The following is a 72,089-nucleotide window of genomic DNA, read 5'->3' as shown; positions in this document are numbered from 1 at the left end:
GTGTTGTACCAAAATTCCGCCAATGGTAGCCATTGAATCCACTTAGTCTGACATGAGTGCACAAAGCATCGCAAGTAGCCCTCCATACATTGATTTACTCTTTCCGTTTGCCCATCCGTTTCTGGATGGTGGGCAGTGCTCATACACAGTTGTGTGCCAGATAATCGGAATAACTCCTGCCACACCTTGCTTGTGAAGATAGGATCCCTGTCAGATACAATAGCCAATGGCATGGAATGTAATTTGTGAATTTCCTTCATAAAAGCCAGAGCCACAGATTGTGCTGTGTAAGGGTGGGCTAATGGAACAAAATGGGCGTATTTTGAGAATTTGTCCACTACCACCATGATGCAGTTGAAGCCTCCTGATTTCGGCAATCCATCAACAAAGTCCATAGAGATAGTTTCCCATGCTCCGTTTGACACTTTTAGAGGCTGTAGGAGTCCTGGATAAGCGACTCTTTCGTGCTTAGCCTTTTTACAGATATCACAACTATCTGTCCATGCCCTGACCATCTTCTTCATCCCGGCCATGAGAATAACTTTTTGATTATGTGATATGTGACCAAGAAACCTGAGTGACCACCCGTTACGCCATCATGCAAGGTTTGCAAAACTTTCTGTTGCATTGTTTTGTTATTGCCAATCCACACTCGGCCCTTGAATCGAATAATGCCATCTCTATAAGTAAAATGGCCAAAGTCTGTGGTTGTAGATAGTTTGGTGAGTAGTTTCTTGGCTTGCTCATCTTCTAGATACCCTTTTGCCAGTGCTTCCAACCACTGGGGCTTGCTGTCCACAATCACCATCATCTAATCGGTTTGCAACGAAGGATTTCTGGACACAGCATCGGCAACTCTATTATCCAGCCCTTGCTTATACTGGATCCTGAATTGCAGCCCTAGTAACTTGGTAAGGGCCTTATGCTGCCAAGGAGTAGTCAAATGTTGATCAGTCAAATTCACCAAGCTGCGCTGATCCGTTTTAATGCAAAATTGAGCATGTTGTAAATACGAGCGCCATTTGTCCACTGCCATCAATATGGCCAAGCATTCCTTTTCATATGTGGATAGGGTCTGGTGCTTTGGGCCTAAAGCTTTGCTGATGAAAGCCAGAGGATGATCATTTTGCAACAAAACTGCTCCAATCCCTTTATCGGATGCATCTGTTTCAATCACGAATTGTTTCTTGAAGTCTGGTAGTGCCAAAACCGGAGCCGATGCCAAAGCTTTCTTAATAGCTTGGAAGGATGCTTCAGTTTCAGATGTCCACACAAAGGGCACTCCTTTCTTTAATAAGTCAGTCATGCTTTTGCTGATAAAACCGTATCCTTTGATGAATTTACGGTAGTATCCAACCATGCCTAAGAAGCTGCGCAACTGCTTCACATCAGTAGGTGCTTGCCATTTAACTATAGGCGCCACCTTGCTAGGATCCACTGTTACACCAGATGCACCAATGATGTGTCCCAAGTAAGAGAGTTGTTGCTGTGCAAAATGACACTTGCTTTTCTTCACTTTTAGCTGATTTTCCTCTAAAAGAGAGAATACAATCTCCATATGTTGCAGGTGTTGTTGCAAAGTAGGACTGTAAATCAAAATGTCATCAATGAATACTAAGATGAATTTTCTGAGCCCTGGTTCCAAAATGGCATTCATAATCCCTTGAAAAGTTGCAGGTGCTCCAGTTAAACCATAGGGCATCACCTTGTATTCAAAGTGTCCATGATGCGTTTGGAACGCTATTTTCGGAATGTCTTCTTCGGCCATCCGGATTTGATGATATCCCGAACGCAAGTCCAGACTGGTGAACCATTTGGCACCTGCCAGCTCGTCTAACAGCTCATCAATAATCGGCAGAGGATAAGTGTTCTTCACAGTGATTGAATTGAGCTGTCGAAAGTCCTGTACCAATCGCCACGATAAATCCTTCTTTTTAACCAGTAAGGCAGGGGAGGCGAAAGGGCTTGCACTGAGCTGAATGACACCTTGAGCTAGGAGTTCTTTGATTTGTTTCTCAATCTCATTTTTCTGCATTGGGTTATATCTGTACGGCCTCTGTTTGACTGGTGACGCTCCGGGTAACAGGGGGATCCTATGATCATACAAACGTTTGGGAGGCAACCCTTTAGGTTCCGTGAACAATCCCTCGAACTTGTCAATCAATTTTTGGACGGTGCCTGGTATGGGGGTGTCTGTTTCTTCCTGCACCGCACAAACATGAACCAGAAATAAGATAGCACCCAGACATTCCAACATTTCCATCTGGGACAGAGACACAGGTAAGCACGAAGAAGTATCTGCTTTGAGCCCATGCAACACGTGCTTGTGTCCTTCTTGGTTCACTTCCATCCATTTTCTTGCCAATCCACATTCATTGGGCTATTGGATTTCAACCACTCAATACCCAAGATCATGTCATAACATTGAAGTGGAATCACCTTTAAATCTGTGACAAACTGTGCGTCTTGACAGGACCACTGACATTGAGGTAAAGCTTCATTGCCTTGCAATATCTCACCATTAGCAATTTTGACTTTCACTGTGTTCGGTAACTTAATGACCCCCTTCAGTTTACTGGCTGTCATCGAGTTGAGGAAATTTCCAGAGGATCCAGAATCAATAAGAATCATCACTTCTATGTCTTGTATACAACCTTGTAACCTGAAGCAAGAATTGTCTTCTGTGCCAAATAATGCTTGTTGGGACAGAGAGAAAAATTCTTCCTGTTGTTCATCTGCATTCACTGCTGTGGTGAATGATTCAGGACTCTCATTACCTTCCAGCAGTTCCATCAGCTCCTCGACGACATGAAGTTGCACTGTTTGCGCGCACTTGTGAGTTGCACTGTATTTATCACCACATGTGTAACAGAGATTCTTAGCTCTTCTATAGGCTTTGAGAGCAGCCAATTTATGTGCAGTACCAACATTGCGAGATGTATCAGCGCTTCGCTTCTCGGGGATCATAATTTGCTTAGATCTCATATTATTGGAGATCTGCTGAGGGATGTTCGCTTTATAGTTGGAGCGAAAACCTTGGACACCTTTAGAGTATGGTGAAGGAATAATTTCCACATCCTCGCCAATTTCCTCCTGCAAGAGGGCCAGAGAAACAGCAGTCTCCAAATCGCTGGGCATTTGAATTAAAACTACAGCCTTGATGTCTCTATGCAAGCCATCCACAAATCTAGTGGTAAAGAATGTTGGATCTAAATCTGGTTTATAAGCTAGCATGTGATGCATTAAGCTATCAAATCTCTCTATATATTCAGTCACTGTAGTTTCTTGTCTAATTTTGAAGACTTGCCTATATAGTAATTGGTACTGTCCCCTATCAAATCTTTTAATGAGAGTATCACACAGTTGTTCCCAAGTAATATTCCCTAATTTTTCTTCAGCACTTTGAAACCAGAGTGTTGTGTTTCCTATAAAATGCATAGTGGCGTATTCAACCCAAAACTCTTGACACACTGAATAGACCCTAAAATATTTATCACAAGCTTTGATCCATAACTGTGGGTTTAGGCCATCAAATTTAGGAAATTCTGCTTGTGGTGGTGGTTTGCCAGTGCCATACTTATCACTCATAGTCAATTCAACCAGAGAGGGATCGATCAAATCATGCTGACCTGTGACCGGGGAGGGAAACGAAAGAGTTAGTTCTTTCGATTCCGAACCCCGGGTGATGTTGTCGACGCGGTGGCCATCTGGCCCGGAGATTGCACCCGACAGGGATGAACCTGCCGGTGGTGGAGCTGCAGCCGGTGAAGTAGGAGGACGACCCAGCGCGCTGACCACTTCTCCACGAGCGATTTGATCCACTTGCCGGCGCAGGTCCTTGACCTCTGCCCCGAGATCGCTCACCTTGGACTCGATCTCTGGCTTCCATAGCTCGAGATTGGCCTTGATTTCTTGCACCTCCGTACCCATGGTGCCCATCGATCCCTTGATCGCCACGATGTCTGGTTTGAAATCCTCAAACCCAGCCTTCAACTCTTGCATCTCTGATGACATGCACTTCTCTTGGGCCTCCAACATCTTCATCATCTTCTCAAGTTGCTCTTCCATGGTGTCGATGCGCCCCGATGTATCCCACCGTGTCTGTGGTTTCTTTGTCGCCAGTGCGGACAAGTGTGGAACACCTTCCGTGCTCTGTCACTGGAAGGGAAGAAAATTCGCCAAATCTCGTCGATCTAGAAGAGGCGTCCACCCTTGAGGGCGAAACTTTGTGCAGATCGAAGATCCGCGCCTGCGACTAGAGATCCTGAGGGATCACGACATAGATCAGCCACGAACTCTCGAACCCTGGCAATCTGATACCAATTGATACGCCCTCTCTATACCACACTCAGATAATATCTCCAGATCACACGATTCAACAGCACGGGATACAAATTCACAACAGGAGGGTAGGGAGATAGAGGAATTTTTAGAGAGGGAAGGAGAACAAGATCGGGAACGAGAGTTCTTTACAGGGTTGGCTCAACAGCAAAACGAAAAGAAGGAACTCCACGGCTTAAGACACGCCAGGACGGGCTGGCCGTAGGTCCCACCTGCAGCGCCACTTCTTCGCTTTCCATCTGCTTCGTCCGATTCACGTCGTCCATTCTGGACCGTTGATCCGGTGGTTCACTCGCCGTTCCCTCCTGGATCGCCTCAATTCGTTTGCTTCAGGCACCGGGCAGAACTTGAGGTGTTCGTCGACAGCGTGGCGGCGTTGGCGGCGAGTGAGTCCCGTGGCTGGGGTCGTGACAATAAGCTTGCTAGAATTCTTGAGCCAATGGCAATAGAGTGTAAAATCGTTTGTTTGTAAATCTGGTGTCTGAATTTAAAACTGCTCTAGATGAGTAATTAAGCTAAGCTCTATGTTTAGATTAGAATTCATGATTTTTTTCTTCCAAGCCACCAGGATTCTCAACGCGGGTGCATTGTTGGCTCTCAATTTGTGTCTCTTCTCGATGAGCCCCACCCAATCTCTAATTAGTACAGGTAAACTAACTGCCCCTTCGTTCATTTGACTTTTATAGTATATTGCTGGATATTCAGTATTTGCCTTATGCCTTTCCCCTAGCATCGATACTACATAAGCATATAGTGACGAGCAATGCGTGTGTGTTCTGCATTGATGATACATAAGCATACCAATGAGTCTGCGAAAAAACACATTACGACATATTTGTATATTTTAGTTTGTATTACTTTGGTCTTCCCGAATCACAAGGTCTGCTCACAAATTATCTGATTTTCAAAATCATGGATAGTAGTATTTATATTTGAATGCAGAAAATAACTATCATTTGGCATCAGTTAATGTTCTTTTTTTTTATTTATTCGTTGGCTTAGATTGTCCCTTATGCTAGCATCCATTTTACTTGGCCAATTTACATTTAGTTTTTGCATTATTGAAGCTGCGATTTGTACCACTGTTCGTGTCCACCGCTACTTAACGTATTTTCTTACAGTGACACTCGAAGAACAGCCATGCAGACAACCTTGGTGAAGGATCTGTCACCTCCAGGATTTCAATGGAAGGTCGTTGTGTGTCGCTTGAATCGGGAAACATAAGAGATTAAGCGAGCTGGCAAAATTTGTTTGGCTAGACTTCATTGTTATTGATGATGGGTGGCTAAGTCTAGGCTATTGCCAACGGTGCCCGAAGCTGTTGTCGTTAGAGAGGTTTGCGTTTTTCTCGCCACCTTGGTTGTTGCCTTCCCTGGATCCGCAGTTGGTTGACGAGTGCCTCCCAATATCGCGGCCTGTCTTTTTTCGGTGTGGTGGGAGTGTCATGCTCGACTGTTTGTAGTGTTGCTTTGTGTTCTCTGTTAGGTTTGGTTGTGGACGTGTGTGGGCGTGTTGTTTGTGTGAGCTTGATCTTGTAGGTTTTTGCCCAGTTTTCTCCTAAAAACTGGACACTCTCTTTTTAATTAATGAATGAGGTAAAGCTTTTGCCTCCGTTTCAAAAAAAAATTGTTATTGACCAAGAGGTACCTTCTAAATATTCAGCCACTATGTTTGAGTCAGTACACACTTTTGTATTTTTTCCATCAAGCATGCCCCGTATTCAGAATAAGATAAATGATACGTAACCGCTCCATTTCTTATTCTGAATTCTGAGAAATTCATTCTTTACTCCACACAGTGGCAATGTGTTTTTTTACTGGCTGATGTTGCATATGCAAGAAATGTTTAATGACTTGAAAAATTAATCTGAGAACCTTCCACTTCCATTGTTTTATGTTTAACAAGCAGGACATGGTTTTTAATTAGTATATGAAATTTGTATAAAAGTTCTCGCAAAAAAAAAAGAAATTTGTATAAAAGAACTTAGATCTATAATTTAGTTCGTGCAAATGAAATCAAGGTATTGGTACTGTTGAAGGGAGTAGAACATCTCTTCTCTTTAATCACAATGGTCTTGCTTGATCTAAAACTTGAGTTTTCAATGTCACTGGGAATATTTTTTAGTTGTCGTTAAGGGAACTATTTAGTTGTGCATATGGAGAGTGCTACTAACTAGACTTTGCTAGGAATGAAATATCAAGACTTGCGAAGATGGTGATAAACTGACAAAATTCTGCAATATTTTCAAAGAAGCTAATGACTCAATATGAAATCAAATATTAGCGTGGTTTGTTACAAAGAGTGTATATGTTTTTCCGTTGCTTACTGTCGAATCTTCATTGTTGAGAGGCAACGGGCAGTTGGAATTTTCTTCAGGTAGCAATCAGACAATGTGACAACTAATGACTACCTAAGGTTGTGTTATGACCGGTCTGTTATATGCTAGGAGGGGGCCCAACGGTGGGCCTAATTAATTAGGGGCTTAGCCCATTTATTTTTATCTCTTTTCAGCTCATAAATACTAGTAGTTGTAATCAGACGTGATCAGTCAAGCAATAATCATATCATTATTGTCGACTTCCAAAGGAGTCGGTCTCTCCTAACCCTGGCCGCCGCCGTCTCCTTGCGCCGCCGCCACGGCGCCCTGTTGCCGGCGCCCTCCTCCTCGGCCGCGCGAACTCTCCTCCTTCCCCTACAACCTACACCCTAGACACGGTAGAACCCTAGCTCCTACCAGACTGTTTTGGTAATCTTCTATTGACATGTGGTCATCAAAATTATGTGTAGTTTTATCTACGATAGGACTATGAGAGCATCAAATTGTTTCTTGGGTTCATCGCCTTGAAGTCACCTCGCCGTCGACCACACGACAACAGAGGTGAAGTGCGGCTATTTCATCCCGTGACCGGCCATACAGTTCACCCTCCTGGACCGCTAACTCGAGCGGTTCGGCCAGACAACCTCAAGCTGCAAGTCAATTTCCTCTTCACCAGCAAATTTCTATATGTTTTAAAATCTCTATTGTTCAGTAGATGGAAGACATCATTGCTGGTTCTGAATGATTGGCGCAAAAACTTCACAAATCTTAGGTACTCTGATTGTGATTTTGGTGTTTAACGAGCGTTTGTTGTTATGCCTATAAGAACCAAATTAGTATATTTTCAGATTTCTCGATTGATCTGTAAGGACTAAAGTAATTTATTCGACTGATTAACTTATTTCCATTAGGTGCAGCAAGGACTAAAGTAATTTATTCGACTGATTAACTTATTTCCATTAGGTGCAGCGCAGCTTGGTCTTCCTTTTCTAGATCATTTTGCGGTGTATCTTTTTTCAAATTTTCTACATTTTACCTCCACAAATACTAGATAAATATATATTAAGTATATGACCACTTGGCAGAAAGAAAGCCGAGCACGACTCCTATCACTTTCTTATTAGTCAGTCACATCAGGCTTGGGTCACAAGCGCTAGCACATCGGGCTTCATAACCTAAAAAAGAAGTGCTTTCCACCTCTTTCTTGCTGCAGTTGCAGGTCGAAGATGAACCTTGCTGTTTAGTTTCTGCGTGACAAGACCAAAATACGTGCCTCCCTGCTTGGTAAACTACATCTACCGCACCGTATACAGCAAGATTTCCTAGTATTGTTTAAGTCGTGTGGTTACGCCCATCTTCACCATTGCCCCCCTCCACACCATTTCCCACACCACTATCCTTCTCCACACCTCACGGATTGACGAGCATCGAGCCTTGGGCAAGCCGTGGCCGTTTCGAAAGACCCGCCACGACCATGACGAGGGCTCCTCGCATGGAGCCGACCGCCAAAAGGAGAGGAATCACCGATACATCCCAATCGACTACGTGCGCCAGCTCTACGGGGTGGGATGTCCCGTGCCGTGGCAAGACGTCAACCTGCCCGGAGGTTGACTCCTGAATTCACGGTGGGTGCATGTGTTGTGCGAGGGCCGAGAGCGGTGCAACGAGATCTGCCTCCGTTGTTTCATTCTCTTGCCCGGTCTGCTGGATGACCCGACATTCACGACTCGTACAACTGGGACACCTTCGGTGCCTAGGAGTCTGACCTGCACCGCCATGCGGGGTACCTAGGCGACGTCGGCTACTTGAGCCATGAGTACTATGGTGGTCTCAACAACGACGGCAATGAGGAAGACAAGAATAGCGACGATGGCGGGCCACCGATATCCCGGTCGTCAACCAAAAACTCAAACCGCCCGAGCTTACAAAGGAAGAGGAGGAGTCCATGGAGATTGCCCTCATCCAAAGTGAGCTCGACGAGCTAGCCAAGTCGAACGGCAAGTCACACTGGTGACCCCGCGAGGCAGCCCACCTCGCAGCCAGACGCGCGCGTCACCTCCGGCGCTAGAGGCAGTGCCATTGCCACCGGATGGGCCTCCTCCGCCACCATGGCCCTAGAGCCCGATGGTCTTCAGTGACCTGAGCAAGGAGGACTAGGTGGCAATGGTGAAACCATAGTAGCTAGGGTTTTATCTATTTTTATATTCATTTTCGGCCGTTTGGATCCATGCGATGCGAGTAGTTGTAAATGTTAGATTGATCTCTCCCGAGTGGGCCCAACGGCCCACCGGGCCCCTTTGACCTGCGCCCTGATCGGGGGCGCCCAACCCGTTATGGTTGGTGGGCCCCTGTGACCTGCGCTATATAAAGAGGTGGGGGCCGGGGCACGCAGTACGAGGTTCACCGCGCCGCCAGTCACCCCACCGACATTCCCTACCGATCTAGGGTTAGCGCAGTGCTCACGGGAAGCTCTTCCACCGCCGCCACCGCACGCTCACGCCACTCGCGCCGTCCCCATGGACAACGGCTCGAGCTCCTCCTCGAAGGGAGAAGGTTTGTCTCCCACACCCCTCTCGATCTCTCTCCGATCTTGCAGTATACATATAGATATAGTATCTACCCGCACGGATGCTACTCTAGTTGATCTAGCAAAGCAAACATTGGTATCAGAGCAACTCTAGATGTAGATCTCGTGTTTATTTTTTCGGGTAGAAAAGAAAGAAGAGAAATCCTAGATCCTCCCTGATGCAAAGAAAAGTATACCGGCCGAGGCCGTCGGGCTCGCCGGCAAAGTTAGCGCCGCCGCAAGGCCGCGCCGCCCCTCTCGATCCCGATGCGCATCGGCAAGCCGAGGCATCGGGAAGAAGGGCCACTCCACTTGCGCAAGCGAGGCGGGGCAAAGAAAAGAAAATGCTCACCGTGCTTACCGTGCTGACGTTCACGATCGCCGGCAAAGAAAAGGGAACCCCTCTGCGCCTTTTGACGGTAGTGCGCTCACCCTAGGGTGCACGTGCCGCCGGCAAAGGGGACAGGGAGGCTCCGCTGCTGCTGTTGTAAGTCCACTCGCCATGGCCGTCGTTTTGGTGGTGGAAGTAGCAAAGTACATAGGAAAAGAAAGGGGCGGGCGGAGCCGTCGGCCAGCCGACAGCAGCCACACGGCCTCGTCTTGGACGAGCGTGCGGGAGGCTGATGCGGGGCGCGACTGCATGCCGCCGTCGCCGGCAGAGAGCGCCGGGTGGGGCGAGCCAACGGCTCTCCGCCGCCGCCGCCGCCGGACCCAACAGAGAAGAGAGACAGAGGCTCGGGGGAGAAGTGTTTTAGGGTTAGGGTTTTTCGGCCGTTTGGCCGTTTTTATACCCAGCGAAAGTAAAGGGCAGCCGTCGGATCGAATCCGAAGGCCAGGAGTGCCTCCGCGTGGGCACCGTGTGCGGGTCGCGTGGGCTGCGCTGGCCAGGCCGGGGTTGGGCCGAAGGAAGGCCGCGGCAGCAGGCCGCGTTAGCAGGCCGCACTGCGTGCGGGCCGCGTTAGCAGGCCGCACCGCGTGCGGGCCGCGTCTGCTCGCTGCGTGGGCGGCGCGTTGCTGCGCGTCGCTCGCCGCGTGCGGGCCGCGTGGGCCGCGACAGTAACAGTATGTTTTTACAGTTTTGCACAGTTTTATTAATTACAGAGGCATTTTTAGGCAGTTTTGGGTCATTTTTGGCCAAAATTTTATCTAGTTTTTTCTGAATAAATAGGACCAACGAAATATTTGTTCAGAAATTAAAAGTAAAGGAAATGCCTCTAAAAAGTTCAAAGTTTAAAGTTTAAATTCATAGTTTCCGCTGCAAATAGTAAAAGAAGCATTTTTTTAATGCAACATAATAGTTAAAATTCAAAGTTAAATGAAAAGTGGTTATTGTGACAATTATGGTTCTGTTATTTTTTGACCAAGGTTATTAATGACATGACCATGTTTTGTTGCAATGATATGTGCATTTATCTCTATTTCTTCCCAACGGTGATTTAGTTTTATTTGCATTAGCAGTTGCATGTTTTAATTCGGACCAACGTTGAATTATAATTTGCAATTGTATTGTTCTCACTTCTTTGTGGTTTTCAGGAGGGTTCTACTTGATGAGCTGCATCAAGGATGTTCCCACCCTTATAGGGGATAACTACACAGAATGGAGGAAGAAGGTAGATTTCGCCTTCGTCTGTGCTGAGGTGGACTGGGTGGTTGACACACCGCAGCCCATCAAGCCTACTGACCCTGTCAGAGCTGACGGGGATACTGATGATGCATGGGCTAAAAAGAAAAGGGACCATGCTCCTGTGGAGATGTCCTACACCCTAGAGAATAGAAAGTGGCATACTGCCAACAAAAAGTGCATGGCATTTATAAAGAATACAATTGAGAACGCCATCGTGGACTCAATTACAGAGTGCGATTCCGCTGGGGAGTACCTAGAAAAGATAAAGAGTCAGTTCACTGGTTCTTCAAAGACATATGCAACCCAGCTGTTGAAGCAGCTGGTGACAGAAAAGTATACTGGAGGTGCACATGGCATCAGGGAGCACATCCTCAGGATGAGCAACCTGGCTGCAAAGCTGAAGCCTATGGATGATGACCTGGAGCTGAAGCATGGACTTCTGGTTCATTTGGTGATGGCTTCATTGCCACAACAGTTTGACAACTTTGTCATCAATTACAACATGAGCCCTGAGAAATGGGACATTGAAAAGACCATTGCCATGTGTGTGCAAGAGGAGGATAGACTCAAGGCACAGAATGGAGGTACCATCAATTATGTGAAGGACAATAAGAAAAGGCCCTTCACACCAAGCAACAATGGTTCCCCTTCAAAGCAATATGGTAAAGCCCCAATGCAGCATCAGCAGAAGTTCCAGCCCAGGCCATTGCCAGTGAACAAAGATCAGTGTCTTCACTGTCAGAAGACTAGGCACTACAAGAAAGACTACCCTGCTTTTCTGAAAGAACTAATGGCAAAGAAAGGTAACAATTTAGTTTTCTTTGTAAATGAATCCTTGTATACACAGTTTTCGAAATCTACTTCGTGGATTGATTCAGGTGCAACTATTCATGTTGCAAATTCTTTACAGGGATTCCATTCGACGAGGACTACGAAAAGAGGCGAAGGATGCGTTGAAGTCGCGAATGGAATTCAAGCAGAAGTTGAAGCTGTTGGCGACGTCCTCTTGGAGCTAGCTGATGGCTTTACTATTCTGCTTAGAGATGTCTTATTTGTTCCTTCCATACATAGAAATTTAATAAGTGTATCGCTCTTAGATAAAGACAGTTATCAATGTTATTTTGGACATGGCAAATGTGCCATATGGTGTAATAATTCTTATGTTGGGGTTGCTATACTCCATGACGAGCTTTATTTATTTCCCTTGCGTGAAAAAGTATTGTCTGTGTGTAAAGTGAATGAACAAATATCCTCGTCGGAAACATAAGGAAAGAAAAGAAAAAGAACTGATGAATCATCGAAATTATGGCACTGTCGCCTAGGCCATATTTCGAGGGGGAGAGTAGAAAGACTCGTTAAAAATGATATTCTTCCTCCATTAGAATTCTCAGACATAGAACAGTGCATCGATTGCATTAAAGGAACATTTGTAAAGCAAATCAAAAAGGGTGCAAATCGAAGCACATCAACACTAGAAATAATTCACACCGATATATGTGGACCATTTCCGGTGAAAAGTGTGGATGGCTATGATTCGTTCATAACATTCACGGATGATTACTCCCGATATGGTTATAGTTATCCAATAAAAGAAAGAACAGAAGCGTTGGATCAATTCAAAATATTCAAAGCTGAAGTTGAAAATCAGCATGATAAAAGAATAAAGATAGTCAGGTCTGATCGTGGAGGGGAGTACTACGGTCGACATACTCCATATGGCCAAGTCCCTGGACCTTTTGCAAGGTTTCTACAGGAGACTGGAATAGTCGCCCAGTACTCGATGCCGGGCGAACCTCAGCAGAATGGGGTAGCTGAAAGGCGCAACCGTACCCTTATGGATATGGTGCGCAATATGATGAGCTATTCCACCCTACCATTGGGATTGTGGATTGAGGCGTTAAAAACAGCTATTCACATTCTAAACAGAGTACCAAGCAAATCGGTGCCCAAAACGCCGTATGAGCTATGGATAGGAAGAGTGCCTTCTCTAAACCACCTGAAAGTGTGGGGGAGTCCTGCTGAGGCCAAAGTATTTAATCCAAATATCGCAAAGTTAGATACCAAAACAGTCAGCTGCCATTTTATTGGCTATCCTGAAAAGTCAAAAGGTTATCGTTTCTACTATCCAGAGAAATACACAAAGTTTGTGGAAACGAGACATGCTGTCTTCTTAGAGGACGAAATGATGAGGGGGAGCATGGTAGCTCGGAAAATTAATCTTGAGGAGAAGAGGGTGCATGCACCCAATCCGATGACTCAGGAGCCATTTTTTGCGCTACCATGTGCACTTGTACCGACGATCCCTGCGATTGTGGTGCAAGAGCCTGTTGTGACTCCACCCATGACAACGATGAGTGAAAATTCGGAACCTGTCCGTCAGGAGCCGAATGAACCATTTGTTGAGCATAAAAGGGAGCAACAACAGCCACCTCCAGAAGCTGAGCCACAAGTTGAGGAACAGAATGCTCAAGAGAATGTGGCCCCTAGAAGGTCTACAAGAGCTAGAAAATCAACCATTTCGACTGATTACAAAGTTTACAACACAGAAAGAGTTCATATGGAAGGTGATCCCACTTCATATGAAGAAGCCATGAGAAGCCCAGATTCATCAAAGTGGGTGGAGGCCATGGAAGACGAAATGAGATCGATGAGTGCCAACCATGTTTGGGACTTAGAGAATATTCCTAAAGGAGTCAAAACAGTAGGCTGCAAATGGGTCTACAAAATAAAATATGACTCCAATGGGAATGTTGAAAAGTATAAAGCACGACTTGTGGCAAAAGGATTTACACAAAGAGAAGGGATAGATTACAATGAGACATTTTCTCCGGTCTCATGTACGGATTCCTTCAGAATCATCATGGCACTAGTTGCACATTTTGATTTAGAGTTGCATCAAATGGATGTAAAGACGGCATTTCTAAACTGGGATTTAGAAGAAAATGTCTACATGAAACAACCCAAGGGTTTTATCATGGAAGGCAAGGAAGAAATGGGATGCCGCCTAAAGAAATCCATTTATGGATTAAAGCAAGCCTCCAGACAGTGGTATCTAAAGTTCAATGAGACAATTAAGAGATTTGGATTTAAATAAAATATTGAGGACAATTGCGTTTATGCAAAGTTTAAAAGTGGGAAATATATTTTCCTAATCTTGTATGTGGATGATATTCTGCTTGCCAGCAGTGATGTTAGTCTACTGCAAGAGACAAATAAGTTCTTGTCCTCAAATTTTGATATGAAAGATCTTGGTGAAGCGTCATATGTTTTGGGCATAGAAATTCACCGAGATAGAAACAATGGAGTATTAGGACTATCGCAAAAGGCTTATTTAGAAAAGATTCTAAGTAAGTATAATATGCATAAGTGCAGTGCCACACCTGCCCCTATAGTCAAGGGCGATAGTTTTGGGAAACATCAAAGTCCCCAAAATCAATACGAGCTCGATCAAATGAAGGCGGTTCCATATGCTTCGGCCATTGGAAGCCTACAGTATGCACAAGTGTGCACTCGCCCTGACTTAGCATTTATCACCGGAGTACTCGGTAGATATCAAGAAAATCCAGGTTTTGAACACTCGGAAAATGGTAAAGAAGGCATTGCGTTATGTGAAAGGCACAAAGAGTTACATGCTAACATACGGAAGATCTGATTCCCTAGAAATAAGAGGGTATTCGGATGCAGATTTTGCGGGGGATAAAGATGATAGAAAATCCACATCAGGATATGTATTCACCCTCGCAGGGGGAGCTATTTCGTGGAGAAGCTCCAAACAGACGATAGTTGCATCATCCACGATGTATGCAGAATTTATAGCATGTTATGAAGCCACGGGGCAGGCATTATGGTTAAAGAAATTTATACCCGACTTGAAAGTGGTAGATTGTATTGACAAACCACTAAAGATGTACTCGCGACAATGAGCCTGCAGTATTTTATGCTCACAACAACAAGTCGAGTAATGCTACTAAACCGATTGAGGTTAAGTATTATGTTGTGAAACACAAGGTCCAGGATCAAACTATAAGTCTCGAGCATATAAGGACAAAAGATATGCTTGCGGATCCACTAACGAAAGGCTTACCACCCAGCATGTTCAAGGAGCACGTAGCCGGCATGGGTTTAAGGAAAAGTCTTACCTATCCTGGATCATAAGAGGCCCAAAAGTAAAAAAATTTATTTCAAAACAGAGAAGTGTATTGTGGCTGTCTGATTCTATCGGCAATAGAGCTGTGACGATGAAACATGCCCTATGGACTGATCTAAAATGAAACGAATAAAGCGAAAGTATAAAGTTAAAAGTAAAGTTGAGATCAAGGAGGAGAATGTTAGATTGATCTCTCCCGAGTGGGCCCAACGGCCCACCGGGCCCCTTTGACCTGCGCCCTGATCGGGGGCGCCCAACCCGTTATGGTTGGTGGGCCCCTGTGACCTGCGCTATATAAAGAGGTGGGGGCCGGGGCACGCAGTACGAGGTTCACCGCGCCGCCAGTCACCCCACCGACATTCCCTACCGATCTAGGGTTAGCGCAGTGCTCACGGGAAGCTCTGCCACCGCTGCCACCGCACGCTCACGCCACTCGCGCCGTCCCCATGGACAACGGCTCGAGATCCTCCTCGAAGGGAGAAAGTTTGTCTCCCACACCCCTCTCGATCTCTCTCCGATGTTGCAGTATACATATAGATATAGTATCTACCCGCACGGATGCTACTCTAGTTGATCTAGCAAAGCAAACAGCAAACAGATTTTTTCTTAAAATGTCGGTGACGTCCTTAGAATGAGAAGTAAGCTTATTCTTGTTGTAGTGAAAAAAAATACGGATAGCTTTTCTCTGTCCAAACTTACGTCCATCATCAAGAACTTTTGGTGGACAGGGGTTAGGGACGAGTCTACCACGCGAAGCTTATGTCTCGGGGTATGGGCGAATATACACAAGAAAGAAGGTGGACCGGGCATTCGGAATTTATAGGAAATTAACCAAGGGCTCATTCTAATGATAGCTTGGAGGCTTGCAAATGATCCACAACATCATCTCGCACAGATTCTCAAATCAAAGTATCATCCTGATACCTCACTTTGACGGGCAAAACCAAACACTCCAAAATCTGCTTTCTAGACAGCTATACTCAAGGTGAGGCATCTTTTGTTCTCTGCTCCCTTTTATCAACTCATTGATGGAGGCATTTCTATTTGGAGTACCCCTTGGTTTGTGGGCTGGGAAATCATTTATGACAATCTTATTATCCAAGAAAACATATATAATTACCCAGCTATTGTCAAAGATCTATGGATACCCAACCAAAAGACATGGAATGTCCCTCTTATCCAAAGCCTCTTCACTCCGCAAACTGCTAATCAAATTATCCAAACTCCTATCATTTTAGCAGGCGAAAAAGATACTCTTTGTTGGAAACTAACCCCATCAGGTGTGTGCTCGGCAAAAAGTGCTTATTATCATTGCATAACAAACTTGGTACTCCCAGCCAACCAAAGATCAAAGGAAGTGCCGCTTCAGATAAAATATCTAATTTCACAGGTTTGGAAATGCAAGTACATGGTGCCAAGAGTTCAGACTTTTGCATGGAGACTATTGAGAAGAGCACTTGCTACCGGAAAAAGGGCAGGTAAATTCTCCATTCATATCGGACAGGGAGGAATGCTCCATGTGCGAAACGATGGAGAACGAAATGCATCTTTTCTTCCTGTGCCCCTTTTCTAAAGCTGTCTGGTTTAGTCACCCGTGGTATATTCGGTCCGAAGTTCTTGCATCAAATAATCGATCTGTTTCAGACTTAATTCAGACCATTTTCACCTCTGGTCATCCTTTAGCTTCACTTGAATATATCATACATTTTTATGGTTCCTCTGGAAAGCGAGGAATGACCAACTTTTTTGCAGGAAAGATAATAAATCTTGGCAGGTGTTTGCTGCAACGCAGGGTATACTGAAGGTAGCCAAACTAGACGACAAGATTTAGAACAACCTACCCCAAGCTCTCGTTCAGCAGTCGGAAACACCCAAACTAGCTTCATCAGTCCAAGACCAAAGAAATGATATATACAGATCCAGCTACATCACAGTATCTACACATCAACCCTTTCAGATGTTGCCTACTCCAGGGACAACCATCTCTGATCCATGGAGCATCCCAGGCACAAAGATCCTCATAGACGCTGCATGGACACAACATAACAATCAAGAAAGCCATCAGTCGCAGGTGGGGCTTTGAATATACATCCAGGTCGAAAGCGATCAGCGTTGTGCTCGACTCCTTATCTCAGCTATTTCACCCCCAGTTACTTCAGCACTACAGGCGGAAACTTTTGGTCTGCTACTTGCAGCAAATCTGGCGCACCACCTTCAGCTCCAACATGTCACCTTCTTCACAGATTGTGCGATCGGCAGCTACTACTCGTAACATCATTGAAGACCCAGGTCATTGGCAGATTAGACCACAACTTGTTGCTCTCTTCGGCAGCCCTTCCTTCCATCGACAGATAATCTTTCACGTTCCTAGGGGTACAAACTACAAAGCTCACTTCCAAGCAAAACTAGCTACTAGGATGCAGGGCAAGCCTTTTATTATGAGATGCCTTTCTAGCACACATGACAATGCAGCCGGCACTTTCAGAGATGTAATCTCAGATTTCAGAGATATTGTTGAGTTTAATGAAAAACCTTTCTGTTAAAAAAAAGAAAAATCGGATAGCTTCCATTCCAATCACAACTTATTGCAGTTTTATAATATGATGAAATTAAGACATGCATCGATCCGTTTCAAAAAAAAAAAAGAAAAAAAAAAGACATGCATCGATCAGCCAGAGTTTATATGCTCAAAATCAACTTATACTAGATTAAATTACAGTACTTGTAGGTTCTAATCGACTAGTCGAAGATGCAGTTTTCCGGCCTGTTCATGGCCCATCCTTGGATCTCGTCTCTGAGCATGTCCTGAATCGACAATTCGCCCCGAACAATTCCGCAATAGAGCGTTCTAAGAAGGGGAGCATTGCAGAGCAAGAATTTGGCGAGTGTCCTCTGCGCCCTCCCGCCGTGGTAATGCGCAAAGTTGATCTCCCTCACTCGTTTCCTCAAGCACGGGATGATCACCGCCGGCGCGGCGAGGATCTCGTACTTGTTGCACCTCAGCTGGTGCGCGCGGACGAACTCCCCGTCCTTGCAGTCGTGCCAGCTTTCACGCGCGTGCAACCCCTCTTTGCTGGGGTCCGTGTCCAGAGACAGCGAGAGCACCTCCAGGTTCGGGGCGTGCAGGAGGATCCTGCTCACGGCTGCGATGGCTGCCTCGCCGTCGCCGTCGCCGTGCGGGAGGAGCCCGGTTAGCTCGAGGTGGAGGAGGCGCCTGAAGGCAGGCAACGACCTTGCCAGAGCGTCGTGCTCCATGCCGCAACCCAGACGTGCAGACCGCAGGTGCAGATGCTTGGTGGAAGCGAGTAGCTGCAGAAACTTTCCCAATTTTGCGAGCTCCTTCTCCGTCGAGACCTCCTTGCCGCAGATATCGATCATGCACGACGTGGGTTTCCAGCGGCCGCCGCGACGAAGGGCCAGGAGAGGCGTGTCGGGCACCGCGCCGCGGTACTCCAGGGTGTGGAGCTTGTCGTTGACTTCAGCGACGACCAGGCTGTGGCAGCACCGGAGGGCGAGCTTGCGGAGTCGGCGGTTGTCATGGAGGTACAGCGCGGTCACCGTCCCGCAGGCCTCGAGCGTTAGGTCGGCCAGGCGCGGGCAGGCGTAGATGAGCCTCTGCACGTTCCGCTCGTTGTCGGTTACACGAACAAGGAGCAACGCCTCGAGGGACGGCAGGCTGATGGTGTCCGGCGGGGAGAGCTTGCAGGGGCCGAGGCTGAGCGACCGCAGCGCGGCGCTGGAGAAGAGCATCTTCGGGACGGTGTACTGCGGCCAGCATGAACTTTCGTCGTCGTCGGAGACCGACATGCGCCTCGGTCGGCTATTCACTTCCTCCTCCTCGTCGTCGGTGGATCGGATGCGCTTACGACTACCGGAGGCGCGGCAGAGGGAGTATGGACGGGAGCATACGGGCACGCGGCGGAGGCGAAGGTCGAGCTCGAGCCCTACAGGAGCAGGGGCGGCGTGCTTGAGGGCGTAGGACACCCAGTGGTCCACCGTGGAGGCGTCCTCGCGGCGGTAATGGTTCAGGGCGACGCGAAGCACGCGCAGCGGCGGCGCAGGTGCCGTAGGCACGAGGTGCCGCGCCAAGAGGGCGGCGGTCACGGTGGTGCCGAATGGCGGCTTCGGGTTTGGGTCGACAGGGCGGCCATAGCTCCAAGACCCATAGTCCTCATAGTCCGGGATGGGGCTCTCCGGCTGCTCCAGCGTGACGGCGTCGACGCCGGCGTAGACGTTGCGCCACCGGCTCGATAGCGCCGACGCGCGCCCCGCTTCCTTGGCCGGGAGGAAGGAGAGGATGCGCCCTAGCGTGGCGTCGCTGAGCTTGCTCAGCCGGTCCTCTCGCCGCCTCCGTCCGACCTGCATCGCGATAGCGTACGGCAACAAATCGATTAGCTACTCACGTCCACAGCACATTATATATTTGAATTTCGGAATTCTAGTCATCATACCGCCATACGTGTTCGTATTCGAATCGGACCGGGCATGACGGGACAGCGGCGGGCTGATTTATGGACAGCAAGTCCGTTTGAAAGCAGATTAGCTACTCCGTAAGTAAATTCAGTTCAGCTGATCTACTCCGACTCGGACTGGAACTCGATCAATCGCACGTCGAGCTCTACTCTAATACCGGAAGACGACGTACTGAATCCTTTATTACAACCGATTCGTGCAAGCAGATCCCAATAAGAGAATCGACACGATCGAAATCGCTTGATTCGTCGTAGCATGCCGACGATGGCCGCCGGCGGCGACCGGCTCTCTGACCTCAGCGACGACCTCCTGCGTCGCATCCTCCACTTCGTCCCCGCCCAGGAGGGTGCGTTCACCAGCGTGTTGTCCAGGAGATGGCGCCCGCTCTGGCGCTCCTGCGGCGCCGTCAACCTCGTGGCCCGCGCCCTCAAGGGGGACTACAACGACCGCTACTGCAAAGTAGCCCGCGGCCGCTTCTTCGCCAGGCGTGACGCCGTCGTCGCTGCCGCGCACAAGGCGCTCGACGCCGCCGCCGCCACCGAAGCCGACGGCGACGGTCCCGTCAGGAAGCTCACCTTCCGCGTGGAGGCACACACCGAAGACAATGTCCGCGACTTCCTGCACCGCGATGCAGAGTGGCGCGACAAGCACGACGTGTTCGCCGGGGTGCTCTCCCACCGTGCGGCGCGCCGCCTTGAGGAGCTCCGGATCGCCGCGGTGGACTCGGACGACGGGAAGCCCATGCACTTTGAGACGTCCAAGTATGAGGCCTCCGGGAACATACACGGGCTCGGGATCTTCCCGCTCGACGTAGGCTCCCTGCCGTCCAAGACCCTCCGCGTGCTCGAGATCACCAACTGCAGCAAGCTCGAGCAGACATCGCCGCCGGTGTTCTTCCCACGGCTGGAGTCTCTACGGCTGCGACACTGCAACATGCCTCTCAACAATCTCCAGGACATGATCGACGCCGCGCCGTTGCTAGCCATCATCCACCTTGATTCTGTCCTCCTAGAGTACGACGAGAAGCGCCATGAGAACGGGCGCGGAGACTCTCATCGTGACAATGCCCCGCCGCCGCTGAACCGCTCCCTCCGCTGCCGGACGGCCATCTCGCTGGTCATGGACAGGTGCTCCTTCAAGGAGGAGGGCACCCTGCAGATCTACGCGCCCATGCTGCGCCGCTTCCGGTACCGGGGAGTTGTCCGGCATATCTCGCTGAGCCCGCCGCCCCCGCATCTGGCACGGGCGGAACTGACTCTCACCGAGTACGGCTACGTACGACACAGAGACCCACGCGTCGCCCGCCAGAGCTTCTGGGGAACCGTCCGTGGCTTCAGCCACGCCAAGGAGATGAAGCTGAGGGTGCGCCACCTGGAGGAGATGGCCACCACCAACGAGAAGAGGCAGGCCAAGCTCCTCCCGGTGCTCCCCAGCCTCGAGCGCCTTCACCTCCAGGGAGTGTACACGGCCCCCGGCAACATGGCGGCAGCGGCGATCGAGAACCTGCTCCGCTGTTGCCCGGCGCTGCGCGATCTCCGGATCGACCTCAGCACGTCGCAGGAAGACGCCAAGAGGAAATTCCAGAGCGGGCAAGACTTGTTAGAAAGGAAGCACCGCTCCGAGTTTGAAGAGTCCGTCCAGCGTTTCAAGCGCCGTAGACTGCAGCCGACGGTGGGCGCCGGAGACGACGACGATGGCCACGTTAATTACTTCCACGAGGTCTCTCATCTGCCCGGCCTAAGTGGTCACTCGTTCGAATGCATGCGAAGCTGCCTGACAAGAGTCGGCCTCCAGTTCCAGCGCCAGACAATCGATTGCTTTGGTACCAAGCTCGTCAAATTCTTCGCCCAAGATGCCAAGGTTCTAGAAGAATTGTGCATCGACGCCGGAAACGAGAGGATACATGACCACATGAAACTCAAAGTTGAAAAATGGGTTGCTCATTTATCATCCACCAAAAGAAGAAGGATCAACGACTCAGCTGGTGCAACAAAGCTTCAAGTACTGTCTCTTCCAAGATCGTACGTTTGGGAAGAATTGGTGTAATTGGAGGCGTGACGGCGCGTGGCCGGGTGGACGAAGGCGAGGCGGCACCGCAGACTCCGCGCGCGCCGGGTGGACCTGAATCGATGAAGCGGCGGGCCGGGTGTGCACCTGAGGGCTACGAGACCAGCGGGGCCTTGGTCCACGTGGCCCCTTCATCCCTGCCTCCTCGCGTTCGACCCGGCTACGGGACAGCGGCTTCGACTTTGGTGCACGTCCGGCTTCGACGGGAAGCGAGCCGGTTCGACTTTGGACCGTCCAATCGCTCGCCTCACCTCCTTCTCGGAACACGAATTGATTCTTGTTACCCGCGAAAAAAAAAATTTGATTCTCGTCGTCGGTCCAAATTAAACGATTGGATGGATTCACTACTTTCTCCTCGCTTCGCACGCTTGCTGTGCGTGCTGGGAATCGTATTGCTTCAGTTAACCACATCCTTTATTTTCTTCTTTTCTCTCCCTTGCTTGCTTGTACTTGTTTTTCTTCTCTTTTGATTGACGGGATGCGAGAAACTACTTACACAAGGAAACCTCGACTCCTTGCTACTGCTCCATTTTTTCACTCGGTCTACCAATCCTACGCGCAACCAGGAAAAAAGAAAAAAAAGGAAAATACTGATTCGCCTATCAACATTAATCTCCTTTGATGCCTGATTTTCTTTCCCAACCCTACTGATTCGCCAATCTAATTCTGCTACCAACATACTCCCTCCGTTCTAAAATAATCTACATTCCAGCCCCAAAATTTGTTCTGAAATACTCTACATTCTAGCTTTTAGTCAACAACAACACTGGAAACGAAATGATTTTGCTCTCTTTATTGGATGTTGTTGTTTTCAATGTAGCTTGGATTGGTTGTTTACACATCTAAGTAGTATTAATAAATGCAATACTAAGTTGTCTCAATTTCTCTAGAATGTAAACTAAATCAGAACGGAGGGAGTACTTATTTACCTACCTCCTACGTGTCAAGTACTACACCAACAAATAATTTACCACTCCTAGTTATTATTATGCTACTTAACCATCAACAAGAAAATCTAATTATCACTAAGCGATTTAGTTTCCTAACGCTGGCCGCTTATCTGGGTCGCTACGCTAGCCATCTTTCTCTCCAACGCGCGCCCCTACCAGATACGTTTTCAGTTGGTTGAGGAAAGTTAGGTTACCTCCTTTTCTACCGACCTAGAATAAGAGCATCTCCACTCGTCTCCCCGACGAGGCACCCGAGCAACGTTTTTTTTTCCATCCGGACGACGAAATTCGGTCTAGTCGCGCCCCCGGTTCCTCGTTTTCGTCCGGATTTGGCCCTTCATCCATCCGGCAAGCCTATGGCAACCCCGGTCCCCGGGGATCTATCGGAGAGTCCGGACGAGTGAAAAGCGGGGAAGGGCCTGCTCTGTCGGCGACTGGACACACGAACTCCACCGCCACCTCGCTCAAAATCACCCCCACCCCTCGTATCTCTCTCGCCGCCGTCACCACCCCGCCAGCTTGTTGCCCAGATTCCGCCGCCTCTCCTCCCCCACCTGCCTATATTTCGCCGTCTTTTTCGATGACGGCCTATCTGGCTGCTCCTCCGCCGGCCTGTTTTCCGACGACGGTCTACTCCTCGTCGTTTGCGGATCGGGTTGCCTCGACCACGCCCGTCAGGTGTTCGTCCATTTGCCTCGCCGGCCATGGACTCGGACGAAGAGGAGGAGCAGATGTTCGTCGAGCTTATGCTAAGACGAGGAGGTAGGTTGGGGGTTTGTTTGAAATATGCCAAATGGTCGAGGTTGGGGGTTTCCTGCCGGGGGGACGGCTGGAACTTCGACGCTCCCCAAGCAAAATTTTCGTCCAATCCGGACGAAAATTTCGCCAGATTTGGGCGTGGGGAGCACCAACGAGTGGAGATGCTCTAAGCGCCGGCCTCCACTCAAATGAATGAAAAATCTGGCGAACCGCTCGGCTCATGCTTTTGCGTCGACGCAACCAATATTCCCTGCATCGGATGGGATTTGGCCATAAATCGGCCAAGAAATCTAGCCTAGCGCTCGTTAATAGCACGGCTTTGACGGGAAGTCGGTTCAACTTTGGGCCCCGAGCCTCACCTCCATCTCGGAAATCGGAACACGAATTAATTCTCGTCATCGGTCCAAACAAATGGAAGGATTCATTACTTTTTCCTCGCTTCGCACGCTTGCTGCGCTACATGAATCGCACGCTTGCACACGCATTATCAATCTCATGTTGATTTGGATCAGTTCGCCTCCTTTGATGACTGATTTTCTTTCCCAAACCTACTGATTCGCCAATCTACCTTGCTCACATACTCCCTCCGTCCACAAATAAGTGCACATCTAACCTTCTAAGAAATCCACAAATAAGTGTACATCTAGACTTCTTGGTATATTTTTTACGTTTAGCTCTCTAGTGCATGTCTTGATTCCAGGCCCCATTAATTATTTTTGGTTTCTCAATGTTGTTTTATTGGTTACTAGCATGCACAATATTTATTAGCGCCTAAATCAAAGCATCTTCTTAATTAATGAGCAGATTGATTGAAGGAATGAGGATTTTTTTTACAAAAAGCTTAAGGTCTCTTGGAAAGCGCGCGCGTCCACTTATTTGTGGACGGAGGGAGTACTTATTTACCTACCTCGTACGTGTCAGGTAGTACAACAACAACTAACTTACCGCTCCTAGTTGTTTTGCTACTTAACCATTAACAACGCCACCACTTCCATTGTTTACTCCTCCTCGACATCCTCCAACAAGAACAAAGCATCGTCAGCAAACAAACATACTATTTACAAACAAACAAAAAAGTCAACATGTATGTAATTCATGAACCAAATCAGAGACAATTCGAGAGACAAAAAATTGAGCTAGATACCAGCTTCCAAACTAAAGTAAAGTCCCAGCACATCAGCTCACAATTCACACGGCACAACAGTACAATACTGAAATTATCATCACCGTGTATATTACAGAAAAACAAGGTACCTTTCGATGACCTTGGTGTGCCCGGGATGCAAGGCGAGCTCATCTTTGCCGGTCTTGTAACGGGGCAGAGAGAGGGTCTCCGAAGAAAACAGCTCAGTCCCCATCATCGTGTCGCTTTGCTGCTGGCCAAATCCTTCAGGGCACATAAATTCAATCAAGTGATGCCAACCCAATACAAAGAACTGGGTATCTGACTAACTCTCAACAGCAGCAGCAAAACACAAATAGCACAGGATTTATAGCAGTAGCAAAACATCTGATCCCTCCCATCACAAGATTTATTGACGTGCACTATAGTGAATCGAACCGAAATTCATGTAGTGCATATGAGATGCAGTTGCGCAAGACTTGCAAGTGAGATACAAATCCATCAGACAAAAACACGTTTTTCATCCAAAGCGGTGCCAACAATAAAGCGGTGACCATATTATCACTTTAGAGAGCCTGCAATTCCACCAAATAGCATTCATTGGGTGAAACAAAACCTATTTGACAACTTAGCTAAATACCAGCACCAAAATAAAGTAAACCTCCAGCACAACTCACAATTAACACATGCACCACTGCGTAACATTGAAATTAACATCACCATCTGACATCTGTAATAAAAATTGCAGTTGCACATAGCAGTCAACATATTTCACAAACACAACAGGCTAGAAATCTCCATTATCATCAAGACATAGAGAGGAACCAGAAACTTTACCTAAACACAACATGGAGTCAAAGAACAAGCCCACCGCTGTCCTTCAGTCCTCCCAGTGATCCTCGAACAACAAAGCATGGTCAGTGAAGCAAACACGTATATCATGGTATATTTGACATGAACAGATGGTAACAGCAGCACAAGGAAGCTACAAATGCAGCTTTCGAGATAAACAGCAGCACAGGCACATAAATCCATGTAAATTCAACATTGACAGCTGCTATGCAATACACTGATTTTCACCCTCGCAGAGTTGCATGCACACGCATAAACAGTAAGATCCATTCATTTTAAAGGTCACTCTCCAGCATGATAATTTTCTGACAAACACATGGATGCTGATGAATTCTCAACTTTCTTTAACTGAACAGTGTCAAAGCAATTACAAGAGCTACAGGTGGATGGGCTTTAACCCATGCATAGACATTAATTAAATCTGAACATACCGAAAATTGCATGATTAATACACTAACCAGAACAGACCATAGCAACTAACTGTCCTCTCTAAATTGCTCAAACTATACATGTAAAGAAGGTTCACACAGAACTGATTTGCATCAACGTGCAACCAAACGTGCCAACTATTTGCGATTCTACTTCACTTTTTTTCCTGCGGCTACAAATCCATGTAGTTACATCAAGGAATTGGTCTCACCTGCAGCTACAAATCCCTGTTGCTCGCTATAACAACAGAATTTTTTTTTGTGAAACGCTAACAACAGAAATTACATGGGTAATAGTACTAATCAGCAGCAGACCATAGCATCTAAATGCCCATTCTGAATTTCTCAAAGTATATATGCACAGATGTTTTTCATACAGCTGATTTGAACCCATGTGCAACCAAAGCGTTAAAAGGAGATGCATTTCTTCTCCCTTGAAAAAAATCCAGCTACAAACATGGGCAGGAGATTGAGGAATTGGTCTCACGTGCTGCGTTGTACCGCTGCATCCAGCGGCACGACCATCAATTCCCTCCTCCGGCTGCCTGCACAAGAAAGAAGCGTTCTTTTAAGATGAGGCAGAAGAGGATTGGGGGCTGCGGGTTGGGGCACGACTCCTACCTCCAGCAGCACCTGCTGTTGGGCATCACGGCGCCGGCGACGCCGCTGTAGGGCTCCTCCCGCACGGCCATGACCTCCGGGCACGAGGTCACGGTGGTTGGGGGCGCACGGGGACGGATCTGCAGGGCCACTACGGGGAAGCGGAAAATCAGGAAGTGCCGCGCCTGGTCTCGCGCGCGTTTTGCTCGACGCCGGTCGGCAGGCCGGCGACCTGGGTATCGCGGCGGCGCGGTTGAGGCTCGATTGGCGCGGGACATGACTGGCGGACGGAGGGGACAAGGGGAGCACTGGGGCCGTCGGGGGGAGAACGGCTGGGATGGCCGCCGGCGACGCAGGCGGAGACGTGGTTGCCGGCGGCAGGGAGGGGGTCGGGGGAGAAAATGCGTGATTTTGGCAAGGTGCTGTGGGTGGGAAGTCGTGTGTTGTTGGGTGGGGCTCCCTGATTTTGGCTCCAAATTGTATTTTCCATCTGCACTTCTCTTTTTTATACTCAGCGTGTCTAATTTCGTCCATGCCGCTGGGTAGCTAGCTTCATGTCACCATATGTGCATGCATGTCCATGTACCACACCACCAGTACTGCACACCACGCCATGAAAAATTTGCTCCCATGCTTGTATACATGTATGTGTGCACGTCATTGCACTTGCATGCGCGGGGTAGCTTCCAATAGATTGTTCTCGGAAAAAGTTCAGCCGAGCTAGGCGCGACGAGTAAAGGGACAACACACACTATAGCTAGGGCATGTAGAATCATGGCATGTCGATGGTTGAGGGCCTATAGAGCCTAGGCCACACCACATGCATCGGAGTGATGCTCATGTCAAGACTACGCCTCGAGAAACCTTGACCTAAACTAATAGACTCTAGTTAGGAGTTCCGCTAAGAACCCCCACGACACCAAATGCGTTCCCACCGGAATAACCGAAGAAGATGTATAGACACCAATCATAAGAGCACCAATTAGTAACGATGGATAGGCATTTGATAGTCGAGACTACGGGATGACTTTAGGCTGCTGTCGATGAAGCCGAAAGATAACACATGATCGAGACCAGACGAGTCGGCATTATAGTTGGCCATGTGCAGACGCGTTGGGTATGTGGTGTTGAATGCATTGCAATGTAAATAAAATGACGATTCTTGTCAAAATGTTGTCCTGACAATTAAAAGGGCCAAATGGAATCACCACTTTGCACAAAAGCGAGGGGTAGACATCGTAGGGCCCACTAAGTAGGGTTTTTCATGCTCCTTTGACCTCTAAATAGATAGATAGAAAAGTCACATGAAATCACCACTTTCCACCGAAAGCTACGGGTTAGATGTCACATGGCCCACTGAATATGGTTTTTCATGTTCCTTTGATCAACCTATAAAACAGACAAAGAGAAAAGTCACATGGAATCACCCTTCATGAGAAAACATTCCATGGGAACCAAGGCTTCCGCATGGAATAATTAAAACCTATAGGTTGATAGCAACCCTGTATGAGAACCAAAGCTTAGCATGGTGACTCGGACGAGACGATGAGTCCCACCCGCCCGCGTTGTCCCCGGTACTCGCAGCCTGGGGGTGTGCTCACCCATCTCTTAAAGAGAAACTGAGGGGCCAACATGGTCTAGCCTAGTTTTAGATGGCAACCCTACATGCATGCATCTAGGTGAGTAATATACGAGTATTGTACATGCATACGAGGATTTTTCTTAAGGAGTGGCATCGCCCAACACCATCCCAAGTTGTGTGAACTATAATTCTATGTGCTACCAGCTGATAGCCATCAACTTTCTCTCTAACAAATTAATCTCATTTTATTCTCCGAGCGAGGCCATGACATAGGCATGGTTATCAGAAGAGTCCATATTTCCTAGAGTCGAGGATGCCGGTGGTGCTAAGGAACGGGTGGATCCGACGTCGACGTAGTCCGCCTTGGTTGGTTTACGCCTCGACGGCATATTTGATGTGAAACATATGCTTGGTAGACATTGTTAAAGTGGCGTCCCCGCCAACAACGAGCGTTGGGCCCGGAGTATAACGAGAACGGGCGAGCTTCACATCTTTGTAGTCAGCTCGGCTATGTGTCCTTGTGTAGGTCCATGTCGCCATCCACTCCGCTGCAACTGCCTCTAAGCAACGATATGTGTCCATCAACGTGAAAGGGGCATGGAAAAGCTCTGTTCCCCCATCAACTCGGACTTGGTGTAGTCAATTCTTTCCCCCCCCCCCCTTCGTGTTCGGTCTCACTCCACACCATCATCCAGGCAAACATCATGTCGACATCGCCATCGGCTCGCTCTAGTGCGAGCTAAAGCCGGAGCCACGGGAGATGATGATGACGTGGTAGAAGGAATTGTGGCACGGACATCGAACTTTGCTCTAGTGCGAGGAAGACGAACGGGAAACAAGCGGAGGGGTAGTTTTGGGAGGTTAGCGTCAAAAGGCATCCTACGCCTTGTTATTTGAGGAAAATTGGAAAATTTTATAGACCTTAAGTTTTGAGACGGAGGGAATATAGTATATGAACGAGGCCGATAGATGCATGACGGTGTCCTAAACTCGTAATGCATACTCCGATAGCAGAATACTCCTTATGTATATAGAATAGGAGCTAGGTAGTGACTGCATGATCCATCGTGTATAATCCTATAGTATATTGGTTCATAGCGGCTGCTAGTACTCCTCTGTCTCGATGCAGGTATTGAGCTTGCATAGACGTGGAGCACGAGCATGTATTGAGCGTACAGGGATTGGGCTGAATCAATTGCCCCATTTAATTAGGCCATGCCAACCGTCGCATTAAGAACCAATAAAATTAATTTACCCAAGAAATAAAACAGGAGAATTGGAGCCGTCGGAGTAATTCTAGGGAGATGCAGATTTTGGAGGCAAGCCCTATAATCCAGGAGTTAATTCACCTAAATCTTCTAGCCCCAATTAATCTCTCTCCCCGCATACCGAGCCCCAACCAAACCCAGCCGCTCGCCGGAGCCTCCCCAGCCTCGCCGCCTTCTCCCCCCGGTCGAATCCGCCGCAATCACGCGCCTCCAATCTCACTACCATAGCGCCGCCCCTGCCGGACGCTGTCGACGACGAATCAGGCCGCTCCTCCCCGACCTCGTACGCGGCACGGATGACCTCCCACGTCGTCGGTATGGTCCAGCGGCATGTAGGCCGACCTGCTTCCCGGCTCCAATGTCAAAGACGGCGACGGACTGGCGCTGGCCGATCCGCTGCGCGCGCCGGCTCGGGATGGACCCATTGACATGGACAAGAAGCCGTTGCCGGCGAGGGAGATGGAGTCCCTCCTCCATGGCTCCGGTCCATCTCCTCCTCCTACTCCATGTATTCCTGCTGCTGCTTACCACCGGCCATGTCCCCGACATGCTGCTGCCGGCGGACTCCGCAACCAGCTGCTGCCGCGCCCGGTAAGGTACATCTCCTCCTACTCCATGCATTCCTGCCCAAATTCGTTTATTTTTTTCCCATGTCGAATGCATACGGTGTGATATGGATATTGTCCTTGTGACATAGTTGGCAGTACGTGTGTACCAATTGAACATGCTGATTCCTTTTGCTGCTTGTGAATTGATGTATGAATTTAATGAATGGATGAACACATATTGTCTACATAGGCAGTAAGCGTGCTCAATTTTTCTGCTGCCTATGAATTGTATCGACGGTACTGAAAACTTGTCCTTTTCAGGTTCAAACCATGCCGGGGATGAATGGCACCAAGCCACGGGTACCGGGAGATGACTTCGAGGGGGAACCAGAGGAGCAGGCGGACGTCATCGGCGACACCCACAAGTGCTGACGCGAGCCGCAACGGCGGCTGCTGATCGACAGGTACTAGTCGTGGAGAGCACCTCAGCTCCAAGAAGGTTACCACTGCCACCAACCATCCTATGTTAATTTGGTCCAGTGCATATTGTCGCCGTGCGTGTTTGGGTTCAAGTGTACGTGCTTTGCTCTCACAATTATGAATGAATGAAATGAATACTGGATTGATTCACTCTTGCCTTTCAAATATCTTGATTCATCTCTCGTCTGAATCAAGCTAGTATTCATTTTTTGTGCTCCATATGAAATAAACATGGTAAGTTTTTCGTGCTGCTTATGAATCAACAACACAACTATTGTTTTCAGGTTCAAATCATAGCTGCGCGTACCAGGAGGCATTGTTTTTAGGAGGGACTGCTTGTGCTTCCCGGTCTTCGATTTTGCCGCATGCATAGAGCTGCTCTTTGATTGTTCTCCTTTTCTTTTCAAATTTATTATCTGCTCTATGCATAGTCACTTGATACAAGATTTCTCAAACTTGTATGTTTCTTGTCTTTTTTGTTTCATTGAAAACAGCATCTTAATCTGCGGCTTGCAATTTTCCCTAACAAGTAGCTATTTATTGGAATTTGATAAAGAATATATTTTTGGATGCTTTGATTAGAGTAGGTATTATGGAGTGATTGCTTATTTTCCTTACTCATTTTAGGTTTAAGAATAAGATGATAAGAACAACATCTGGCTTTATTAATTGTATGCTATGATTTGCTTTATGGCTTTAATTTGGCAGTGATATGCTCTGATTTTTCTGTTGCCCTCACTTTTCTTGTGATATGCTATGATTTCCTAGTTTTTTTTATGTACATGCTCCGCCTGCCATAGTTGTATGCTCTGTCCTTTATTGTTGCACTTTTTACATTTATGTTCATGCTTTGATTTTGTGTGCAATGTTGATTCTTCTCGATCTTTTGTTGAATAAATAAATGGGCATTTTGCTGCTTAATTAGATCGACGTGCAAAGATAATGGTAGTTATAGTTACCTATCTAGCTAGTAAACAAGGATATCTAGATATTGATTCTGGACTAGTAATGTTTCACATGATAATCTTTGATTGCTCCGTGTGAATAAATCTACACCTGCATGTTTTTTTACAAATGCAGTACCACTAGTATTTCTGAATAAATGAACACTTTGAGTATTGTGTTCTAATTATTCTCTTCATTTCTGATTGTTGAATTTCTAGCTTGCACATATCCTAAACTTGTAAGGTGCCCTAGAGATGATAGAGGAAAGGGTGGCGGGTTCAGCTTGACTTCCTCCACTTGGACGTCGGGGACAAGAACGACTATGAGGTGGCTCCCATTAATATCCTTAAGTTTTTGTTCATCTCTTTTGGTAAAATAAATGGGAGTCATGTTGCGGCTTAGATCTATGTGTTTAATTAATGATTGTTTGTCTATCTAGTAAACAAGGGCCTGGTGTAGATAATAATCTTAGATTGGCTGATTATTGGCAACAGCTCGTTAATGTCCTTGTGTTGTAAATTAATATCTACACTACTGATAGGTGCAGCTGGAAGACACGACCATAGTAGCACTAGTATTTCTAGACACTTTGATTTTATTATCATCATGTTCTAATTATCCTATTCCATTCTCATCATAGAATGTCCTCAATGAGGTGACAGCGGTGATGGCGCCTCGGTTAGATGAAGGAATGTCAGGGCGCCCAGGTAGAGGACGGTGACTTCCTCCTCCTCCACTTGGATGATGCCGCCGCCGGGGACAAGAACAAACGACTAGGTTGCCTCCCCTACCTGCCATTATGTGGCTGCCCATTGTGCAACTTAATAATTTGGTGGTTGTTGATTTACCTTGTTGCTCTCTAATGGCTAGGTTGTCCTGGGTTGAGTATGTGGTTTTGGTTTCTGTTAGTTTATTCGTTGCCATCTTTTGGTCACTAAATGTGTCTGTTGCTGCTTACTTAGGTGTATGTGCTAAATTAACGTTATGTATATCCATCAACACTTTGAATTTTCTTTTGTAATTAAGTAAAAGGTGGTCCGCATACTAATTCTGGACTTGTAGTGGTATCGATAATAATCTTACATTGCTCAATTATTGGAAGCATAATAGTAATTTTGATTGTGTGGTTTTGGTAGCCTCAAGTAAATTCATCTCTTTTGGTAAATATTTTGGACTATTGCTGCTTAGGTGTATGTGCTCATTTAATATCTAGCTAGTAAATGGATGGGGATCCCGCTGCTAATGTAGTAGTAATGTTAGATAATAGTCTTAGATTTCTCAATTATATAGATCCATCAACACTTTGAGTTTTCTCTTCTAATTATTTTATTCATTTGTGATGATAGATTTTCTTGCTGCCACTTGTCCTGAATATGGACGGTGCCTTCGATCTGAAAAATGGGTGGCCGAGCTGCTGCTGCTACTTAGGCTTTGATACGATGGGCTGCTGTTGTTGACCACTTCAACACACCGGTGAGCCTCGCTCTCCCAGACCCACCTTTTGTTGAGGGAGGTTGCGACTTCTTCTTTTTCTGTGTGGCAAAAGCTAAACCTAGCAAAAATTGCCTGCTCTCTGTATAAGGTTCAGGGTTGGGTGAAGTGGTGCTTGTAGAGCCCACTGCCGGTGGTGGCGGTGATGGCTTCGTGCATGAAGGTCTAGGAGGGTGCCTAGGTACATAACGACGACTTCCTCCTCCACTGGGGCGCACGCTGCCTCCTGGGACAAAAACAAACCACTAGGTGCCTCCCGCTGCCTATCTTTTACTGATTGATTATTCCATGGCTGCCCGTCTTGCAACACAATCTTGTTTGGTGGTTGGTATCTTACTTTGTTGCTTGTAGGTTGGGGTCTTGAATGTTTGTTTTTAGTATACTTAAGTTCATACACCTCTTTGCTACATAAATGGGATTGTTTCTAATTAATTGTATGTGTTAAATTGAATATAGTAGTTCATCTATCGAGTAAACGAGAACCTGTATACTAATTCTGGAGTCAGCATGTTGTACATGATAATCTTAGGTTCCTTGTGGCAGAAACTAAATTAATGTCCTCTTGTTGTGAATAAATCTCCACTTCATGCATATTTACAAAGGCAGTAGCACTAGTATTTCTAGATACATTAACAGTTTGAGTATTCTACTGTAATTATTCTCTTCATTTGTGATCACAAAATTTCTTGCTGCCACGTTTCCTCAATTTGGAGGGTGTCTTAGAGCTAAAAAAATGGGTGGCGGTCGGTTGAGGACGAATTCATCCACTTGGACATTGTCGCGAACAAAAATGACTGTGAGGTGCCTCCCGCTGCCTTCTTTAAAAGCATAATGGTAGCTTTTCGGTAGACACTTTTGGATCATGCTTCTTTACCTCTCACTTCTCTGCATGTCAGTTTTTTGTGGAATGTGGATGGTATGCCAGGCAATGAAAACTTTGGAATAATTTATAATTTGCCACACTTTTCTCCGAACCTCTATTATTTGCCACATGACCCCCACATGGTGGTCATGTGGCAAATAATAGAGGTGCAAAGAAAAGTATAGAAAATTATAAAATCCCCTGAAAATTAAAATCAATCTCAAAATTTTACTTGACGAAAAAGGTCTTTGGCTGTCAGCCTATCTAGCAGTACGTTTTGGTTTATGTAAATAGTAAATATGAAATTTTTCTTCCTTTGTGAATATATCAGCGATACGATACCACATATTGATTGACTTCAGTTCATGTGCTTATTTTTTTTTTGACTTTTTTAAATAAATATATGGTGTTTGCTGGGTGCATTTTTGTTGTATTAATTTTTTAGTGTAGAATTAACCCTGATTATTATGTATGTATCTGTCCCTATGTAGCTTGACAAACTTCTACCACTACTAGATATTTGATTTTGCTTTCCATAGAGCTGTTTGTGTAAACAACGAACATGTTGACATGATCAGTAGTCTTTTTCTCTTGATTATTGTTGTGACTATATTCTCAGGTTGTAATCTCGTTATGTTTTTAATTGCAAACTTTATCACTATTCTCTATGTGTATGGTGTTATCTGCATGTACAACTGTCAAAGTATTTCCTTGTGGATCATATATTGACAAGAGATGTGATGTTTTTCGTCTTATTTCAAGTTCATATGCAGAAGGCTGTTGCAGTTTTATGGTGCTGGAGGTTAGCGGTGAAGAACAAGGACGCACTAGGAGGAGGGAGGCTGCAGGAATGGCGGTGGGGAGGCAATCTTCTGCCCGAGCTGCAGCTGCTGCTGGCATCTACGTCCCTGAGTTGTTGCCACCCTGACCTGCGAGGTATCTCTTCTGCTTCCATGTATTTTTGCCCCTAAAGTTTGCATCTTTTTCCTGTTGATGAAAGGCGTCAATCATGTTTGGACCTGAATTTAATACAAGGATTTCTTTATTTCTGCAATGAAAGGCAGACAACATGTTTGGGCCTGAATTTAAGACAAGGTTTTGCTAAGTGTAGTGATGCCATAATATTTATCTACTTGTTAAGTGTAGTGATTATATGTGTTACTATATTTGTATCGAGTGCTGCCATGTTTTCTATTCCATTTCTTCCTCTCTTCGTACTACGGAAATGATATCAAAGTGACCGATGTCCTACTCGATTAGACAGGAAAGGCCTTTGTGGCTGGTTGTGCCATCTATCCGATGAGCTCCGCACCGGCGGATGTGGCATGCTATGGGTTTCACCGGAGAGGACACTATTGTCCTTTGCGGAGAGCACAAGGTGTCTAGGTTGTACAACATCACCATCAATGGTGGTTGGTATGTACGAGTTGTTGCAGATGGTGATCAGTGTGTATCATGTCCTTTCTCAATGTGTGGGAGGTGTTCTTTTGTGTGTCAGGATGTGGTGCTCTTCAATTTATGATTTCTTAGTCTTTTTTGTTCATGATATAGTGCACTTGTTTGGCCATGAACTCACACGGTCATGAGTTGTCTGCCATGAATTATGCACAAAAGGATTAGATTGTTTATTGTCTAGATTATTTTCCTGCGCAAGATTTGAGCTCTCTGTGCTTGCGCCAATTTCAGGGAAATGCTTGTTCTGTTCTTGAAACCCATGTCCTTCCTGCACTTGGATAGTTGTTGCTTGTATCAACTCCTTAAATGAAGTGGTCAAGTCGAATTATATTATGCTATGGCACAAATCTTCGTGTTTCTGTGCTCGGCCTTCATATGCTGTGCAGCTTTTGTTTTACTCCCTCCGGTCCATATTAATTGACTCTAATGTGGATGTATCTAGACACATTTTAGTTCTAGATATATCTATATTGAAGTCAATTAATATGAATCGGAGGGAGTATTTAAATTTCCATTTGATTGACTGTGTAGTGGATTTTCATTGGATGGACCGTGTAGTGAATCCTTTGGAAATTTAGATCACTACACATCTATTATTCTCGGGTATTAATGCGATGGGCAGTAGCATCTGGACTGCACAAGTATCTTAGTAGTCAAGATTCCTGCCCCAACTAGTTGTTTCGTGACTTGGAAAATGCTAACTGAGCTGTCATTAAAATCTTTTTTTTCGCAGCATCTGTGTTGATTAAGTGAAGAAACCGGTTGCTTCCCATCCCTGATCCAATTGTTGATCCATAGGTGATGCCTTTTGTTCCCTATTACCCCCTGTTTTTGTTTCTTGCTCAGGTTCATGCATGTTTTACGCATGATGAAGGTGTCTAGAGGAAGAGTGTTTTGTAGTATAAATAGATGGTAAAAATGTTGTACTTTTATTGATTATAGCTTGTAAGCATGATGACGTATTACTAACCCCTCCTTTTGTTACCTATTAATTCTAGCTGGTCAGTTTGATCGTTTTTATCACTAGAGCTACTAGATATTATTTTCACAATTCAGGTTAACTTCAATATTTCTTGGTAATTCCATGATGTTTTGTCTAGAGGAAGTTGAGCTACTTTTTTTCTCAAGACATGAATGCATTCCTTGTTAAGAAAGAATCATCTTGTACCATTGCGTATCTGGCATTTCCTGGTTGTTTATAAAGCTGATTCGGGATACATGGGTCTAGATAAGTACTGTAGATTTCTTTTAGAGCAGCTGTATTGTAGATTTTCAGCCTAGTAATGCAAGGTTAGGCTATTTATTTCGGATCCAGACGTGAATGTATCAGTTTTTTTTGGACCAAACTCTATTTTGTTTTCTAATCAGTATGTATTTTTTTTCTCAGGGAATCTGGAAGAAACACTTGGGAAGTCCTCCTTAATCCGAACTTACCAATCATGTATGACCACCACTCTCGCGGCACTGCTGGCCATCCTCATGTGCCTTTGTTCTCAGTGGTGGTCTTGGTTGTCCATTGGCTTTGACCACCTCCTTGGCGACGCAACCACTATAGCGGTTGCGTTCACTCCTTCCGGTGAGCTCCTTGGGGTTTCCGTATTCTGTGCTCCACCATGCGGTGCCGCTCCTATTATATTTGCTTTGCTATGAGATGTTTAGGTTTAGGGATTGGCTGTTTGTCCCTACATTGAGCATTTTTAGCTGTTTGTTACGATTTCTGTGTAGCAAGTCTGCAATTTTACAATACAGCGGGCTTCTAGTGGGTGACAAAATTTATCAACTTCAAGGTAGTGGATTATGTTCATGTAACCATATAAAAAGTTTTTCTTAGTTTATATACTTTGTAATTTTTGTAATCATGAGAAAAAACTTGTAGCTTTGTGAGGAAAACAACTTAATATTTATGGAGAGCTTAAGTTGCTTATGCAATCTATAGCTTTTAGATGCATTGAGTTACTGCCTTTAATATTTACCTTTCTATAGGTGCCATTTGTGCATTAATATGGCTAATTGATCTGGATATAGTCTATCTAGTTAGCTGATGGTTTGATCAATTCATGACCAATTGAGCATATATGTTGTGCATTTGTTTTGCTGGATGCTTTGAGTTAAATTGAGCTGTGTGTGCACTATGCGTGTGATGTTTGGTACTGGAAGATAAACTCCCGGTCTAGCCTCGTCATGTTTCTTTTGGGTTGGAGATGGCCAAGCTCAAAAGCTAGGCCACCATGATGCATCTTATTAATCTCCTTGCATTCATTTTTTTCTGTTTCGAATTGTATCAATGCAGGCTAATATGATTCACATCCACTAAACTTGTCTCACATAATTGTCTGGAACGTTAATCTAGGAAGTTGGATTTATGTGCGAATATTTTCATCTTTTTTGTACTGCTAATGGTATGCCTAGTGCATTTGCTTTGCCATAGTGCTATGATTACTTGTTTTCACTCATGTTTAGAGCTAATGCTGTTACTTGCACTTCCAGCTAAATATAATATCTCCTATGTAGTTGTCACCAGTGAACTCTGTATAGAAGATGGTCTATTCTTTTTTTCTTTTGACCTGGAGATTGATGGTCCATTCTCCTTATACTAGTGATGTGTTTGAATTCGGAAAGCTGGTCAGTTTGATCTTTTCGACCACTAGAGCTACTGGACATTAAATGCTTGATGATATCCTTGTGATAGTACAGCAGATGGTTTTCACAATTCAGAGTAGGCATGATCAAAATATTTAAGTTTCGTGTCTAGAGAAAGTTGAGCCATTTTCTGAATGCATTACTTTCTAGGACAACATTATCTTGTATCATTGTGTATTTGATGCTTCATGGCTGCGTGTATAGCCTTGTCGTGTTTTTTTTGGGTCAGAGATGGTCAAGCTCAAAGCTAGGCCAGCAGGCTGCATCTTATTAATCTCATTGCCTTTACTTTCTTCTATTTTGAATTATATTTATGTAGGCTAATATGATCCATGTCCACTACAGCCGAAATTGCGGTTGGAGCTGTTGCTACTGGCGTCTTCTGGCAACCATGAGCTACTGCATGGTAATGCTTCCTTCTATAGTATGTGCATATGCATGGCGTGGCTTCAAATGTTTGTGGTTGATTGGCATTTGATTCAGCTATTTCAGCAGTATAGATGGTTGATCGTTGCATGCATAGTTCAGTGGTTGATGAATGAGGATGTTCCTGTCACAATTCTGATGTTTCAGTTACTACTAGGAAAAGACATTTTCATACATAGTTTGATATAATACTTGATTTCATTAGTTTTGAAGGGATAAAAGCAAGCATATTTCTAATTTGTACATAACATATACCAATTAAGGATGTCCCTGAATTCTCCATAAGAGCGATAAGACAGACCTTTTTTTTGCCGGCTCGCATGCACGTGCTAGCCATGGTGAACTCATCCCATCTGGACATATTTCATAGGTACTTGTAGTATGGGCTTGTAGTTAAGCTGATACGTCATGCTTGTGATTGTTATTTCCTTGCAACATTAAATCTTCCACTTGTTTTACTCGTGCCATGACAGAAAGGAAAAAACATTAATTGACCTTTTAGTTTTGCCCGATCAAACCAGAGTTCCAACTTAGTGCAAAACGTGAGTTTGCATTCGAGAATGCATCATCTTTTGTTCCTTTTACACTTTGCAGATAACTTGATCATTTCTCTTACTCTAGTGCAGCCGTACCTGATGCTCATATTTTGCATGTAATCATAAACTGAACCCAACTTTGGTCCTGCATGTCCACATAGATTCAGACATATTTTTCAGGGTGCCCATGCTGCAGGTGTGCCTCAAGGCCTGGCCCGCTGAATACGATCGAGGATAGAATCGGCTGGCGGCGAGCATGGCCCTTGGGTCCCTTTCTGGTATGAACCATCTAATCTAGTTCCAGTTATAAATTTTTCGATGAGATTTATCGGGCACACAAGCATGATGCTGGATCGATTCCAGGCGTTGGAATTGGAACTAGATGCTCAGCTTCTTCGCAGCAAGTCTAAAAGAAGTTGATATGTGTGTCTGTCTTTGGTCTGGACTGCTTGATCTGCAGCTTTAGCTGGCAGAACTGCAGAAAGCTAAAGGACCTGCTCTGTTTTTGCAATAATCTGGCATACAGCTTCAATAACTACTTGAAACTCAGTTCTATACTTGCCCCTACTTTTATTTGACTGAGCCGAACTGAGCTGATGGTTTCTGTCTACAATGTTTTCATGTATGAGAATGCACGTACTAAAACTATGGCTTGGTTAGCATCATCTATCTAGTTTTGCATCGGTGAAGCTTTCCTCCATTTGTTGGGTCATGTTTACATAGAACATGAATCCATTTTTTTTGCTTGCCTGTGCAAAGTGTAGAGGAATCTTGGCTAGAAGTGCTGATCAGACTAGTGTTGATTGTTAGGAGTGGGCATCATGCTCAGCTACTCTGTTTTGATTATTGAGCTTAGAGGATATTTCATATATAGGACATCTTGATATTGGACTGTTGTGTGTCCATAAATTTCTGCAATCTGTGGGACATATTTATCAAACACTACATGCTTCAGGCATCCATGGATTTCTTTAGTTAATTTAGCAAGTCAAAACTTCCAATATTTGCTAAGACTCCTATTCTGGTCATTTAATATAGACACACATTGATATTATGTTAACAACTCTTGCCCTTTCAGGTTCTTGTCGGCTCCTGGAGACACGCAATAGTTGTCCAGCTTGGGGAAGAAGTGATGGGGGCTTCAGGTGCATGTTTTCGGGTACCCAGGTGGTGCCCAGTCCACCTCATACCAGTGTAACCCAAGTGTGGATGGCGGCATTAGAGAGAACCCAATACATTGACCTCCTATTGTGATGAGTGGCCATCTTGCATGCTCATTTGGTATTTTTTTCATGTCTCTGGGATGGCATCCAGCAGCACAAGAACTGCTCGCAAGGACTCGGGAGTGATTGACTTCAGCACAAACTGACCAATACAACCATGATGAAGTTAGACGTGTAACTTCTAGGTCAGGACCCAATCAAGAGCGTTTCCTACTCACCTTTCTTAGTCCAGTTGCTGCAGGCGGTGGACAACAGAGATTATTCTTCTTAACGACAAAGGGGAAGCTGCAAAAAAAGCCGAGTACTATACCTGTTTTGGTTGGTACTACAAAATCGTGCTGGAAACTGCACAAAAGGAAAACTGTGTGGCGTTTGCGGTGGAGGCTGGTGTGGAGAGGGTGCCAACCAAGGGGCTCGGGAGTGATTGACTTCTATATACGTTTGTAGCTCTGGAATTAGAATGATGGTTGATCTGGGTTGCTAGTTTAGATGATATGTTGTTCACAAGTATAGTAGTATGAGTGGTGACGTGCATGTATAGCGAGATGTCTTTGTTTCGATTTGTCATGTCCAAATTCAGTTGGTTTCCCCGATGCTACTTGAGCACCCTTGATCCAATCTATCATCAGCTCTTGAATAATATTTTTGATGTATACTATAGTTTCCTGGATGTATCTTGAGCTTGACATTGTACATTGTTAATGCATGGTACCTTGTAAATGGATGGTTCTTAGTTCTCATGAGTTGATTTCTGGTCGTTCAATCAAAGGAGGGAAAGCGAACAGGCTGGTGAACAATTAAGTCAAAAGAAAAAAAATCTTAGTCTTGCTGGCGCTTACTACTTACTATTTGAGATATTCCTCGACTCCTTGCTACTGCTCCATTTTTTCACTCGGTCTACCAATCCTACGCGCAACCAGGAAAAAAGAAAAAAAAGGAAAATACTGATTCGCCTATCAACATTAATCTCCTTTGATGCCTGATTTTCTTTCCCAACCCTACTGATTCGCCAATCTAATTCTGCTACCAACATACTCCCTCCGTTCTAAAATAATCTACATTCCAGCCCCAAAATTTGTTCTGAAATACTCTACATTCTAGCTTTTAGTCAACAACAACACTGGAAACGAAATGATTTTGCTCTCTTTATTGGATGTTGTTGTTTTCAATGTAGCTTGGATTGGTTGTTTACACATCTAAGTAGTATTAATAAATGCAATACTAAGTTGTCTCAATTTCTCTAGAATGTAAACTAAATCAGAACGGAGGGAGTACTTATTTACCTACCTCCTACGTGTCAAGTACTACACCAACAAATAATTTACCACTCCTAGTTATTATTATGCTACTTAACCATCAACAAGAAAATCTAATTATCACTAAGCGATTTAGTTTCCTAACGCTGGCCGCTTATCTGGGTCGCTACGCTAGCCATCTTTCTCTCCAACGCGCGCCCCTACCAGATACGTTTTCAGTTGGTTGAGGAAAGTTAGGTTACCTCCTTTTCTACCGACCTAGAATAAGAGCATCTCCACTCGTCTCCCGACGAGGCACCCGAGCAACGTTTTTTTTTCCATCCGGACGACGAAATTCGGTCTAGTCGCGCCCCCGGTTCCTCGTTTTCGTCCGGATTTGGCCCTTCATCCATCCGGCAAGCCTATGGCAACCCCGGTCCCCCGCTTCCGGTACCGGGGAGTTGAATCGATGAAGCGGCGGGCCGGGTCCGGGTGTGCACCTGAGGGCTACGAGACCAGCGGGGCCTTGGTCCACGTGGCCCCTTCATCCAGGCAGGCCTACGAGACCCCTCCCTGACTCCTCGCGTTCGACCCGGCCACGTGCACGGCGGGTTCGACGGGAAGCGAGCGAGTCGGTTCGACTTTCGACCGTCCACGTTGCCGTGCCAATCGGAACACGAATTGATTCTTGTTACCCGCGAAAAAAAAAAGAATTGATTCTAGTCGTCGGTCCAAATTAAACGATTGGATGGATTCACTACTTTTTCCTCGCTTCGCGCGCTTGCTGTGCGTGCTGGGAATCGTATTGCTTCAGTTAACCACATCCTTTATTTTCTTCTTTTCTCTCCCTTGCTTGCTTGTACTTTTTTTTTTCCCTCTTTTGATTGACGGGATGCAACAACCTACTTACACAAGGAAAGCTCGATCGATTCCTTGCTACTACTCCATTTTTTCAACCAGGAAAACAAAAAAGAGAGAGGAAAATACTGATGACCTTGGTGTGCCCGGGATGCAAGGCGAGCTCATCTTTGCCGGTCGTCTTGTAACGGGGCAGACAGAGGGTCTGCAACGAAAACAACTCAGTCCCCATCATCGAGTCGCTTCGCTGCTGGCCAAATCCTTCCCTAGTCAGAGGCCATCTAAATTAAATCAATACATGCCAACCCAGTACAAAGAACTGGGTATCAGACTAACTCTCAACAGCAGCAGCAAAACACAAATAGCACAGGATTTATAGCAGTAGCAAAACATCCGATCCCTCCCATCACAAGAATTATTGACGTGCACTATAGTGAATCGAATCGAAATTCACGTAGTGCATATGAGATGCGGCTGCGCAAAACTTGCAAGTGAGATACAAATCCATCAGACAAAAAACACGTTTTTCATCCAAAGCGGTGCAAACAATAAAGCGGTGACCATATTATCACTTTAGAGAGCCTGCAATTCCACCAAATAGCATTCATTGGGTGAAACAAAAGCTATTTGACAACTTAGCTAAATACCAGCACCAAAATAAAGTAAACCTCCAGCACAACTCACAATTAACACATGCACCACTGCGTAACATTGAAATTAACATCACCATCTGACATCTGTAATAAAAATTGCAGTTGCACATAGCAGTCAACATATTTCACAAACACAACAGGCTAGAAATCTCCATTATCATCAAGACATAGAGAGGAACCAGAAACTTTACCTAAACACAACATGGAGTCAAAGAACAAGCCCACCGCTGTCCTTCAGTCCTCCCAGTGATCCTCGAACAAGAACAAAGCATGGTCAGCGAAGCAAACACGTATATCATGGTATATTTGACATGAACAGATGGTAACAGCAGCACAAGGAAGCTACAAATGCAGCTTTCGAGATAAACAGCAGCACAGGCACATAAATCCATGTAAATTCAACATTGACAGCTGCTATGCAATACACTGATTTTCACCCTCGCAGAGTTGCATGCACACGCATAAACAGTAAGATCCATTCATTTTAAAGGTCACTCTCCAGCATGATAATTTTCTGACAAACACATGGATGCTGATGAATTCTCAACTTTCTTTAACTGAACAGTGTCAAAGCAATTACAAGAGCTACAGGTGGATGGGCTTTAACCCATGCATAGACATTAATTAAATCTGAACATACCGAAAATTGCATGATTAATACACTAACCAGAACAGACCATAGCAACTAACTGTCCTCTCTAAATTGCTCAAACTATACATGTAAAGAAGGTTCACACAGAACTGATTTGCATCAACGTGCAACCAAACGTGCCAACTATTTGCGATTCTACTTCACTTTTTTTTCCTGCGGCTACAAATCCATGTAGTTACATCAAGGAATTGGTCTCACCTGCAGCTACAAATCCCTGTTGCTCGCTATAACAACAGAATTTTTTTTTTGTGAAACGCTAACAACAGAAATTACATGGGTAATAGTACTAATCAGCAGCAGACCATAGCATCTAAATGCCCATTCTGAATTTCTCAAAGTATATATGCACAGATGTTTTTCATACAGCTGATTTGAACCCATGTGCAACCAAAGCGTTAAAAGGAGATGCATTTCTTCTCCCTTGAAAAAAATCCAGCTACAAACATGGGCAGGAGATTGAGGAATTGGTCTCACGTGCTGCGTTGTACCGCTACATCCAGCGGAACGGCCATCAATCCCGGATCCCTCCTCCGGCTACCTGCACAAGAAAGAAGCGTTCTTTTAAGATGAGGCAGAAGAGGATTGGGGGCTGCGGGTTGGGGCACGACTCCTACCTCCAGCAGCACCTGCTGTTGGGCATCACGGCGCCGGCGACGCCGCTGTAGGGCTCCTCCCGCACGGCCATGACCTCCGGGCGCGAGGTCACGGTGGTTGGGTGCGCACGGGGACGGATCTGCAGGGCCACTACGGGGAAGCGGAAAACCAGGAAGTGCCGCGCCTGGTCTCGCGCGCGTTTTGCTCGACGCCGGTCGGCAGGCCGGCGACCTGGGTATCGCGGCGGCGCGGTTGAGGCTCGATTGGCGCGGAACAGGACTGGCGGACGGAGGGGACAATGGGAGCACTGGGGCCGTCGCGGGGAGAGGGGCTGGGATGGCCGCCGGCGGCGCAGGCGGAGACGTGTTTGCCGGCGGCAGGGAGGGGGTCGGGGGAGAAAATGCGTAATTGTGGGTGGGAGCCTGAGAGGGGAAATTCGTGTGTTGTTGGGTGGGGCTCCGTGATTTTTGGCTCCAAATTGTATTTTCTATCTGCACTTTTCTTTTTTATACTCAGCGTGTCTAATTTCGTCCATGCCGCTGGGTAGCTAGCTCCATGTCACCATATGTGCATGCATGTCCATGTACCACACCACCAGTACTGCACACCACGCCATGAAAAATTTGCACCCATGCTTATATACATGTATGTGTGCACGCCATTGCATTTGTCATGCGCGGGGTAGCTTCCAATAGATTGTTCTCGGAAAAAGTTCAGCCGAGCTAGGCGCGACGAGTAAAGGACAACACACACTATAGCTAGGGCATGCAGAATCATGGCATGTCGATGGTCGAGGGCCTACAGAGCCTAGTCCACGCCACATGCATCGGAGTGATGCTCATGTCAAGACTACGCCTCGAGAAACCTTGACCTAAACTGATAGACTCTAGCTAGGAGTTTCGCAAAGAACCCCACGACACCGAATGCGTTCCCACTAGAATAACCGAAGAAGATGTATAGACACCAATCATAAGAGCACCAATTAGTAACGATGGATAGGCATTTGATAGTCGAGACTACGGGATGACTTTAGGCTGCTGTCGATGAAGCCGAAAGGTAACACATGATCGAGACCAGACGAGTCGACATTGTAGTTGGCAATGTGCACACGCGTCGGGGATGTGGTGTTGAAGGCCTTGCAATGTAAATAAAATGAAGATTCTTGTCAAAATGTTGTTCATGACAATTAAAAGGTTTTTTTTACACATGGCCTAGGTGCACATGCGCTGCCACCCACGGCGGTGGACTAATATTGACATGGAATCACCTCATCTTTGGACCCTATGCTAGAGGTAGAGCTCTTGAGGACCACCGATTAGTTTTATTCATGCTACTATGACCAACTCTAGCATACAGGTAAGAGAAAAGTCAAACGGAATCACCACTTCGCCACAAAAAGCGAGGGGTAGATATCGTAGGGCCCACTAAGTACGGTTTTTCATGCTCCTTTGACCTCTAAATAGATAGGGAGAAAAGTCACATGGAATCACCACTTTCCACCGAAAGCTACAGAGTTAGATGTAACATGGCCCACTCGAATAGGGTTTTTCATGTTCCTTTGACCAACCTATAAAATAGACAAAGAGAAAAGTCACATGGAATCACCCTACATGAGAAAATACTCCATGAGAACCAAGTCTTGGCCTTCATATTCCAAGAAGGCATGCATGGAATAATCAAAACCTACAGGCTGATAGCAACCCTGCATGAGAACCAAAGCTTAGCATGGTGGCTTGGACGAGATGATGAGTCCCATCCCGTCCGCATTGTCCCCGGTACTCGCAACCCGGGGGTGTGCTCACCCATCTCTTAATGAGAAACTGAGGGGCCAACATGCTCTAGCCTAGTTTTAGATGGCAACCCTGTATGCATGCATCTAGGTGAGGAATATACGAGTATTGTACATACATACGAGGCTTTTGCTCAAGGAGCGGCATCGCCCAACACCATCCCAAGCTATCTAGAGTGAGCACTAACATCATAATGTGAACTATAATTCTATGTGTTACCAGCTAGCTATCAACTTTCTCTCTAACAAATTAATCTCATTTTTCTCTCCGAGCGAGGCCATGACATAGGCATGGTTATCACAAGAGTTCATATATCCTGGAGCCGAGGATGTCGGTGGTGTTGAGGAATGGGTGCATCCAAAGTCGACATAGTCCGCCTTGGTTGGTTTACGCCTCGATGTCACATTCGATGTGAAACATATGCTTGGTAGACATTGTTAAAGTGGTGTCCCCGCCAACAACGAGCGTTGGGCCCGGAGTATAACGAGAATGGGTGAGCTTCACATCTTTGTAGTCATCTCGCCTATGTGTCCTTGTGTCGGTCCATGTCGCCATCCACTCCGCTGCAACTGCCTCTAAGCAACGATATGTGTCCATCAACGTGAAAGGGGCATGGAAGAGCTATGTTCCGCCGTCAACTCGGAATTTCCCCCCGCCTTCGTGTTCGGTCTCACTCCACACCGTCGTCTAGGCCAGCATCATGTCGACATCGCCATCGGTTCGCATCCCTTCCCTTCTATAGTGGAGCTAAAGCGGGAACCACGGGAGATGATGATGACGTGGTAGAATGAATTGTGGCACGGACAACGGACTTTGCTCTAGTGCGAGGAAGACGAACGGAAAACGAGCGGAGGGGTAATTTTGGAAGGTTAGCGCCAAAAGGCACCTACGCCTTGTTCTTTGAGGAAAATAGGAAAAATTTATACACCTTAAGCTGTGAGACGGAGGAGTATAGTATACTACCTCCGTTTCAAGGAATAAGGCGCCCTCGTTTTACGAGCTTTTTGTTTGACCAAGAATTTCTTCAAATAGATAAAAATTGTTTGTATGAAATTAGTATCATTAAAAAGTGCTTTTCAATACGAATCCAACAATACTATATACATATAATATAATCAAGATTTTGTTACTCAATTTTTATGGTCAAAGTTCAGTCTTGAAATACGCGTGCTGCCTTATTCCTCGAAACTGAGGTAGTATGAACGAGGCCGACTCCGATAGAAGAATACTCCTTATGTATATAGAATAGGAGCTAGGTAGTGACTGCATGATCCGTCGTGTATAATTCCATAGTACTATTGGTTCATAGCAGCTGCTGGTACTCCCTCTGTCTCGATGCATGTATTGAGCTTGCATAGTTGCATGGAGGAGGAGCACGAGGGATTGGGCTATATCAATTGCCCCATTTAATTAGGCCATGCCAACCGTCAAGGAGCACTCCGCCGCATGAAGAACCCAAGAAATAAAACATGAGAATTGGAGCCGCCGGAGTAATTCTAGGGAGATGCAGATTTTGGAGGCAAAGCCCTATAATCCAGGAGTTAATGGACGTCCGGAGTTAATTCACCTAAATCCTCTACCCCGCCCGAAGTTAATTCACCTAAATCCTCTAGCCGAATTAATCTCTCTCCCCGCATACCGAGCGCTCTCTCTCTCTCTCTCCCTGCTGCCGGCACAGTGCCCAACCAAACCCAGCCGCTCGCCGGAGCCTCCCCAGCCTCGCCGCCTTCTCCCCCCGGTTGAATCCGCCGCAATCCCGCGCCTTCAACCTCACTACCATAGCGCCGCCCCTGCCGGACGCTGTCGACGACGAATCAGGCCGCTCCTCCCCGACCTTGTACGCGGCACGGATGACCTCCCTCGTCGCCGGTATGGTCCAGCGGCATGTAGGCCGACCCGCTTCCCGGCTCCAATGTCAAAGACGGCGACGGACTGGCGCTGGCCGATCCGCTGCGCGCGCCGGCTCGGGATGGACCCATTGACATGGACAAGAAGCCGTTGCCGGCGAGGGAGATGGAGTCCCTCCTCCATGGCTCCGGTCCATCTCCTCCTCCTACTCCATGTATTCCTGCTGCTGCTTACCACCGGCCATGTCCCCGACATGCTGCTGCCGGCGGACTCCGCAACCAGCTGCTGCCGCGCCCGGTAAGGTACATCTCCTCCTACTCCATGCATTCCTGCCCAAATTCGTTTATTTTTTTCCCATGTCGAATGCATACGGTGTGATATGGATATTGTCCTTGTGACATAGTTGGCAGTACGTGTGTACCAATTGAACATGCTGATTCCTTTTGCTGCTTGTGAATTGATGTATGAATTTAATGAATGGATGAACACATATTGTCTACATAGGCAGTAAGCGTGCTCAATTTTTCTGCTGCCTATGAATTGTATCGACGGTACTGAAAACTTGTCCTTTTCAGGTTCAAACCATGCGGGGGATGAATGGCACCAAGCCACGGGTACCGGGAGATGACTTCGAGGGGGAACCAGAGGAGCAGGCGGACGTCATCGGCGACACCCACAAGTGCTGACGCGAGCCGCAACGGACAACGGACAACATACTTTGCTCTAGTGCAAGGAAGACGAACGGGAAACGGGCGGAGGGGTAATTTTGGGAGGTTAGCGTCAAAAGACACCTCAGCTCCAAGAAGGTTACCACTGCTGATCGACAGGTACTAGTCGTGGAGAGCACCTCAGCTCCAAGAAGGTTACCACTGCCACCAACCATCCTATGTTAATTTGGTCCAGTGCATATTGTCGCCGTGCGTGTTTGGGTTCAAGTGTACGTGCTTTGCTCTCACAATTATGAATGAATGAAATGAATACTGGATTGATTCACTCTTGCCTTTCAAATATCTTGATTCATCTCTCGTCTGAATCAAGCTAGTATTCATTTTTTGTGCTCCATATGAAATAAACATGGTAAGTTTTTCGTGCTGCTTATGAATCAACAACACAACTATTGTTTTCAGGTTCAAATCATAGCTGCGCGTACCAGGAGGCATTGTTTTTAGGAGGGACTGCTTGTGCTTCCCGGTCTTCGATTTTGCCGCATGCATAGAGCTGCTCTTTGATTGTTCTCTTTTTCTTTTCAAATTTATTATCTGCTCTATGCATAGTCACTTGATACAAGATTTCTCAAACTTGTATGTTTCTTGTCTTTTTTGTTTCATTGAAAACAGCATCTTAATCTGCGGCTTGCAATTTTCCCTAACAAGTAGCTATTTATTGGAATTTGATAAAGAATATATTTTTGGATGCTTTGATTAGAGTAGGTATTATGGAGTGATTGCTTATTTTCCTTACTCATTTTAGGTTTAAGAATAAGATGATAAGAACAACATCTGGCTTTATTAATTGTATGCTATGATTTGCTTTATGGCTTTAATTTGGCAGTGATATGCTCTGATTTTTCTGTTGCCCTCACTTTTCTTGTGATATGCTATGATTTCCTAGTTTTTTTTATGTACATGCTCCGCCTGCCATGGTTGTATGCTCTGTCCTTTATTGTTGCACTTTTTACATTTATGTTCATGCTTTGATTTTGTGTGCAATGTTGATTCTTCTCGATCTTTTGTTGAATAAATAAATGGGCATTTTGCTGCTTAATTAGATCGACGTGCAAAGATAATGGTACTTATAGTTACCTATCTAGCTAGTAAACAAGGATATCTAGATATTGATTCTGGACTAGTAATGTTTCACATGATAATCTTTGATTGCTCCGTGTGAATAAATCTACACCTGCATGTTTTTTTACAAATGCAGTACCACTAGTATTTCTGAATAAATGAACACTTTGAGTATTGTGTTCTAATTATTCTCTTCATTTCTGATTGTTGAATTTCTAGCTTGCACATATCCTAAACTTGTAAGGTGCCCTAGAGATGATAGAGGAAAGGGTGGCGGGTTCAGCTTGACTTCCTCCACTTGGACGTCGGGGACAAGAACGACTATGAGGTGGCTCCCATTAATATCCTTAAGTTTTTGTTCATCTCTTTTGGTAAAATAAATGGGAGTCATGTTGCGGCTTAGATCTATGTGTTTAATTAATGATTGTTTGTCTATCTAGTAAACAAGGGCCTGGTGTAGATAATAATCTTAGATTGGCTGATTATTGGCAACAGCTCGTTAATGTCCTTGTGTTGTAAATTAATATCTACACTACTGATAGGTGCAGCTGGAAGACACGACCATAGTAGCACTAGTATTTCTAGACACTTTGATTTTATTATCATCATGTTCTAATTATCCTATTCCATTCTCATCATAGAATGTCCTCAAGGAGGTGACAGCGGTGATGGCGCCTCGGTTAGATGAAGGAATGTCAGGGCGCCCAGGTAGAGGACGGTGACTTCCTCCTCCTCCACTTGGATGATGCCGCCGCCGGGGACAAGAACAAACGACTAGGTTGCCTCCCCTACCTGCCATTATGTGGCTGCCCATTGTGCAACTTAATAATTTGGTGGTTGTTGATTTACCTTGTTGCTCTCTAATGGCTAGGTTGTCCTGGGTTGAGTATGTGGTTTTGGTTTCTGTTAGTTTATTCGTTGCCATCTTTTGGTCACTAAATGTGTCTGTTGCTGCTTACTTAGGTGTATGTGCTAAATTAACGTTATGTATATCCATCAACACTTTGAATTTTCTTTTGTAATTAAGTAAAAGGTGGTCCGCATACTAATTCTGGACTTGTAGTGGTATCGATAATAATCTTACATTGCTCAATTATTGGAAGCATAATAGTAATTTTGATTGTGTGGTTTTGGTAGCCTCAAGTAAATTCATCTCTTTTGGTAAATATTTTGGACTATTGCTGCTTAGGTGTATGTGCTCATTTAATATCTAGCTAGTAAATGGATGGGGATCCCGCTGCTAATGTAGTAGTAATGTTAGATAATAGTCTTAGATTTCTCAATTATATAGATCCATCAACACTTTGAGTTTTCTCTTCTAATTATTTTATTCATTTGTGATGATAGATTTTCTTGCTGCCACTTGTCCTGAATATGGACGGTGCCTTCGATCTGAAAAATGGGTGGCCGAGCTGCTGCTGCTACTTAGGCTTTGATACGATGGGCTGCTGTTGTTGACCACTTCAACACACCGGTGAGCCTCGCTCTCCCAGACCCACCTTTTGTTGAGGGAGGTTGCGACTTCTTCTTTTTCTGTGTGGCAAAAGCTAAACCTAGCAAAAATTGCCTGCTCTCTGTATAAGGTTCAGGGTTGGGTGCAGTGGTGCTTGTAGAGCCCACTGCCGGTGGTGGCGGTGATGGCTTCGTGCATGAAGGTCTAGGAGGGTGCCTAGGTACATAACGACGACTTCCTCCTCCACTGGGGCGCACGCTGCCTCCTGGGACAAAAACAAACCACTAGGTGCCTCCCGCTGCCTATCTTTTACTGATTGATTATTCCATGGCTGCCCGTCTTGCAACACAATCTTGTTTGGTGGTTGGTATCTTACTTTGTTGCTTGTAGGTTGGGGTCTTGAATGTTTGTTTTTAGTATACTTAAGTTCATACACCTCTTTGCTACATAAATGGGATTGTTTCTAATTAATTGTATGTGTTAAATTGAATATAGTAGTTCATCTATCGAGTAAACGAGAACCTGTATACTAATTCTGGAGTCAGCATGTTGTACATGATAATCTTAGGTTCCTTGTGGCAGAAACTAAATTAATGTCCTCTTGTTGTGAATAAATCTCCACTTCATGCATATTTACAAAGGCAGTAGCACTAGTATTTCTAGATACATTAACAGTTTGAGTATTCAACTGTAATTATTCTCTTCATTTGTGATCACAAAATTTCTTGCTGCCACGTTTCCTCAATTTGGAGGGTGTCTTAGAGCTAAAAAAATGGGTGGCGGTCGGTTGAGGACGAATTCATCCACTTGGACATTGTCGCGAACAAAAATGACTGTGAGGTGCCTCCCGCTGCCTTCTTTAAAAGCATCATGGTAGCTTTTCTGTAGACACTTTTGGATGATGCTTCTTTACCTCTCACTTCTCTGCATGTCAGTTTTTTGTGGAATGTGGATGGTATGCCAGGCAATGAAAACCTTGGAATAATTTATAATTTGCCACACTTTTCTCCGAACCTCTATTATTTGCCACATGACCCCCACATGGTGGTCATGTGGCAAATAATAGAGGTGCAAAGAAAAGTATAGAAAATTATAAAATCCCCTGAAAATTAAAATCAATCTCAAAATTTTACTTGACGAAAAAGGTCTTTGGCTGTCAGCCTATCTAGCAGTACGTTTTGGTTTATGTAAATAGTAAATATGAAATTTTTCTTCCTTTGTGAATATATCAGCGATACGATACCACATATTGATTGACTTCAGTTCATGTGCTTATTTTTTTTTTGACTTTTTTAAATAAATATATGGTGTTTGCTGGGTGCATTTTTGTTGTATTAATTTTTTAGTGTAGAATTAACCCTGATTATTATGTATGTATCTGTCCCTATGTAGCTTGACAAACTTCTACCACTACTAGATATTTGATTTTGCTTTCCATAGAGCTGTTTGTGTAAACAACGAACATGTTGACATGATCAGTAGTCTTTTTCTCTTGATTATTGTTGTGACTATATTCTCAGGTTGGAATCTCGTTATGTTTTTAATTGCAAACTTTATCTGTATGGTGTTATCTGCATGTACAACTGTCAAAGTATTTCCTTGTGGATCATATATTGACAAGAGATGTGATGTTTTTCGTCTTATTTCAAGTTCATATGCAGAAGGCTGTTGCAGTTTTATGGTGCTGGAGGTTAGCGGTGAAGAACAAGGACGCACTAGGAGGAGGGAGGCTGCAGGAATGGCGGTGGGGAGGCAATCTTCTGCCCGAGCTGCAGCTGCTGCTGGCATCTACGTCCCTGAGTTGTTGCCACCCTGACCTGCGAGGTATCTCTTCTGCTTCCATGTATTTTTGCCCCTAAAGTTTGCATCTTTTTCCTGTTGATGAAAGGCATCAATCATGTTTGGACCTGAATTTAATACAAGGATTTCTTTATTTCTGCAATGAAAGGCAGACAACATGTTTGGGCCTGAATTTAAGACAAGGTTTTGCTAAGTGTAGTGATGCCATAATATTTATCTACTTGTTAAGTGTAGTGATTATATGTGTTACTATATTTGTATCGAGTGCTGCCATGTTTTCTATTCCATTTCTTCCTCTCTTCGTACTACGGAAATGATATCAAAGTGACCGATGTCCTACTCGATTAGACAGGAAAGGCCTTTGTGGCTGGTTGTGCCATCTATCCGATGAGCTCCGCACCGGCGGATGTGGCATGCTATGGGGTTCACCGGAGAGGACACTATTGTCCTTTGCGTAGAGCACAAGGTGTCTAGGTTGTACAACATCACCATCAATGGTGGTTGGTATGTACGAGTTGTTGCAGATGGTGATCAGTGTGTATCATGTCCTTTCTCAATGTGTGGGAGGTGTTCTTTTGTGTGTCAGGATGTGGTGCTCTTCAATTTATGATTTCTTAGTCTTTTTTGTTCATGATATAATGCACTTGTTTGGCCATGAACTCACACGGTCATGAGTTGTCTGCCATGAATTATGCACAAAAGGATTAGATTGTTTATTGTCTAGATTATTTTCCTGCGCAAGATTTGAGCTCTCTGTGCTTGCGCCAATTTCAGGGAAATGCTTGTTCTGTTCTTGAAACCCATGTCCTTCCTGCACTTGGATAGTTGTTGCTTGTATCAACTCCTTAAATGAAGTGGTCAAGTCGAATTATATTATGCTATGGCACAAATCTTCGTGTTTCTGTGCTCGGCCTTCATATGCTGTGCAGCTTTTGTTTTAGTATTTAAATTTCCATTTGATTGACTGTGTAGTGGATTTTCATTGGATGGACCGTGTAGTGAATCCTTTGGAAATTTAGATCACTACACATCTATTATTCTCGGGTATTAATGCGATGGGCAGTAGCATCTGGACTGCACAAGTATCTTAGTAGTCAAGATTCCTGCCCCAACTAGTTGTTTCGTGACTTGGAAAATGCTAACTGAGCTGTCATTAAAATCTTTTTTTTCGCAGCATCTGTGTTGATTAAGTGAAGAAACCGGTTGCTTCCCATCCCTGATCCAATTGTTGATCCATTGGTGATGCCTTTTGTTCCCTATTACCCCCTGTTTTTGTTTCTTGCTCAGGTTCATGCATGTTTTACGCATGATGAAGGTGTCTAGAGGAAGAGTGTTTTGTAGTATAAATAGATGGTAAAAATGTTGTACTTTTATTGATTATAGCTTGTAAGCATGATGACGTATTACTAACCCCTCCTTTTGTTACCTATTAATTCTAGCTGGTCAGTTTGACCGTTTTTATCACACTAGAGCTACTAGATATTATTTTCACAATTCAGGTTAACTTCAATATTTCTTGGTACTTCCATGATGTTTTGTCTAGAGAAAGTTGAGCTACTTTTTTTCTCAAGACATGAATGCATTCCTTGTTAAGAAAGAATCATCTTGTACCATTGCGTATCTGGCATTTCCTGGTTGTTTATAAAGCTGATTCGGGATACATGGGTCTAGATAAGTACTGTAGATTTCTTTTAGAGCAGCTGTATTGTAGATTTTCAGCCTAGTAATGCAAGGTTAGGCTATTTATTTCGGATCCAGACGTGAATGTATCAGTTTTTTTTGGACCAAACTCTATTTTGTTTTCTAATCAGTATGTATTTTTTTTTCTCAGGGAATCTGGAAGAAACACTTGGGAAGTCCTCCTTAATCCGAACTTACCAATCATGTATGACCACCACTCTCGCGGCACTGCTGGCCATCCTCATGTGCCTTTGTTCTCAGTGGTGGTCTTGGTTGTCCATTGGCTTTGACCACCTCCTTGGCGACGCAACCACTATAGCGGTTGCGTTCACTCCTTCCGGTGAGCTCCTTGGGGTTTCCGTATTCTGTGCTCCACCATGCGGTGCCGCTCCTATTCATTCATCTTAATTTGGATTTGGTCATGGTACTGGCACGTGCTATTATATTTGCTTTGCTATGTGATGTTTAGGTTTAGGGATTGGCTGTTTGTCCCTACATTGAGCATTTTTAGCTGTTTGTTACGATTTCTGTGTAGCAAGTCTGCAATTTTACAATACAGCGGGCTTCTAGTGGGTGACAAAATTTATCAACTTCAAGGTAGTGGATTATGTTCATGTAACCATATAAAAAGTTTTTCTTAGTTTATATACTTTGTAATTTTTGTAATCATGAGAAAAAACTTGTAGCTTTGTGAGGAAAACAACTTAATATTTATGGAGAGCTTAAGTTGCTTATGCAATCTATAGCTTTTAGATGCATTGAGTTACTGCCTTTAATATTTACCTTTCTATAGGTGCCATTTGTGCATTTATATGTCTGGCATATGTCTGTAGCAGTTCGAATATGGCTAATTGATCTGGATATAGTCTATCTAGTTAGCTGATGGTTTGATCAATTCATGACCAATTGAGCATATATGTTGTGCATTTGTTTTGCTAGATGCTTTGAGTTAAATTGAGCTGTGTGTGCACTATGCGTGTGATGTTTGGTACTGGAAGATAAACTCTCGGTCTAGCCTCGTCATGTTTCTTTTGGGTTGGAGATGGCCAAGCTCAAAAGCTAGGCCACCATGATGCATCTTATTAATCTCCTTGCATTCATTTTCTTCTGTTTCGAATTATATCAATGCAGGCTAATATGATTCACATCCACTAAACTTGTCTCACATAATTGTCTGGAACGTTAATCTAGGAAGTTGGATTTCTGTGCGAATATTTTCATCTTTTTTGTACTGCTAATGGTATGCCTAGTGCATTTGCTTTGCCATAGTGCTATGATTACTTGTTTTCACTCATGTTTAGAGCTAATGCTGTTACTTGCACTTCCAGCTAAATATAATATCTCCTATGTAGTTGTCACCAGTGAACTCTGTATAGAAGATGGTCTATTCTTTTTTTCTTTTGACCTGGAGATTGATGGTCCATTCTCCTTATACTAGTGATGTGTTTGAATTCGGAAAGCTGGTCAGTTTGATCTTTTTCGACCACTAGAGCTACTGGACATTAAATGCTTGATGATATCCTTGTGATAGTACAGCAGATGGTTTTCACAATTCAGAGTAGGCATGATCAAAATATTTAAGTTTCGTGTCTAGAGAAAGTTGAGCCATTTTCTGAATGCATTACTTTCTAGGACAACATTATCTTGTATCATTGTGTATTTGATGCTTCATGGCTGCGTGTATAGCCTTGTCGTGTTTTTTTGGGTCAGAGATGGTCAAGCTCAAAGCTAGGCCAGCAGGCTGCATCTTATTAATCTCCTTGCCTTTACTTTCTTCTATTTTGAATTATATTCATGTAGGCTAGCATGGATCATATGCTAATATGATCCATGTCCACTACAGCCGAAATTGCGGTTGGAGCTGTTGCTAATGGCGTCTTCTGGCAACCATGAGGTACTGCATGGTAATGCTTCCTTCTATAGTATGTGCATATGCATGGCGTGGCTTCAAATGTTTGTGGTTGACTGGCATTTGATTCAGCTATTTGTTTTTTTGATCGTTGCATGCATAGTTCAGTGGTTGATGAATGAGGATGATCCTGTCACAATTCTGATGTTTCTGATACGACCAGGAAAAGACATTTTCATGCATAGTTTGATATAATACTTGATTTTCATTAGTTTTGAAGGGATAAAAGCAAGCATATTTCTAATTTGTACATAACATATACCAATTAAGGATGCCCCTGAATTCTCCATAAGAGCGATAAGACAGACCTTTTTTTTGCCGGCTCGCATGCACGTGCTAGCGATGGTGAACTCATCCCATCTGGACATATTTCATAGGTACTTGTAGTATGGGCTTATAGTTAGGCTGATACGTCATGCTTGTGATTGTTATTTCCTTGCAACATTAAATCTTCCACTTGTTTTACTCGTGCCATGACAGAAAGGAAAAAAAACATCAATTGGCCTTTTAGTTTTGCCCGATGAAACCAGAGTTCCAACTCAGTGCAAAACGTGAGTGTTGTCAACTATAATCAAATTTACAAGTGCACCTGGGCTTCAGTCTACTGTGTTTAAAGAAAATGCTTGTCAATCATAAACTGATCCTATGTTATGTGCCATAGATTAGGCTAGAGTGAGGATTTTCCTACATGGACTGCTCGTATTCACACGATTCCATCTTTTTTGCTTGCCTGTGCAAAGTGTAGAGGAATCTTGGCTGGAAGTGCTGATCAGACTAGTGCTGATTGTTAGGAGTGGGCATCATGCTCAGCTACTCTGCTTTGATTATTCAGCTCAGAGTATATTTCATATATAGGACATCTTGATATTGGACTGTTGTGTGTCCATAAATTTCTGCAATCTGTGGGACATATGTATTAAACACTACATGCTTCAGGCATCCATGGATTTCTTTATTGAATTTAGCATGGTCGCATAACAAGTCAAAACTTCCAATATTTGCTAAGACTCCTATTCTGGTCATTTACACATTGATATTATGTTAACAGCTCTTGCCCTTTCAGGTCCTTATCGACTCCTGGAGACACGCAATATTTGTACAGCATGGGGAAGAAGTGATGGGGGCTTCAGGTGCATGTTTTCGGGTACCCAGGTGGTGCCCAGTCCATCTCATACCAGTGTAACGCGAGTGTGGATGGCGGCATGAGAGAGAACCCAAGACATTGACCTCCTATTGTGATGAGTGGCCATCTTGCATGCTGATTTGGTCTTTTTTTCATGTCTCTGGGATGGCATCCAGCAGCACAGGAACTGCTCGCAAGGACGCGTTTTCAGCACAAACTGACCAATTCAACCATGATGAAATTAGACGTGTAACTTCCAGGTCAGGACCAAATCAAGAGAGTTTCCTACTCACCTTTCTTAGTCCAGTTGCTGCAGGCGATGGACAACAGAGCTTATTTTTCTTAAAGACAAAGGGGAAGCTGCAAGAAAGGCTGAGTACTATTTCTATTTTGGTTGGTACTACAAAATCGTGTTGGAAGCTGCAAAAAATGAAAACTGTGTGGCGTTTGCGGTGGAGGCGGGTGTGGAGAGGGTACCAACCAAGGGGCTCGGGGGTGATTGACTTATATATACGTTTGTAGCTCTGGAATTAGAATGAAGGTTGATCTGGGTTGCTAGTTTAGATGATATGTTGTTCACAAGTATAGTAGTATGAGTGGTGACGTGCATGTATAGCGAGATGTCTTTGTTGCGATTTGTCATGTCCAAATTCAGTTGGTTTTCCCGATGCTACTTGAGCACCCTTGATCCAATCTATCATCAACTCTCGAATAATATTTTTGATGTATACTATAGTTTCCTGAATGTATCTTGAGCTTAACATCGTACATATATAGTTAATGCATGGTACCTTGTAAATGGATGGTTGTTAGTTCTCGTGAGTTGATTTCTGGTCGTTCAATCAAAGGAGGGAAAGCCAACAGGCTGGTGAACAATTAAGTCAAAAGAAAAAGAAATCTTAGTCTTGCTGGCGCTTACTACTTATTTGAGATACTCCCTCCATATCGGTTTAATGGGATCTCTACAAAATTAGGAAAATACTGTTAAGTACCTACTGCCTTCTCTCGATTATACACTCAATATCCAGGATATAGATCGATCCACAACAAGGAGAAAGCACATTGAGTCCAGGGAGGGGAATAGAGAGAAAGGGGACACGAATAGCTGACTTTGGCTCATCTCCCTGCTTGCCTCGGTCTCCTGTGTTGCTTGCCCAAGGCTGAATTGGCCACATCTTGCATTTTGGGTCCATGACAAATACCAAGAAGGTAACCACTAATGCACATCATGGCATCTCCTAAAACTGCTCTCCCCCGAGAAATCTGTTTTGATCTGCATGCATAAAAAACAAATGAGGTAGCTGCAAAGTGGGTTACTGTTGGCCTCCCCTAATAAAGCTCTACAGATTACAAGAGATTTACAACCCAAGAAGTTATAGGGAGAAAGATCCTGGAGAATAGGTCAACACTAGAAAAAACGAGCCGCACCAACAATTACTCCCAGAGAATGAATGCATGCATGGCCAGGTCACCGATCCGTGTGACATTATAGACCATGGTTATCTTAGCCCTTCATCAAGTGATTGATCTGGAGGATACGAAAGGAGAGAACCAAAATGTCATGTCCCTCCCGCCCTGCTTTTTTCCTTGATCAAAGCTCTAAGCTGCCTTCCCTCTTCCCTTTCTATAAGTACAAGTCCACTGCCAGCCACCGCGTGTGGATTGCGCGTGTGACTATGACTTTGTCGAGGAGAGGAGAGGAGAGCCGACGCTATGCTCGTCAAGACGTGGTCGCCGTTGACTAGATCTCCGGCCAACCGGCGACGAGCCCATCTCCGGTGAGGCAAAGATTCGTTGATAGAATTTTCTTGCCATCCTAGTACTAGCAGTACTGACGTCTTTTTCTAAAAGGAGAGCGGAGGAGATAGCCGGCCAGGACTGGATCTCCGGCCAGCTGATGATGGTGCCGTGGGCGGCAGCGCGACATCGAGCTGAGTCGTATTCCTTTTCTTTCTTCTGATCGAGCTCGACGCACACATCAGGTCCGTATTTTCCTATCCCCTTTGTTTACTCGTTTTCTAGACTAGAGTGTCTCTCTGCTACTGCTAGCTACTTGGCTAGATTGCTGGGCGGATGCCTCGATGGCCTGTGTTGCTGGCCCACCGAATCTGAGAACCTTCCACTTCCATTGTTTTATGTTTGACAAGCAGGTTATGGTCTTTAGTATATCTGAGAACCTTCCACTTCCTTGATCTGTTTGCAATCTTCCCTACCTGGCTTATTTTCCTGGGCAAGATTTGAGCTCTGTGTGCTTGCGCTAATTTCATGGCAAATGCTTGTTCTCCTCTTGAAAAGCACGTCCTTGCTGCACTTGGATAGTTGTTGCTTGTATCACTCCTTAAATGAAGTGGTCAAGTCGAATTATTATTATGCTATGGCACAAATCTTTGGTGTTTCTGTGCTCGGCCTTCATATGCTGTGCAGCTTCTGTTTCATTTAAATTTCTATTGGATGGAATGTGTAGTGGATTTCCATTGGATGGACCGTGTAGTGAATCCGTTGGAAATTTAGATCACTACACAGCGACATTTAGACCGTGTAGTGAAATTTGGAAACAGCGACATCGGCCCGTCGGTGGCTCACTTTTGCATGCCGAATTTGTACATCAAGTAGATTTGTCATAGTGAAAACAAATACGAATAGCTTCCATTCCAGTCACATACTCACATCTTATTGCCGTTTTATAATTTGGAATTAAGACATGGATCAGCCAGAGTTTATATGCTCAAAATCAACTTATACTAGAGTAAATAACAGTACTTGTAGGTTCTAATCGACTAGTTGAAGATGCAGTTTTCCGGCGTGTTCATGGCCCATCCTTGGATCTCGTCTCTGAGCAAGTCCTGAATGGACGATTCTCCCCGAACAATTCCGCAATAGAGCGTTTTAAGAAGGGGAGCATTGCAGAGCAAGAATTTGGCGAGCGTCCTCTGCACCCTCCCACCGTGGTAATGTGTAAAGTTGATCTCCCTCACTCGTTTCCTCAAGCACGGGATGATCACTGCCGGCGCGGCGAGAACCTCGTACTTGTTGTACCTCAGCTGGTGCGCGCGGACTAACTCCACCTCCTTGCAGTCGTGCCAGCTCTTGCGTGCGTGCAACCCCTCTTTGCTGGGGTCCGTGTCCAGAGACAGCGAGAGCACCTCCAGGTTCGGGGCGTGCAGGAGGATCCTGCTCACGGCTGCGATGGCTGCCTCGCCGTCGCCGTGCGGGAGGAGCCCGGTTAGCTCGAGGTGGAGGAGGCGCCTGAAGGCAGGCAACGACCTTGCAAGAGCGTCGTGCTCCATGCTACATCACAGTATCTACACATCAACCCTTCAGATGTTGCCTACTCCAGGGACAACCATCTCTGATCCATGGAGCATCCCAGGCACAAAGATCCTCATAGACGCTGCATGGACACAACATAACAATCAAGAAAGCCATCAGTCGCAGGTGGGGCTTTGAATATACATCCAGGTCGAAAGCGATCAGCGTTGTGCTCGACTCCTTATCTCAGCTATTTCACCCCCAGTTACTTCAGCACTACAGGCGGAAACTTTTGGTCTGCTACTTGCAGCAAATCTGGCGCACCACCTTCAGCTCCAACATGTCACCTTCTTCACAGATTGTGCGATCGGCAGCTACTACTCGTAACATCATTGAAGACCCAGGTCATTGGCAGATTAGACCACAACTTGTTGCTCTCTTCGGCAGCCCTTCCTTCCATCGACAGATAATCTTTCACGTTCCTAGGGGTACAAACTACAAAGCTCACTTCCAAGCAAAACTAGCTACTAGGATGCAGGGCGAGCCTTTTATTATGAGATGCCTTTCTAGCACACATGACAATGCAGCCGGCACTTTCAGAGATGTAATCTCAGATTTCAGAGATATTGTTGAGATATTGTTGAGTTTAATGAAAAACCTTTCTGTTAAAAAAAAAGAAAAATCGGATAGCTTCCATTCCAATCACAACTTATTGCAGTTTTATAATATGATGAAATTAAGACATGCATCGATCAGCCAGAGTTTATATGCTCAAAATCAACTTATACTAGATTAAATTACAGTACTTGTAGGTTCTAATCGACTAGTCGAAGATGCAGTTTTCTGGCCTGTTCATGGCCCATCCTTGGATCTCGTCTCTGAGCATGTCCTGAATCGACAATTCGCCCCGAACAATTCCGCAATAGAGCGTTCTAAGAAGGGGAGCATTGCAGAGCAAGAATTTGGCGAGTGTCCTCTGCGCCCTCCCGCCGTGGTAATGCGCAAAGTTGATCTCCCTCACTCGTTTCCTCAAGCACGGGATGATCACCGCCGGCGCGGCGAGGATCTCGTACTTGTTGCACCTCAGCTGGTGCGCGCGGACGAACTCCCCGTCCTTGCGGTCGTGCCAGCTTTCACGCGCGTGCAACCCCTCTTTGCTGGGGTCCGTGTCCGGAGACAGCGAGAGCACCTCCAGGTTCGGGGCGTGCGGGAGGATCCTGCTCACGGCTGCGATGGCTGCCTCGCCGTCGCCGTCGCCGTGCGGGAGGAGCCCGGTTAGCTCGAGGTGGAGGAGGCGCCCGAAGGCGAGGCAACGACCTTGCCGGAGCGTCGTGCTCCATGCCGCAACCCGGACGTGCGGACCGCAGGTGCGGATGCTTGGTGGAAGCGAGTAGCTGCAGAAACTTTCCCAATTTTGCGAGCTCCTTCTTCGTCGAGACCTCCTTGCCGCAGATATCGATCATGCACGACGTGGGTTTCCGGCGGCCGCCGCGACGAAGGGCCAGGAGAGGCGTGTCGGGCACCGCGCCGCGGTACTCCGGGGTGTGGAGCTTGTCGTTGACTTCAGCGACGACCGAGGCTGTGGCAGCACCGGAGGGCGAGCTTGCGGAGTCGGCGGTTGTCATGGAGGTACAGCGCGGTCACCGTCCCGCAGGCCTCGAGCGTTAGGTCGGCCGGGCGCGGGCAGGCGTAGATGAGCCTCCGCACGTTCCGCTCGCGATCGGTTACACGAACAAGGAGCAACGCCTCGAGGGACGGCAGGCTGATGGTGTCCGGCGGGGAGAGCTTGCAGGGGCCGAGGCTGAGCGACCGCAGCGCGGCGCTGGAGAAGAGCATCTTCGGGACGGTGTACTGCGGCCAGCATGAACTTTCGTCGTCGTCGGAGACCGACATGTGCCTCGGTCGGCTATTCACTTCCTCCTCCTCCTCGTCGGTGGATCGGCTGCGCTTACGACTACTGGAGGCGCGGCAGAGGGAGTATGGACGGGAGCATATGGGCACGCGGCGGAGGCGAAGGTCGAGCTCGAGCCCTACAGGAGTAGGGGCGGCGTGCTTGAGCCTGGTAAGATAGCACAAATATCAATCTCTTGTGCATCCTACCTGGCCTCGCTTACACCATCCCTAAATGTTAATATTTGTGTTGACCAACAATGTATGAGGCACTTATTCCATTTTGTCATTCCATTTGCTTTGAGATTTTCAAAATGCCGATGATTAAAATGCTTGGTCACCGTACACTCAGGGGCGGTGTTAGTGAGCCTCGTGTGAGACTAACAAATATCAATCTCTTGTGCATCCTACCTGGCTCGCTAACTCCGTCCCGGAATGTTAATATTTGTTTCGACCAACAAAGTATGAGGCCCTTGTCATTCCATTTGCTTTGGTATTTTCAAAATGCCGATGATTAAAATGTTGGTCACCGTACACTTGGGGGTGGCGTAAGTGAGCTCTGGTAAGATAGCACAAATATCAATCTCTTGTGCATCGGACTTGGTCTCACCGACGCCATCCCTAAATGTTAATATTTGTGTTGACCAACAATGTATGAGGCACTTATTCCATTTTGTCATTCCATTTGCTTTGACATTTTCAAAATGCCGATGATTAAAATGTTTGGTCACCGTACACTCGGGGGCGGCGTAAGTGAGCCTGGTAAGATAGCACAAATATCAATCTCTTCTGCATCGGACTTGGTCTCACTTACACCGTCCCTGAATGTTAATATTTGTGTTGACCAACAATGTATGAGGCATTTATTCCATTTCTCTTGTGCATCGGATACTTGTTGGTCTCACTTTCTTCCATTTTCATCATAGTAGGAACTGGATGGAAGGACCCCGATGCAAGCGAGCCTGGTGGGTAGAGATGACGGAGCAAAGGAGGAACCGGATGAAGACTACTTTGTATCTCGAAATTGTGAATTTTGTATGAATTAAGAGTTGTATGCAAAACATTTGACACTTGCCACTATATATGTATCTCGATCGGGCTCTAAGTAATGTGATGATGATGTCTATGTTATATCTGTGCAATGTACATGATATTTATATTATATCTGAATGTTGCTGTATATAACCTGTGTATCTGTATTGCTGTGTATAAACTGCATATGTGTAGCAGGCAGCACAAAATCGTGTATAATACAAGCAAATTCTGTGGCGCACTAAGAAGCAATTCTGTGGCGCACGCTTTTCTGTGGCGCACCTAAGAACAAGTGCGCCACAGAAACCTTATTTCTGTGGCGCACGACCAGGTGCGCCACAGAAAGCTTATTTTTGTGGCGACGTTTCTGTGGCGCACCACCCATGCGCCACAGAATCAAATTTTCGTGCGCCACTGATGAGGCTTTTCCTACTAGTGACATAACAAATATAGTATAAATTTCTTGATTGCATTGTGAAAACAATAGGAAATTGAGATGCTTGCTACCATAGGACATAGCTAAAGTTATAAGTCAGTGTCAATTTTTTTGTTATACCGCACAAACTATGCTGAACGTATCAGTTTGAGCATGTTACCCATTTTAATTAGGTCCGTGAGAATCATAAAGTCATCTTTTGTTGGCTGGACATGGAATTGAACTTCTCATGTTATTGTTAAACACCGGGACACCATCTGCATTACATTCAATGTTAATTCGATCTCTACATAACACCGTGTTATGAATTTTTTTGACTAGTCATTCAAAGGTTTGCTACTTTGATATGTATATTCAATATGAATGTGCGTGCTGCAATTTCAAAATTCTTTTCATGTGTGTGAATGGAAATTTTAGTTGAATCTACCTTTTGCCTATATATGTAGGCAATACGAGATAACATCCCTTTTTTGCATCTTCTCATGATGCGATATAAGAACAATGTAAAAAAGAAAAGCATATATGTGAGTTTATTAATCCTAACTTGATATAGATATATGCCACCTATTAACGCATTGTAATTCAAAGTTTTCAAGTTGTATCAACCGCCTCTATTGTCTAAATTTTCTTAAATATTTTTATGGTTCTTTCCTCAAAATGGACGGGTGCGCTAAAGCGTGCCTTTATGGTCTAGTTTGATACCTAAAATGAGTCGAGCCGCTACATATGCCTTGCACCTAAGTCAGGGAGAGATCTCTGCACTTAAACGGATGGATCCATGCGATGCGAGTAGTTTGCAAGATTTGTTTTCTTAAGGGTGTGTCTATGTCTAAGTTGACTGAGAGTTTCTTAAGTCTCAGTCACCTCAGAAAAGTGCAACTGCAGTTTAAAGAAAAGTGCAACTCGGTTCAGTTGCACATTTCTGGCAGAAAATTGCAATTGCATTTTTTTAACAGAAAAGTGCAACTCAAGTACTTTTTTGCAAGTGACTTAGACTTAAGAAAATCTCAGTTGAATAAGACATAGCAAAACCGTTTTCTTAAAGTGTCGGTGACGTCTTTAGAATGAGAAGTAAGCTCATTCTTGTCATAGTGAAAACAAATGCGGATAGCTTCCATTCCAGTCACATACTCACATCTTATACTAGAATAAATTACAATACTTGTAGGTTCTAATCGACTAGTCGAAGATGCAGTTTTCCGGCGTGTTCATGGCCCATCCTTGGATCTCGTCTCTGAGCATGTCCTGAATCGACAATTCGCCCGAACAAATCCGCAATAGAGCGTTTTAAGAAGGGGAGCATTGCAGAGCAAGAATTTGGCGAGCGTCCTCTGCGCCCTCCCGCCGTGGTAATGCGTAAAATTGATCTCCCTCACTCGTTTCCTCAAACACGGGATGGTCACCGCCGGCGCGGCGAGGACCTCGTACTTGTTGCACCTCAGCTGGTGCGCGCGGACCAACTCCACATCCTTGCAGTCATGCCAGCTTTTGCGCGCGTGCAACCCCTCTTTGCTGGGGTCGGTGTCCAGAGACAGCGAGAGCACCTCCAGGTTCGGGGCGTGCAGGAGGATCCTACTCACCGCTGCGATGGCTGCGTCGCCGTCGCCGTGTGGGAGGAGCCCGGTTAGCTCGAGGTGGAGGAGGCGCCTGAACGTAGGCAACGACCTTGCTAGAGCGTCGTGCTCCACGCCGCAACCCAGACGTGCAGACCGCAGGTGCAGATGCTTGGTGGAAGCGAGTAGCTGCAGAAACTTTCCCAGTTTTTCGAGCTCCTTCTCCGTCGAGACCTCCTTGCCGCAGATATCGATCATGCACGACGTGGGTTCCCAGCGTCCGCCGCGACGAAGGGCCAGGAGAGACGTGTCGGGCACCGCGCCACGGTACTCCAGGGTGTGGAGCTTGTCGTTGACTTCAGCGACGACCAGGCTGTGGCAGCACCGGAGGGCGAGCTTGCGGAGTCGGCGGTTGTCATGGAGGTACAGCGCGGTCACCGTCCCGCAGGCCTCCAGCGTTAGGTCGGCCAGGCGCGGGCAGGCGTAGACGAGCCTCTGCACGTTCCGCTCGCAGTCGGTTATACGAACAAGGAGCAACGCCTCGAGGGACGGCAGGCTGATGGTGTCCGGCGGGGAGAGCTTGCACGGGCCGAGGCTGAGCGACCGCAGCGCGGCGCTGGAGAAGAGCATCCGTGGGACGGTGTACTGCGGCCAGCATGAACTTTCCTCGTCGTCGGAGATCGACATGCGCCTCGGTCGGCTATTCACTTCCTCCTCCTCGTCGTCGGTGGATCGGCTGCGCTTACGACTACCGGAGGCGCGGCAGAGGGAGTATGGACGGGAGCATACGGGTACGCGGCGGAGGCGAAGGTCGAGCTCGAGCCCTACAGGAGCAGGGGCGCCCCTGCTTGAGGGCGTAGGACACCCAGTGGTCCACCGTGGAGGCGTCCTCGCGGCGGTAATGGTTCAGGGCGACGCGAAGCACGCGCAGCGGCGGCGCAGGTGCCGTAGGCACGAGGTGCCGCGCCAAGAGGGCGGCTGTCACGGTGGTGCCGAATGGCGGCTTCGGGTTTGGGTCGACAGGGCGGCCATAGCTCCAAGACCCATAGTCCTCATAGTCCGGGATGGGGCTCTCCGGCTGCTCCAGCGTGACGGCGTCGACGCCGGCGTAGACGTTGCGCCACCGGCTCGATAGCGCCGACGCGCGCCCCGCTTCCTTGGCCGGGAGGAAGGAGAGGATGCGCCCTAGCGTGGCGTCGCTGAGCTTGCTCAGCCGGTCCTCTCGCCGCCTCCGTCCGACCTGCATCGCGATAGCGTACGGCAACAAATCGATTAGCTACTCACGTCCACAGCACATTATATATTTGAATTTCGGAATTCTAGTCATCATACCGCCATACGTGTTCGTATTCGAATCGGACCGGGCATGACGGGACAGCGGCGGGCTGATTTATGGACAGCAAGTCCGTTTGAAAGCAGATTAGCTACTCCGTAAGTAAATTCAGTTCAGCTGATCTACTCCGACTCGGACTGGAACTCGATCAATCGCACGTCGAGCTCTACTCTAATACTACCGGAAGACGACGTACTGAATCCTTTATTACAACCGATTCGTGCAAGCAGATCCCAATAAGAGAATCGACACGATCGAAATCGCTTGATTCGTCGTAGCATGCCGACGATGGCCGCCGGCGGCGACCGTCTCTCTGACCTCAGCGACGACCTCCTGCGTCGCATCCTCCACTTCGTCCCCGCCCAGGAGGGTGCGTTCACCAGCGTGTTGTCCAGGAGATGGCGCCCGCTCTGGCGCTCCTGCGGCGCCGTCAACCTCGTGGCCCGCGCCCTCAAGGGCGACCACAACGACCGCTACTGCAAAGTAGCCCGCGGCCGCTTCTTCGCCAGGCGTGACGCCGTCGTCGCTGCCGCGCACAAGGCGCTCGACGCCGCCGCCGCCGCCGAAGCCGACGGCGACGGTCCCGTCAGGAAGCTCACCTTCCGCGTGGAGGCACAAACCGAAGACAATGTCCGCGACTTCCTGCACCGCGATGCGGAGTGGCGCGACAAGCACGACGTGTTCGCCGGGGTGCTCTCCCACCGTGCGGCGCGCCGCCTTGAGGAGCTCCGGATCGCCGCGGTGGACTCGGACGACGGGAAGCCCATGCACTTTGAGACGTCCAAGTATGAGGCCTGCTCGAACATACACGGGCTCGGGATCTTCCCGCTCGCCGTAGGCTCCCTGCCGTCCAAGACCCTCCGCGTGCTCGAGATCACCAACTGCAGCAAGCTCGAGCCGGCATCGCCGCCGGTGTTCTTCCCACGGCTGGAGTCTCTACGGCTGCGACACTGCAACATGCCTCTCAACAATCTCCAGGACATGATCGACGCCGCGCCGTTGCTAGCCATCATCCACCTTGATTCTGTCCTCCTAGAGTACGACGAGAAGCGCCATGGGAACGGGCGCGGAGACTCTCATCGTGACAATGCCCCTCCGCCGCTGAACCGCTCCCTCCGCTGCCGGACGGCCATCTCGCTGGTCATGGACAGGTGCTCCTTCAAGGAGGAGGGCACCCTGCAGATCTACGCGCCCATGCTGCGCCGCTTCCGGTACCGGGGAGTTGTCCGGCATATCTCGCTGAGCCCGCCGCCCCCGCATCTGGCACGGGCGGAACTGACTCTCACCGAGTACGGCTACGTACGACACAGAGACCCACGCGTCGCCCGCCAGAGCTTCTGGGGAACCGTCCGTGGCTTCAGCCACGCCAAGGAGATGAAGCTGAGGGTGCGCCACCTGGAGGAGATCGCCACCACCAACGAGAAGAGGCAGGCCAAGCTCCTCCCGGTGCTCCCCAGCCTCGAGCGCCTTCACCTCCAGGGAGTGTACACGGCCCCCGGCAACATGGCGGCAGCGGCGATCGAGAACCTGCTCCGCTGTTGCCCGGCGCTGCGCGATCTCCGGATCGACCTCAGCACGTCGCAGGAAGACGCCAAGAGGAAATTCCAGTACGGGCAAGACTTCTTAGAAAGGAAGCACCGCTCCGAGTTTGAAGAGTCCGTCCAGCGTTTCAAGCGCCGTAAACTGCGGCCAACGGTGGGCGCCGGAGACGACGACGATGGCCACATTAATTACTTCGACGAGGTCTCTGATCTGCCCGGCCTAAGTGGTCACTGGTTCGAATGCATGCGAAGCTGCCTGACCAGAGTCGGCCTCCAGTTCCAGCGCCAGACAATCGACTGCTTTGGTACCAAGCTCGTCAAATTCTTTGCCCAAGATGCCAAGGTTCTGGAAGAGTTATGCATCGACGCCGGAAACGAGAGGATACATGACCACATGAAACTCAAAGTTGAAAAATGGGTTGCTCATTTATCATCCACCAAAAGAAGAAGGATCAACTCAACTGGTGCAACAAAACTTCAAGTATTGTCTCTTCCAAGATCGTACATTTGGGAAGAACTGGTGTAATTGGAGGCGTGACGGCGCGTGGGCGCGCGGGTGGAAGGCGAGGCGGCAGACTCCGCGGGCGCGAGCGTCTCGTGGACCTGAATCGATGAAAGCGGCGGGCCGCGGAATTGGTTCGGGGCGAGCTGGAGCACAAATCCACGTGGCCGGGTCGAAGGCGAGGAGGCAGACTCCGCGGGCTTCCCCACGCGCGAACCGTCCACGTTGCCGTGCTAATCGCTCCTTCTCGTCTCGGGCATCGGAACGCGCGTATAGAAACCAATGGATGGATTCGCCTCGTACGTACCCTCCACCGTCTACGCTTTTCTCAACTACACGCGCCCTCCCTTCATCAATCTATAATATACTAGAGTAAAGTCTGAAATAAACCTTATAGTTGTAGATGGTGTTGAAATCAAACCTTGAATTCTTAATCCACGAAATCACCACCCTATACTTATCAATCCCGGACATTTTTTGCTATTAGACAGTTTCCAAACAGGGATCCTGTGACCTGGCCAGGAAGTCTCATCTCTGGCTCCCATTGGCATCAATGATCCACATGTCATATGCATCGTCCTCACAGGAATAATAATAACCCTTTCTTTTTGACGGAAATAACTGGCCCTTCATTCCACTGGGATCGACTGCAATGGAACGGGCGGCTCAGCGACCGAACTGTGGAAGAGCCCTCACCGTCGTCCTCACCTCCGACGTCTCCGACTCCCCTCCTTCCCCGGCGCACTCTCCTCCTCCTTCGACTCCCCTCCATCCCCGGCTTCCCTCCCCCGCGGTGCCCGCAGTCCCTCAAAATCCTGCGTGTGGCGTGGAGCTCGCCGGCGCCGCCTGGATCTCGAAGGCCCGTCCTGAATTGCGGCGCTCGACCTGGACCTTGACGGCGGCACGCGACAGCGCGCGACCTGGATCTCTACGTCGGCGTGTGACCTGTAAGCTGTAGCTCTGCGGCGCGCGGCCTGGATCGCAGCGCGGCGCGCGACCTGGAGTTGGACGTCGGCGGGTGACCTGTAGCTGGACAGCTGCCGGCCTAAAGCGCGGCGCGCGACCTGGACCTCGACGGCGGCGCGCGTTCTGTAGCTGGGCGGCGCACAGCCCGACCTGCAGCTCGCGCCATTCTTATCCATCTCGCGTTCACCGTCTAGGTTCGCCGCCGTCAGCGTGATTTGAAAACTCACGCTCGCCTTCAGGTCCTTGGGCTTGGACACCACACAGGGCGCGCCCGCGTTGCCTGTAGTGGAGGCAGACGGGCAGAGACCATGGCCTAGCTGCCGTTGATGGCCCAGATGGACGGCGGTGCAGCAACGACGGACTTGCGGGTGCGTACGTTTAGCTCGTGCTCGGTTGTGGCATGAAGATGACGAAGAGGTATGTCGACTGGCGTGAGGATGACCAACAGTAAGCAATCCCAGCGTTGACTGCTGGCACGTCAGCAAATTATGAATGGAAACAAGTTTCATGCAAGTAATGACCGGTAATAGTAAGTTCAGGGTGCTAATTTCCGGGATTAGGAGTTTAAGGTTTGACTCGAACACCCCATATAACTTCAAGGTTTATTTTAGACTTTACTCAATATACTACTACCTGCTTACGTTACGTATGTGCTACAACACCTCCATCTAGCGAGCGGTCGCTTACTGGTTTACTTACACACACACACGCGACCTACTCGCGTACTCATTTGATTAGTAATCAAACACCAAAGTGTCACTAAAGAATATTTAGTATTTACGAGACACCAAATTAAGTGTCAAATCTAGGGTTTTGAACTCTGGTGGGCCAGGGTTAATTCAAACACCACGTCTTTTTCTCTACCAAAATTTGCTAGTATAACAACTCAAACCCCCCCTCCATCTTCTCCAACATTCACTACACACGGCGTGGATCCTGGCAGCCCTCGAAAGTGATGCGGCGCAATAACAACGGACGGCGTCCCCCACAATAACATGATTCGCATGCGCCACCAGAAAAAAAAAAAAGAGGGGAAATACTGATTCGCCAATCAACATTAATCTCATGTTCATTTGGATCACTTCGCCTCCTTTGATGCCTGATTTTCTTTCCCAAACCTACTGATGATTCGCCAATCTAATTCTGCTACCTTGCTCCACACATACTTATTTACCTACCTCGTACGTGTCAGGTACAACAACAAAAAATTTACCGCTCCTACTTATTTTATGCTACTTAACCATCAACAAGGTTCAAGGTGAGAATGGGGGCAGATCCCGCACCTAAGGGCACCTAAGGTCAGAAAACAAACATATTTACAAACAAAAGAACAGTCAATATGTATGTAATTCATGAACCAGATCATAGACAATTCGAGAGACAAAATTGAGCTAGATACCAGCTTACAAACTAAAGTAAAGTCCCCGCACAACACCTCACAATTCACACGGCACAACAGTACAATACTGAAATTATCATCACCGTGTATATTACAGAAAAAACAAGGTACCTTTCGACGACCTTGCTGTGCCCGGGAAGCAAGGCAAACTCATCTTTGCCGGTCGTCTTGTAACGGGGCAGACAGAGGGTCTGCAACGAAAACAACTCAGTCCCCATCATCGAGTCGCTTCGCTGCTAGCCAAATCCTTCCCTAGTCAAAGGGCATCTAAATTAAATCAATATATGCCAACCCAGTACAAAGAACTGGGTATCAGACTAACTCTCAACAGCAGCAGCAAAACACAAATAGCACAGGATTTATAGCAGTAGCAAAACATCCGATCCCTCCCATCACAAGAATTATTGACGTGCACTATAGCGAATCGAATCGAAATTCACGTAGTGCATATGAGATGCGGCTGCGCAAAACTTGCAAGTGAGATACAAATCCATCAGACAAAAACACGTTTTTCATCCAAAGCGGTGCCAACAATAAAGCGGTGACCATATTATCACTTTAGAGAGCCTGCAGTTCCACCAAATAGCATTCATTGGGTGAAACAAAAGCTATTTGACAACTTAGCTAAATACCAGCACCAAAATAAAGTAAACTTCCAGCACAACTCACAATTAACACATGCACCACAGCGTAACATTGAAATTAACATCACCATCTGACATCTGTAATAAAAATTGCAGTTGCACACAGCAGTCAACATATTTCACAAACACAACAGGCTAGAAATCTCCATTATCATCAAGACATAGAGAGGAACCAGAAACTTTACCTAAACACAACATGGAGTCAAAGAACAAGCCCACCGCTGTCCTTCAGTCCTCCTATTGATCCTCGAACAAGAACAAAGCATGGTCAGCGAAGCAAACACGTATATCATGGTATATTTGACATGAATAGATGGTAACAGCAGCACAAGGAAGCTACAAATGCAGCTTTCGAGATAAACAGCAGCACAGGCACATATATCCATGTAAATTCAACATTGACAGCTGCTATGCAATACACTGATTTTCACCCTCGCAGAGTTGCATGCACACACATAA

At 46.4% G+C, this 72,089-nt stretch overlaps 6 long non-coding RNA genes across 19 annotated transcripts in view; 2 read left to right on the top strand and 4 right to left on the bottom strand.

Annotated features, from left to right (window-relative positions):
- Positions 1 to 24,147: 24,147 nt before the first annotated feature.
- Positions 24,148 to 25,262, bottom strand: LOC124649472. Its single transcript, XR_006986652.1, has 3 exons — positions 25,205 to 25,262; positions 24,499 to 24,631; positions 24,148 to 24,260 (listed from the first exon to the last, which is right to left on the bottom strand). It is a non-coding gene; the product is annotated as an uncharacterized LOC124649472 (long non-coding RNA).
- Positions 25,263 to 25,988: 726 nt separating this feature from the next.
- On the bottom strand, positions 25,989 to 26,356 carry LOC124649473. Its single transcript, XR_006986653.1, has 2 exons — positions 26,269 to 26,356; positions 25,989 to 26,192 (listed from the first exon to the last, which is right to left on the bottom strand). It is a non-coding gene; the product is annotated as an uncharacterized LOC124649473 (long non-coding RNA).
- Positions 26,357 to 29,145: 2,789 nt separating this feature from the next.
- Positions 29,146 to 39,779, top strand: LOC124707061. Of its 14 annotated transcripts, none has more exons than XR_007004678.1 (13): positions 29,150 to 29,693; positions 29,967 to 30,144; positions 30,410 to 31,397; positions 31,711 to 31,847; positions 32,417 to 32,543; positions 32,653 to 32,810; positions 33,285 to 33,362; positions 34,186 to 34,359; positions 35,612 to 35,676; positions 36,266 to 36,454; positions 37,864 to 37,924; positions 38,677 to 38,758; positions 39,559 to 39,779. It is a non-coding gene; the product is annotated as an uncharacterized LOC124707061 (long non-coding RNA). The 14 variants fall into 14 exon arrangements; XR_007004681.1 differs by having other exon boundaries at positions 33,275 to 33,362; positions 34,197 to 34,359; XR_007004677.1 differs by having other exon boundaries at positions 33,275 to 33,362.
- Positions 39,780 to 41,941: 2,162 nt separating this feature from the next.
- On the bottom strand, positions 41,942 to 43,946 carry LOC124707065. Its single transcript, XR_007004689.1, has 3 exons — positions 43,716 to 43,946; positions 42,641 to 43,639; positions 41,942 to 42,062 (listed from the first exon to the last, which is right to left on the bottom strand). It is a non-coding gene; the product is annotated as an uncharacterized LOC124707065 (long non-coding RNA).
- Positions 43,947 to 49,142: 5,196 nt separating this feature from the next.
- Positions 49,143 to 53,610, top strand: LOC124707063. The gene is made up of 7 exons (XR_007004687.1): positions 49,143 to 49,448; positions 49,762 to 49,898; positions 50,468 to 50,594; positions 50,704 to 50,861; positions 51,326 to 51,413; positions 52,224 to 52,397; positions 53,548 to 53,610. It is a non-coding gene; the product is annotated as an uncharacterized LOC124707063 (long non-coding RNA).
- Positions 53,611 to 71,516: 17,906 nt separating this feature from the next.
- Positions 71,517 to 72,089, bottom strand: part of LOC124707064 — a 1,413-nt gene continuing 840 nt past the window's right edge. Inside the window, exon 2 of the long non-coding RNA XR_007004688.1 lies at positions 71,517 to 72,089. This exon is cut by the window's right edge and continues 676 nt beyond it. This is a non-coding gene — a long non-coding RNA (uncharacterized LOC124707064).

Source organism: Lolium rigidum, chromosome 4 (genome assembly GCF_022539505.1).
Source record: "Lolium rigidum isolate FL_2022 chromosome 4, APGP_CSIRO_Lrig_0.1, whole genome shotgun sequence".
Lineage (NCBI taxonomy): Eukaryota > Viridiplantae > Streptophyta > Magnoliopsida > Poales > Poaceae > Lolium > Lolium rigidum.
Note: the sequence above shows the minus strand (reverse complement) of the source record. Positions and strands in the feature narration are given on the sequence as shown.